The sequence below is a fragment of the Oncorhynchus mykiss genome, chromosome 16 (genome assembly GCF_057628025.1).
Source record: "Oncorhynchus mykiss isolate SJ-2025 chromosome 16, ASM5762802v1, whole genome shotgun sequence".
Taxonomy (NCBI): Eukaryota; Metazoa; Chordata; class Actinopteri; order Salmoniformes; family Salmonidae; genus Oncorhynchus; species Oncorhynchus mykiss.
In genome coordinates this window covers 31,566,536-31,638,624 of record NC_143037.1, presented here as the reverse complement: position 1 = coordinate 31,638,624, position 72,089 = coordinate 31,566,536, and the positions used below count along the sequence as shown (strand labels likewise).

At 41.4% G+C, this 72,089-nt stretch overlaps 1 long non-coding RNA gene and 1 pseudogene across 1 annotated transcript; both read left to right on the top strand.

Moving 5' to 3' along the window:
* The first annotated feature begins 37,027 nt into the window (after positions 1–37,027).
* Positions 37,028–71,528, top strand: LOC149976645 (uncharacterized). Its single transcript, XR_016487570.1, has 3 exons — positions 37,028–37,433; positions 37,802–37,863; positions 71,500–71,528. It is a non-coding gene; the product is annotated as an uncharacterized LOC149976645 (long non-coding RNA).
* LOC149976646 (uncharacterized) lies at positions 54,818–61,460 on the top strand (annotated as a pseudogene).
* Positions 71,529–72,089: the final 561 nt, after the last annotated feature.

The following is a 72,089-nucleotide window of genomic DNA, read 5'->3' as shown; positions in this document are numbered from 1 at the left end:
CTCAATGGGTGACATGTTTGGTGAATATGCCGGCAAATGCAATTGTGTTTGTTTTCCATAGCTCATGCCTGCCGATACTAAAACCTCATCGCCACCATGGGGCACTCTGTTCACAACGTTGACATAAGCAAATCGCTCACCCAGACAATGATATACACGCGGTATTGTTGAAACTGGGATTCATCCACAAAGAGCACACTTCTCCAGCTAGCCAGTGGCCATCGAAGGTGAGCATTTTCCCCCTGAAGTCGGTTACGATGCCGAACTGCAGTCAGGTCAAGAACCCTGGTATGGACAACAAGCACGCAGATGAGCTTCCCTGAGATGGTTTCTGACAGTTTGTGCCGAAATACGTTGCTTGTGCAAACCCACAGTTTCATCAGCAGTTCGGGTGGCTCCTCAGAGGTAGAGGTTGCTCAGAGGAAGAAGGGGTGATCATTCTCTTCAGTGAATTACATCAAAATAAAAATGGTAAAACATTGAAAAAGTAATCCGTTTTAGATAAAACTATACTAAATATATTCAAGTCACCAAATAATTGATTAAAACACATGGTCTACCGCAGCCTCAACAGCACTCTGTAGGGTAGCACCATGGTTTAGCCAGAGGACAGCTAGCTTCCATCCTCCTCTTGGTATATTTAATTCAACACAAAACCTAGGTGGCTCTTGGTTCTCACCCCCTTCCATAGACTTACACAGTAATTATGACAACTTCCAGAGGACGTCCTCCATACTATCAGAGCTCTTGCAGTATGAGCTGATATATTGTCCACTCAATCAAAGGAACAAATAATTAATCTACTACTGAAAGCATAAGCTACAGCTAGCTAGCACTGCAGTGCATAAAATATGGTGAGTAGCTGACTCAAAGAGAAAGAAAGACAATAGTTGAACAGTTTAATTTCTTTAAATTAAGGAGAATCAAGAGAGAGAGATTCTCATTTTTTTTCACTTTCAGTTTCACTGAACTAGCAAATGCAGCTGGCTAGTTTAGTTGCTCAAACAGAGGGATGCTATGTTAGCTAGCTGGCTATGACTATCCAACACAACACTGGAGCTCTTCCAATTCAACGTAAGCTTTTGGTTTTATTAATATATTGCCACTGGGGCACGCAAGTGTAACTGCTTACTGACTATAAACATTACTGCATGACTGTAGCAGGTTTACTAATGCATTAGTTCTATTAGCTATGTTGACTAGGATGTTTTCAAGTAGATTTATGTCAAACTGTAACTCGGCCGCTCAGGAACATTAACAGTCTCTCTGGTAAACAACTCCAGTGGAGATTTGGCCTTATGTTTTAGGTTATTGTCCTGCTGAAAGGTGAATTAATCTCCCAGTGTCTGGTGGAAAGCAAACAGAACCAGGTTTCCCCTAGAATTTTGCCTGCAGCCACCACTATGCTTGAAAATATGGAGAATGGTACTCAGTCTAGAGTTGTATTGGATTTGACCCCAACATAATACTTTGTATTCAGGATAAAAAGTAAATTGTTTTGACAAATTCTTTTCAGTATTACTTCAGTGCCATTGTAAACAGGATGCATGTTTTGGAATATTTTTATTCTGTACAGGCTTCCATCTTTTCACTCTGTCAGTTAGGTTAGTATTGTGGAGTAACTACAATGTTGTTGATCCATACTGAGTCCACTGGCCTCGTGGTGAAATCCCTGAGTGGTTTTCTTCCTCTCTGGCAACTGAATTAGAAAGGACACCTGCATTTTTGTAGTGACTGGGCATATTGACACACTATCAAAAGTGTAATAAATAACTTCACCATGCTTTAAAGGATATTCAGTGTCTTCTTTTTTTACCAATTGGTGCCCTTCTTTGCGAGGCATTGGAAAACCTTATTGGTTGTTGTGGTTGAATCTGTGTTTGAAATTCATTGCTTGACTGAGGGACCTTATATATAATTGTATGTGTTGGGTACAGAGATGAGGTAATCATTAAAAAGAATGGTAAACTTATCATAACTCAGGATATGACCCAGAGGCAGACACGGGAGGCTGATAATACAGTTCTCAGATTATTTATTAGAAACACGGGGCAGGCCAGGGGCAGGTCGAGGGCAAGCAGAGGTTTGTAATCAGGTCAGAGTCAGACAGGTACAGGACGGCAGGCAGGCTCATGGTCAGGGCAGGCAGAATGGTCAGAACCGGGAAAAACTAGGAAACACAACTAGAGAAACAGGAAGGCGGTAAGACGCTGGTAAGACCTGACATGACAAGACAAACTGGCAACAGACAAACAGAGAACACAGGTATGAATTAACAGGGGATAATGGGGAAGATGGGTGACACCTGGAGGGGTGGAGACAAGCACAAAGACAGGTGAAACAAGCACAAAGACAGGTGAAACAGATCAGGGTGTGACAAAACTATTATTCCATGCAATTTATGTGACTTGTTAAGAAATTATTTACTCCTGAACTTATTTAGGCTTGTCATAACAAAGGGGTTGAATACTTATTGACTCAAAACATTTCCTATTTTCATTTTTAATTGATAAAAAATCTCTTAAAATTAAGGCAAGGCGATCCCCGAGGGGAACTCCACCCCCCCCATTCAGCTGAAAAGGTGGCACAGGGAATTCAAAAATATTCTTTAGAAATATTTAACTTTCACACATTAACAAGTCCAATACCCCAAATGAAAGATAAACATCTTGTTCATCTACCCATCATGTCCGATTTTTAAAATGTTTTACAGCGAAAACACAACATATATTTATGTTAGACCACCACCAAATCAAAGGGAAAAAAAGCAGGATTAGAGATGAAATGAATCACTAACGTTTTGAAAATCTTCATCAGACGACACTCATATGACATGTTACACAATACATTTATGTTTTGTTCGATGATATGCATATTTATATCCACAAATCTCGGTTTACATTGACGCCATGTTCAGAAATGCCTCCAGAATATCCGGAGGAATTATAGAAAGCTACGCCAGAAATAATAATATATTAATAATAATAATAACAGAAATACTCATCATAAACTTTGACTAAAGATACATGTTCTACATATAATTAAAGAAACACTGGTTCTTAAATGCAACCGCTGTGTCAGATTTTTATTAAACGTTACGGAAAAAGCCTACCATGCAATAATCTGAGACATCGCTCAGACGTAAAAGTATTTCTCTGCCATGTTGGAGTCAACAGAAATACGAAATTACATCATAAATATTCCCTTACCTTTGATGATCTTTCATCAGAATGCAGTGCAAGGAGTCCTAGTTCCACAATAAATCATTGTTTTGTTCCATAATGTCCATTACTAGTGTCCAATTAGCTGCATTTGCTACCACTTTCAGCTCACGTGCTGGTCCAAGACAACTCGCACGAAAACTTCAAAAAGATATATTCCAGGTAAAATAAACTGGTAGAGAATCAATCTTCCGGATGTTATTTTCATAAATATCCAATAACGTTCCAACCGGTTCATACGTTTTCAGCTGCAGCCAAATGGAACGACGGTGGCACCCACAGAGAAATGTGCCACAGGAAAATGGCATTCTGTTGTGACAGTGACTATTTCCCCTCCCATTCGGTCAAAGTTCACACCAAAAGCTCCATTCCACTTTCTACTGAATGAGGACATCTAGTGGAAGGCTAGGAAGTGCTACCAGATCCATATCTTGTTGGGAAAGGAGGGGACGATGACGTCAAAGTTGACCCACATTCAGAATTTCACTTCTTGTTTGGAAGATTGCCTGCCCTATGAGTTCTGTTAAACTCACAGACATAATTCAAACAGTTTTAGAAACTTCAGAGTGTTTTCTATCCAATAGTAATAATAATATGCATATATTAGCAATCTAGGACAGAGTAGGATGCAGTTCACTATGGGCACGCAATTCATCCAAAGTGAAAATACTGCCCACTATCCTCAACAAGTTTAAAACGTAATTCCACGTAGACATTATGGGGTGTTGTGTGTAGGCCAGTGACAGAAAATCTAAATTTAATAAAATGTTAAATTCAGGCTCTGACACAACAAAATATGGAAAATGTGATGTGTGAACACTCTCTGAAGACACTGTATATGACGTTTCTAGACAGTATATGAATAGAAAAGCTGTGTTATATAGGATGAGCCATGACTAGAATTCAGTATATATATATATATATATATATAAAGTGGGTAAAAGTTTGCTAACATTATTAAAGTGACCAGTGTTCAAAAACTATGTATATAGGGCATTAGTCTTTAAGGTGCAGGGTAGAGTACTAGGTGGTAGCCGGCTAGTAACATAGTGTTGCACTGTTGGCGGTAGGTGCACTTGATTCAGGAGCCCTGCGCACATGTAAGCAAAGTGTTCCCATTTTGAACCATTTAATTAGTCTGAAATGACAAACACCGCCTACCTGGTGGACCGGGAGATCTGTGGCAAACAGGCTGACTACACCGCTCGCGTCACGTGCAAAATAAATGTTGAAATCTATATTATTCAAATATTGCACCCACACTGCTCGCACGTGCCAACAAGCGTCTCCGTTGCCAAGGGCTAAAATAGACGTCAGTTCTATTTCTGACGCAGATCGCACTGCAAGTCCAGCCTCTCCCATCTCCTCATTGGTTTATAGAAGCAGGTATCCACGTGCCATCTCCTCATTGGTTATACCCACGTGGGTGACTGAAAGACGAACGAGGCCAGTGGCAGTAATGCACCTGATTTATGAAAGTTGCCAATCGCAATATAAAGTCAAGAGAAGTAAAAGCCTGGATGGGGGAGAGATGACTAGAAACTATTCGGTTGACCATTTTATGTGTGGATTAATTAGTGGAGTAGAGGACCTTGTGCATTTCAGGTAAAATAACAACTCAATGTTTATATCCCAGGACAAATTAGCTAGCAACAGCAAGCTAGATAAATAGGACAAATTAGCTAGCAAGTGCAAGCTAGTTAGCTAAATTGCCATAAATGTTTAATGCTTTTCGACCTGTCCCCAAATTAATATAATTAGTTCAGAGTTGGTTGTGATATTTTAATCTGTGTGTCGTGATCGCCTTTGGTGTAGGGGGACAAAATACATTTATGCATGATGGCGCACGCACGCAGCCAGATTGGGTTCCGTGTAAGCCTACTGCGCTGACCAATCTGAGTTCAAATCACGACCCTGGCCACAGCAAAGTTTGATACTAGCCTACATGAGATTTAATAACTTTTAAAACCATGATAAAAGAATAGAGCAAAGCACTGCTGTTTTTATGAGTGAATTCATGTCTACATTTTTATTCAGCGCTGTCAATGTTTTTATTTAACACTATTACAAAACACGCTTCTCCCTACTTCATCTCAAACTGAAGCTGCAATAAATGAGTAGCCAAGTGTATCGATAGCCCTCCATTGTTCTTATTATTAGTAGTAGCTTGTCGTTTCTATTCTAGAAACAAGGAATATTTCACTTTCTCTGGTCGAGTTTCGCCATCAGGTGGAAGACGGTGTCCCCTCTCTCTGGTCAGTCTCACCAGAGGAAAAGAAGGAAAGAGCAGGGACTTTGAGAGGCCCTCTGCTGCTTTCTCCCTCCCTCTGCTGAGACTAATGCCGTGTTCAAAACAACTCGTAACTCTTCGACTTCCGACTTCAAGACAACTAGAAACTCTGAAAAGAACAAGATCCAACTGGGAAAAATCGCTTTGAACGGTCATCCATCTCGGGATTCCAAGTTGGAAAGCTCCAACTTTCAAACCTGAAGATCACTGATTTGACATCGCTCCCCCCCCCCCCCCCCCCCCCCAATTCGCAGTTTTCTTGAAAGCACTATGCTCATCAGATGCAGGTACTATAAAATGATGCAGGTCCAGGTCCAGTAAAATAAAAATGTATTTTATGTAATTATTTGCAAATTATGTCAATTTATGCTCAGCTGTGTCTTGCAAGTGCTACACCAACTGATCTATTTTGTTATCAAAGCTTGAGTTTTGAATTATAATATGGTCTGATAATAACAATATTGGCAGGCCAGGCATATAGCCAATATACTGTAATAATGTATTAGGCCTACTACACAAACCTCATTCCTACATAACTGTTTTTTTTAGGTTAATGTTACATTTTTTAAGTCATGTTTAAGAAAAGTCTGAGCAGTAGAGCTCTGCTTGCTTTTTGACTGCGAAAGTGTCGCACACTGATCTGTTTCGTCTTTGTGCTTGTTTCCACCCCCTCCAGGTGTTGCCCATCTGCCCCATCATCCCCTGTGTATTTGTACCTGTGTACTGTACTCTGTTGCCAGTTCGTCTTGTTAGGGCTTACCAGTGTGCTTTCCCGTCTTCCTGTTTCTCAAGTTCTGTTTCCTAGTTTTTCCCGGTTCTAACCCCGAGGCTGCCTGCAGTCCTGTACCTCCCTGACTCTGACCAGATTATGGAGCTCTGCCTAGTGTGTACAACACGTAATACACAAATAATTTCACACAAAGACATGAGGGGGAACAGAGGAATAAATACATCTAGTGTGATTGGGGGATGCAAACCAGGTGTGAATGGAACAAGACAAAACAAATGGATAATAGAAAAATGGAGCGGCGATGGCTAGAAAGCCGGTGACGTCGACCGCCGAACGCCGCCCGAACAAGGAGAGGGGCCGACTTCGGTGGAAGTCGTGACACTTACCATGAAAAGCTTACTTACAAGCCCTTAACCAACAATGCAGATATAAGAGAACAAGCGGTAAGAAAATATTTACCAAATAAAAATAAAAAAGTAACACAATAAAATAACAATAACGAGGTTATATACAGGGGGTACCGGTACCAAGTCAATATGTAGGGGTACAGGTTAGACTTAAGCCATTCCTCACATTTCAAACCATATGAAAGTCAATGATTTCAATGAAGCAGTTAGTTGAGTACCTCCCTTTTTATTCACGCTGGTCTGAAGCATGTCTGGGTGTGCTCGCATTCTATCCCCAACTACCCTTCAGCAGTTAAATGTGGTAACCAAAACACATTCAGCTGTGGCTGTACCTGCTTCTTGGGATATAAAGAAGGACTTTATCGAACAAAACAACAATCCATTGTGCAACTGGGACCCTTGGGATTGCAAAAAGATGAAGATCTTCAAAGGTAAGCGATTTATTTTATCGCTATTTATCTGCTTGGTTGACAATGTTTGTGACGCACTCCGGTGAGGGCGCGCAGTTGGTTTATCTCCGGAATTGAATATACTATTTTCCGTCTTAAATTTGATAGTTTATTTACATATTAGGGTACTTGAGGATTGATTAGGAACGCTGTTTGACATGTTTGAACCAAGTTTATTGGTAACGTTTGGGATTCATTTTGTATGCATTCTGAACGAGTGGAAACAAGTGGATTATTGAATGAAGCGTGCCCAAAAAACTTTTGGGGGGATATAAAGAAGGACTTTATTGAACAAAAGGACCATTTGTCATGTAACTGGGACCCTTGTGATTGCAACCAGATGAAGATCTTCAAATGTAAGGGATTTATTTAATCGCTATTTCTGACGTTCGCAATGCATCTGCTTGGTTGGAAAATGTTTTTAATGCTTTTGTATGCAGGGCTCTGTCCTCAGATATTCACATGGTGTGTTTTCGCCATAAAGCCTTTTTGAAATCTGACGACACGGCTGGATTAACAAATCCAATACAGCAAATGAAAGATAAACATCTTGTTAATCTACCCATCGTGTCCGATTAAAAAAATGCTTTACAGCTAAAGCACAACATATGATTATCAGAGTCAAGTCGCAAAAACACACAAAGCCATTTTCCAGTCAAAGATAGGAGTCACAAAAAGCAGAAATATAGATACAATTAATCACTAACCTTTGATGATCTTCCTCAGATGACACTCATAGGATATCATGTTACACAATACATGTATGTTTTGTTCGATAATGTACATATTTATATCCAAAAATCTCAGTTTATATTGGCGCATTACGTGCAGTAATGTTTTGATTCCAAAACATCTGGTGATTTTGCAGAAATACTCAAAATAAACATTGATAAAAGACGCAAGTGTTATTCACAGAATTAAAGATAGACTTAACCTCTATTCAACCGCTGTGTCAGATTTAAAAAAAACTTTACGGAAAAAGCATAATTTGAGAACGGCACTCAGAGCCGAAAACAGCCAGAGGAATATCCGCCATTTTGTCGTCAACAGAAGCTAGATAAAACACTATAAATATTAACTTACCTTTGATGATCTTCATCAGAAGGCACTCCCAGGAATCCCAGTTCGACAATAGATGACTGATTTGTTCCATAAAGTTCCATACAGCCATCATTTAGCCACTTGTTGTTAGTGTGTTCAGCCCAGTAATCCATCTTCATGAGGAATGAGCACTTCCTCCAGATGAAAACTCTGGAGTTCCGTTGCAGTCCGTAGAAACAAGTCAAATGATGTATGCAATCAATCTTTAGGATGTTTTTAACATAAATCATCAACATGGTTCCAACCGGAGAATTTCATTGTCTGAAAAAAAGCATTGGAACGAGAGCAAACTCTGTCGGGAGCGTGCGTCATGAGACCGAGGCTCTCTGCCAGACCACTCACTCAAAGAGCTGTTCTTTATAGTAGAATCCTCATCAGTTTCTAAAGACGGTGACATCTAGTGGAAGCCCTAGGAAGTGCATGCTCATTCATATCTCACTGGGATTTCAATAGGCACTGTTTTGAAAATTGATTTCTCACTTCCTGTTTGGATTCTATCTAAGGTTTTTGCCTGCCATATGAGTTATGTTATACTCACAGATATCATTCAAACTGTTTTAGAAACTTCAGAGTGTTTTCTATCCAATACTAATAATACTATGCATATATTAGCATCTGGGACAGAGTAGGAGGCAGTTCAGTCTGGGCACGCTATTCATCCTAAAGTGAAAATGCTGCCCCCTATCCCCAAAAGGTTTTAACCTCTCTAGGGTATATGTGCCCATCTGGCCAACATCCAGTGAGGTTGCAGAGCGCCAAATTCAATTACAGAAATGCTCATTATAAAAATTCTGAAAACAAAACATATTTTACAAAGGTTTAAAGGTTAACTTCTTGTTAAACCAACCACAGTGTCATATTTATAAAATGCTTTTCGGCGAAAGCATACCTGGCTTAGAACATACCTAGCCCAGAACATAGCTCAGTTGACAAATTATTACGAACAGTAACCAGCAAAGCAGAAGCGTTACAAAACTCAGAAATAGAGATACAATTAATCCCTTAACTTTGATGATCTTCATATGGTGTTAATCAGAAGACATTCATTTACTCAATAAATGTTCCTTTTGTTCGATGAAGTCTCTTTATATCCAAACACCTCCATTTTGTTAGTGCGTTTTCTTCAGTAATCCACAGGCTCAAACTCAGTCAAAACAATCAGGCAAAAAAAAATACAAATTGTAGCCATAAAGTTCATAGAAACATGTCAAACGGTGTTTATATTCAACCTTCAGGTTGTTTTTTAGCCTAAATGATCTTTCATATTTCAACCGGACAATAACGTCGTCAATATAAAGACTGTTGACATCTAGTGGAAGGCATACAAACTGCAAATGGAGTCCTAAGTCAATGAATACTGTAATGGCATTGAATAGAAAACTACAAAACCAAAAAAAAAAATACTTCCTGAATTTTCCTGCCAAATCAGATCTGTTATACTCACAGACACTATTTTAACAGTTTTGGAAGCTTTAGAGTGTTTTCTATCCAAATCCACCAGTTATATGCATATCATTTCTTCTGGGCCCGAGTAGCAGGCCGTTAAATTTGGGCATGCTTTTCATCCAAAATTCCGAATGCTGCCCCCTACCCTAGAGAGGGTGTGTGAAAGTTACATATTTCTAAAAAATATTTTTGAATTTCGCACGCTGCCTTTTCAGTGGAATGTTGTCGAGCTGCCCTAGAAAGGTTAACAAGAAGTTAAGGTTTTAAATGATGTATGACCCTTGTATTTTCATGAATGCTTAATATTATGAATTAAGTATTTTTGAATTTCGCGCTCTGCAATTTCACAGGAAGTTGTCGAGGTGGGTTGCTAGCGGCACATCTAGCCCAAAGAGGTTTTAAAGGTGAGGAGACAAAAGGAGAAAGAGAGCTGGGAGGTAGAGAGCGTGGGGTTAGAGAGAAATTTATCAGAAAGAAACGCCTAGTAAATATCTGTATGCCCTCCCTCCGCCCTCGTAGATCTTGGCACCAGGCTGTGGGGAGAGTGAGAGGAGATACAGTATGTAAATAACTCATAGCTCGATTGCACTGGGCCTCAGCTCTACACACACACACGCACACACAGTCACTGCTTGAGGCTGCCAGAGCAAACAGGGCCCACAGTTATAGTAGAGGACAATGACATACTGTTAAAAATAATACACCTGGTCTGCGGAGGGCCTGTTTCCAAACCCCATGGTGAATAGGAGAACAAACATTAGTGGGATCACACACACAATACACACCTAATCAAAACATCCGTGACCTCCCAGGCATCCATTTCCACCCCATCCTTGCTGCCTGTCTGCTGACCTCACTGTCCCAACAACCCAATGTCCAAATGGAACAATTATTCCCAATTTATCACTCCGACCATATGACATCTAGCATTAAGAAAAGCAACAAGACGGAGGAGATAAGAGTGGTGAATAGTCTGCACCTTAGCGGAAAACGATCAATTATGCAGTATTCTTTTTGTATTATCAACAGTAACATACTGTGAAACGTTTTACTGCGGCATACTGTAAATTATGATGCATTGTGGGAAAAAGTGGGTGGGGACAGAATTGCTGTATTTTGAATGGTACTGTAATTCCACCCCACAGAATGCAGTACTGTACCGCCAAAAACCTTTTTCCCAATAGTTGGTGCATGGTATTGTTGATTCTGGCTCATTAACGTATTTTGAGGCGTGCCTTGTAAGAGGCCATATTTGTTGAGAGAGTGATGAACAAATGTAACTCTTATGTGGTTATAGTGACTACTCAGTTACATATGTGTGAAGTGGCAGCAATTCCTAAACCTTTTAAGGTTGAGCATTTTGCCATGTACTTTTGGCCTGTTTTTTGCCGTGTAGTTTCAGCCAATGTTGAAGCCTTTATTAAGTTCTCTAGAGACGCAAGTGATATGAAATGCCTAATATGAATTAATATGTTGCAGCACTTTACCTAACAGCTAACCTGCCTGCACCAAACCCTTGTAATCATAGTAAAATACTGTGAAATACAAACCCCTCCCCTCAATGAATTGAATTCATTCATTACGATAGCATTACCAATCTTTTTTACAGTACGATAGTACATTTACGGTATTGTACTGTGTGTCATTACACAGTACTTGCTTTAATACCATATTTACGGTACCAGTCAAAAGTTCGGACATGTACTCAATCCAGGGTTTTCATTTATTTTTAATATTTTCAATATTTTAGAATAATAGTGAAGACATAAACTATGAAATAACACTCATGTAGTAACCAAAAAAGTGTTATATTTGACATTCTTCAAAGTAACCACCCTTTGCCTTGATGGCAGCTTTGCGCACTTGGCATTCTCCCAAACAGCTTCTTGAGGTAGTCACCTGGAATGCATTTAAATTAACAGGTGTGCCTTGTTAAAAGTACATTTGTGGAATTTCTTTCCTTAATGTATTTGAGACCATCCGTTGTGTTGTGAAAAGGTAGGGGTGGTACACAGAAGATAGCCCTATTTGGTAAAAGACCAAGTCCATATTAATGGCAAGAACCGCTCAAATAAGCAAAGAGAAACGACAGTGAACTATTTTAAGACATGAAGGTCAGTCGATCCTGAAAATTGCAGTTGCAAAAACCAACAGGCACTATGATGAAACTCGCAATCATGAGGACCGCCAGAGGAAAGGAAGACCCAGAGTTACCTCTGCTGCAGAGGATAAGTTAATTAGAGTTAACTGCCCCTCGGATTGCAACCCAAATTCACAGAGTTCAAATAACAGACACGTAACATCAACTGTTCAGAGGAGACTGCGTGACTCAGGCCTTCATGGTCAAATTGCTGCAAATAAACAACTACTAAAGGACACCAATAAGAAGAAGAGACTTGATTGGGACAAGAAACACAAGCAATGGACATTAGACTGGTGGAAATCTCTCCTTTGGTCTGATGAGTACGAATTTGAGATTTTTGGTTCCAACCGTCGTGACTTTGTGAGACGCAGAGTAGGTGAACAGATGATCTCTGCATGTGTGGTTCCCACCATGAAGCATAGAGGTGTGATGGTGTGGGGGGGTGCTTTGCTGGTGACACTGTCTGTAATTTATTTATAATTCAAGGAACACTTAACCAGCATGGCTACCACAATATTCTGCAGTGATACGCCATCCCATCTGGTTTGCGCTCATTTGTTTTTCAACGGGACAGTGACCCAAAACACACCTCCAGGCTGTGTAAGTGCTATTTGACTGAGAATGGAGTGCTGCATCAGATGACCTGGCCTGCACAATCACCCGATCTCAACCCAATTGAGATGGTTTGGGATGAGTTGGACATCAGAGTGAAGGAAAAGCAGCCAACAAGTGCTCAGCATATGTGGGATCTCATTCAAGACTGTTTGGAAGAGCATTAGAGCATTCCTCATGAAGTTGGTTGAGAGAATGCCAAGAGTGTGCAATGCTGTCATCTAGGTAAAGGGTGGCTACTTTGAAGAATCTCAAATAAACGCAGTTGACAGAGGACGTTTATTTGTTTTAATATATATAGAAAAAAGTAAAAATAAAGAAAAACCCTTGAATGAGTAGGTGTGTCCAAACATTTGACTGATACTATATATTACAGTAGGTAACTCTAATGTATAATACAGAATTTTACTTGCCACATTAACACCTTTACTTACCACACTAACACATTTACAGTGTGTCAGTAGAGCAGCCCTGGGTTCAAATACTCAAAATGTTTCAAATACTTAGTTTGCTGCAACCTGCCTGGAGTGACAGATGGGCGGGGGTTGTAGTTTTGGGACTATCCTATTGGTCCATTAAGCCAGACAAGCTCAATAAAGCACAGATTAAGTGTTTGAAATGATTTGCAATAATATTTGAACGCAGGTCTGTATTGGAGCGCACAGTGCATGCCTGGAGTGGGAGTCAGTTAGTCAATCTCTTGGTCCCAGACATATCCACCATACCAATGCATTGATGTGGCATTGTTATGATCGCTTGGGAAAACTTTTTGTTGCAAATTACTGTCACTATCTCCTTCTTTATTAGAATCCATTCACAGGGATCAGGTGGCTAGGATTTTTCAAATTTCTCCTCTTGTAAGAGCCCACAGTCCTCGGTAGCGGGCCGCGTCGGTGGCACTGTATTATCCTCAAAGCGGGGAAAGAAGGTGTTGAGTTTGTCTGGAAGCAAGACATCGGTGTCCGTGACATGGCTGATTTTATTTTTGTAGTTCGGAATTGCCTGTCGACCCTGGCACATACAGTACCTCTCATGTCTGAGACGTTGAATTGCGACTCCACTTTGTCCCTATACCGACATTTCGATTGTTTGAATAACTACACTGTTTATATTCGGGCATATTCCCACTCATCTTTCCATGGTTAAATGAGGTGGTTTGCGCTTTCAGTTTTGCGCGTATACCGCCATCTATCCACGGTTTCTGGTTAGGGTAGGTTTGAATAGTCACAGTGAGTACAACATCTACAATGCACTTCCTTATAAACTCACTCCCCCGAATCAGCGAATAAATCAATGTTATTCTCTGAGGCTGTCCGGAACATTTCCCAGTAGGATAAATGGTTTCCAGTAATCAAAACAATCTTGAAGAGTGGATTCCGATTGGTCAGAACAGCGTAGATTAGTTCTTGTCACGGGAATATCCTGTTTGAGTTTCTGCCTGTAGGACGGTAGGAGCAAAATGGAGTCGTGGTCAGATTTGCTGAAGGGATGGCCTTGTATGCATCGCGGAAGTTAGAGTAGCAGTGATCCAGTGCATTGCCCGCACGAGTGCTACAATCAATATTCTGAGAGAAAAAAGGTAGCTGTGTCCTCAAATTTGCTTTGATAAAATCCCCAGCTAAAATAAATTTGATTAGATTTTAAATAAATACAGCCATAGGATAAATGGTTTCCAGTTTGCATTGAGTCCAGTGAAGTTCCTTGAGGACCGTCGTGGTATCGGCTTGTGGGGGGATATACAGTTGAAGTCGGAAGTTTACATTCACATACAGTGGGGCAAAAAAGTATTTAGTCAGCCACCAATTGTGCAAGTTCTCCCACTTAAAGATGAGAGAGGCCTGTAATTTTCATCATAGGTACACTTCAATTATGACAGACAAAATGAGAAAAAAAATCCAGAAAATCACATTGTAGGAGTTTTAATGAATTTATTTGCAAATTATGGTGGAAAATAAGTATTTGGTCACCTACAAACAAGCTAGATTTCTGGCATTTCCTGTAACTTTTTCTTTAAGAGGCTCCTCTGTCCTCCACTTGTTACCTGTATTAATGGCACCTGTTTGAACTTGATATAAGTATTAAAGACACCTGTCCGCAACCTCAAACAGTCACACTCCAAACTCCACTATGTCCAAGACCAAAGAGCTGTCAAAGGACACCAGAAACAAAATTGTAGACCTGCACCAGGCTGGGAAGACTGAAACTGCAATAGGTAAGCAGCTTGGTTTGAAGAAATCAACTGTGGGAGCAATTATTCGGAAATGGAAGACATACAAGACCACTGATAATCTCCCTCGATCTGGGGCTCCACGCAAGATCTCACTCCGTGGGGTCAAAATGATCACAAGAACGGTGAGCAAAAATCCCAGAACCACACGGGGGGTGAATGACCTGCAGAGAGCTGGGACCAAAGTAACAAAGCCTACCATCAGTAACACACTATGCCGCCAGGGACTCAAATCCTGCAGTACCAGACGTGTCCCCCTGCTTAAGCCAGTACATGTCCTGGCCCGTCTGAAGTTTGCTAGAGAGCATTTGGATGATCCAGAAGAAGATTTGGAGAATGTCATATGGTTAGATGAAACCAAAATATAACTTTTTGGTAAAAACTCAACTCGTTGTGTTTGGAGGACAAAGAATGCTGAGTTGCATCCAAAGGTCAGCATACCTACTGTGAAGCATGGGGGTGGAAACTTCATGCTTTTGGGCTGTTTTCTGCAAAGGGACCAGGACGACTGATCCGTGTAAAGGAACGAATGAATGGGGCCATGTATCGTGAGATTTTGAGTGAAAACCTCCTTCCATCAGCAAGGGCATTAAAGATGAAACTCGGCTGGGTCTTCCAGCATGACAATGATCCCAAACACACCGCCCGGGCAAAGAAGGGGTGGCTTAGTAAGAAGCATTTCAAGGTCCTGGAGTGGCCTAGCCAGTCTCCAGATTTCAACCCCATAGAAAATCTTTGAAGGGAGTTGAAAGTCCATGTTGCCCAGCAACAGCCCCAAAACATCACTGCTCTAGAGGAGATCTGCATGGAGGAATGGGCCAAAATACCAGCAACAGTGTGTGAAAACCTTGTGAAGACTTACAGAAAACGTTTGACCTCTGTCATTGCCAACAAAGGGTATATAACAAAGTATTGAGATAAACTTTTGTTATTGACCAAATACTTATTTTCCACCAAAATTTGCAAATAAATTCATTAAAAGTCCTACAATGTGATTTTCTGGAATTTTTCTCATTTTGTCTGTCATAGTTGAAGTGTACCTATGATGAAAATTACAGGCCTCTCTCATCTTTTTTAAGTGGTAGAACTTGCACAATTGGTGGCTGACTAAATACTTTTTTGCCCCACTGTAGGTTGTAGTCATTAAAACTCGTTTTTCAACCACTCCACAAATGTCTCGTTTACAAACTAAACTTCTTTGTCCATAACACAAGTTATTCCAAAGATTGTTTACAGACAGATTATTTCACTGTTTCACAATTCCAGTGGGTTAGAACTTTACATACACTAAATTGACTGTGCTTTTAAACAGCTTGGACATTTTCAGAAAATGATGTCATAGCTTTAGAAGCTTCTGGTAGGTTAATTGACATAATTTGAGTAAATTGGAGGTGTACCTGGGAATGTATTGCAAGGTCTACCTTCAAATTCAGTGCACTTTTGCTTGACATCATGGGAAAATCAAATGAAATCAGACAAGACCTCATAAAAAATTCTAGACCTCCACATATCTAGTTAATCCTTGCGAGCCATTTCCAAATGCCTGAAGGTACCACGTACAAACAATTGTACGTAAGTAGAAACACCATGGGACCATGCAGCTGTCAAACCGCTCAGGATGGAGACTCGTTCTGTCTTCTAGAGAGGAACATACTTTTTTGCAAAAAGTGCAAATCAAAGTTTTAAGGAAAAAGGGGGAGGCTTGCAAGCCGAAGAACACCATCCTAACTGTGAAGTACGGGGGTGGCAGCATCATGTTGTGGGGGTGCTTTGCTCCGGGAGGGACTGATGCACTTCACAAAATAGATGGCATCATGAGGGAGAAAAATTATGTGGATATATTGAAGCAATATCTCAAGACATCAGTCAGGAAGTTTAAGCTTTGTCGCAGATGGGTCTTCCAAATGGACAATGATCCCAAAGCATACTTCCAAAGTTGTGGCAAAATGGCTTAAGGACAACACAGACAAGGTATTGGATTGGCCATCACTAAGCCCTGACCTCAGTCCCATAGAAAATTTGTGTGCAGAACTGGAAAAGTGTTTGTGAGCAAGGAGGCCTACAAATCAGTTACACCAGCTCTGTCCAGAGTAATGGACCAAAATTCACCCAATTTATTGTGGGAAGCTTGTGGAAGGCTACCCGAAATGTTTGACCCAAGCTAAACAAATTAAAGACAATGCTACCAAATATTAATTGAGTGTATGTAAACTTCTGACCCACTGGGACTGTGATGTAAGAAAAAACAGCTGGAATAAATAATTCTGACATTTCACATTCTTAAAATAAAGTGGTAATCCTAACTGACATGGATTTTTTTACGAGGAATTACATGTCAGGAAATGTGAAACTGAGTTTAAATGTTTGTAAACTTCCGACTTCAACTGTACACGGCTGTGACGGTGACTGACAATAATTATCTTGGGAGCTAATATGTTTGGCATTTGATTGTAAGGAATGCTAGGTCAACAAAAGGACTTGAGTTCCTGTATGTTGTTTTCGATTACACCACGAGGCGTTAATCATGACGCATTTACCCCCGCCCTTCTTCTGCCCTTAAAGATGAGATGCTTATTTCTGTCGCATGAAGAATCCCAGGTGGCTGTACCGACTCCGACAACATATCCCGAGGGAGCCATGTTACCATGAAACAGAGAATGTTACAATCTCTGACGCCTCTCTGGAAAGCAACACTTGTCCTAATTGTGTCTACCTTGTTGTCTAGAGACTGGACATTGGCGGGTAATATACTCTGAAGCGGTGGGTGGTGTGCACACATTCGAAGTCTGACCAGGAGGCTGCTCCGTCTCTTCTGCAGCGACATTGGATCTAATTCCAGAAGCCGACACAAAAACAATGTCCTGGAGGTGGTGCGAACAAAGGATCCACTTCGGGAAAGTCGTATTCCTGGTCGCTCTGATATTCAATAGTACTTCCCGGCTGAATGTAATAACATCTTGAGATTGTCTGGGCTAACAATGTAAGAAATAACACATACAAAAATCTAAATACTGCTTAGTTTCCTAGGGACTAGAAGAGAGGCGACCATCTCTATTGGCGCCATCTTGAGTTTTCCTTTGTAATCGTCTGCAAGCCCTGCCACATACGACGAGCTTTGGTGCTGGTGTAATAGGATTCAAACTTCCTCTTACATTGTCCTTCTGCATGTTTGATGTCTCGTCGGAGGTTGTAGCAGGCAGTGATTTGGATGGTACAATGATTCTCTACACTATACGGCTTGTTTTTCATATTAACAGAAATTAGGATTACTGTTAGAATTTTAGCAACCAGGAAATGACGGCTCAATTTCTGCATAGTGCAGCTTTAATCGTGTGGATTTACATTTGTCATTCTCTCTCTCTTTCACACACTCTTTGTAGACATACACAAGTATACGCATTAATTTCTTCATTCCAACAGACACTCACTGATGCACACAAAAAACACACTGTGACGCATGCACAGGCGCAAGCAAGCACACATGCACACACATACACAATATCTGTGCACGTGTCACTGTCCACACACTCTGAAGGTCACGTTTCTCTCAAAGACAGAATTAAAAAGTTTAATAAATGAATGGCATGTCCAGTTCTCATAGTTTATCTGTCATCACTGTTCATTAAGTTTCCTGGGTCTGCCAAGGGGAAGCAGCCCTCTCTGCTCTCGTTCTGTCTGGTCTGGAGACCCTTACAGAAAAACCATGTAATTTTCGACAAGTGACATCATGTGGTATTTCTGGAAGGGGAGACTGTGCATGGCCTCCACGCTATGTACACACTATTCATGTGTACACACACACACACACACACACACACACACACACACACACAGACACACACACACGCACACACACACACACACACACACAGCCCCTGTAACTTCACAGGTGTCCCACAAGACCAGGTAAGGGAAGAATCTTTACTCAGGTCACAGGTGTCATCTCAAAACCTTTAATTAAACGGTGTTGAGATAAGGGCCCATTGACTGGGTTGATTCTGGGTCATGGGACATCTTACTTTCTGTGTGTGTGTGTGTTTGTTTGCATGCATCTGTGCATGCTTGTTAGTGTGCACGTGTATGCCCACATGCACAGTAACTGAGGTCGTCCACCCTGTGTAAACACAACATCCCTCCCTGACTGAGCAAAAGCCAGGACCAGAGAACCCAAGGCTATGTCTCACATGGCACCCTACTCCATATATAGTGCACTACTTCTGACCAGGGCCTATTGGACACAGCCAAAGACAAGAGCCAGACCCTCTAATGTCACCTCGGAGACAGGCGCCATGATACAGTGACAGACGGATTCCGCTCAGGAAAACCCCAGGAACACGGATGCTGGAAGTGTTTAGTTTAGACTTCTTCATTTCCCATCTATAACTCACCAAGATTCTTCCGTCCATCCCCTTCCTCTAATAATTCTTCACCTCCACCACCCCATGAGTGTGTGTGCCAGAGGAGGCTACTCAGGAGGAAGGGGAGGACCATCCTACTCAGTGAATTTCATAAAAATAGTGAATGTTATCCTTTTTTACATTAAAGTATACAAAATATATTCACATAACCAAATAACTAATTTAAAACACACTGTCTATAGTAACCTCAACAACACTCTGTATGGTTTCACTGTGTACATTGACTTCAATACAAAACCTAAGAGGCTTAGGGTTCTCACCCCCTTCCATCAACTTACACAGTATTATGATGACTTCCAGAGGACGTCCTCCAACCTATCACAGCTCTTGCAGAATGAACTGACATGTTGTCCATCCAATCAAAGGATCAGAGAATGAATCTAGCACTGAAAGCACAACCTACAGCTAGCTAGCAATGCAGTGCATAACATGTAGCGAGTAATTGACTCAAAGAGAGAGAAAGACAATAGTTGAACAGTTATGAACAAATGTATTTCTTAAATTAAGAAGAAGCAGAGAGAGAGAGTTTTTTTCATCCAGTTTCACTTTCACTAGCTATTTCAGCAATGTTAGACTACTCAACAACCTGATTTCAACAGAGGAATTACAGTTGGAATTGGAAGTTTATATACATCTAGTTTGGAGTCATTAAAACTCATTTTCAACCATTCCACACATTTTTGTTAACAAACTACAGTTTTGGCAAGTCGGTTAGGACATCTACTTTGTGCATGACACAAGTCATTTTTTCCAACAATTGTTTACTGACAGATTATTTCACTTATTCACTGTATCACATTTCCAGTGGATCAGAAGTTTACATACACTAAGTTGACTGTGCCTTTAACTTCTTATGGCTGGGGGGCAGTATTGAGTAGCTTGGATGAATAAGTTGCCCAAAGTAAACGGCCTGCTCCTCAGTCTTAGTTGCTAATATATGCATATTATTATTAGTATTGGATAGAAAACACTCTAAAATTTCGAAAACTGTTTGAACGATGTCTGTGAGTATAACAGAACTCATATGGCAGGCAAAATTCTGAGGAGAAATCAAAACAGGAAGTGAGAAATCCGAGCTTCGTATGTGTTCACCACAGTTCCCAATGAAATCCCCTTGAGATATTAATGATGTTGCACTTCCAGGGGTTCCACTAGATGTCAACCATCTATAGAAATGTGAATGAGACTTCTACTGTGTTGTGGGACTGAATGAGAGCAGAATCTATCAGGTGACTGGCAGTCAGCAATTTTCTGATCACGCTCATTCCGCAAGGTATCCACTTGCGTTCCATTGCTCATCAAGACACAAAGGAATACTCCGGTTGGAACTTTATTGAAGCTATATGTTAAAAACATCCTAATGATTGATTCTGTACTTAGTTTGAAATGTTTCTTTGACCTGTAATATAACATTTTGAAGATTTTGTCCGACGTAACGCTGACCAGAATGAGCGTTTGGACATGTATACCAAATGCGCTAACAAACGGAGGTATTTGGACATAAATAACGGACAATATTGAACAAAACAAACATTTATTGTGGACCTGGGATTCCTGGAGTCCTTTCTGATAAATGTCATAAAAGGTAAGGGAATATTTATCATGTCATTTGTTGTTTATGTTGACGCCAACACGGCGGCTATTGTGACTATTTCTTCTGAGCGCCGTCTCTTATTGCATGGTTTGCTTATTCCGTAAGTTGTTTTGAAATCAGACACAGCGGTTGCATTAAGGAGAGGTATATCTATAATTCCATGTGTATAACTTGTATTATCATCTACATTTGTGATGAGTATTTCTGTTGAATAATGTGGCTATGCAAAATCACTGGATGTTTTTGGAACTAGTGAATGTAATGCTCCAATGTAAACTCATATTTTGATAAATATGAACTTTATCAAACAAAACATACTTGTATTGTGTAACATGAAGTCCTATGAGTGTCATCTGATGAAGATCATCAGAGGTTAGGGATTCATTTTATCTTTATTTGTGCTTTTTGTGACTCCTCTTTGGCTGGGAAAATGGCTGTTTTTATTGTGGTTTGGTGGTCACCTAACATAAACGTTTGTGGTGCTTTCACTGTAAAGCCAATTTGAAATCAGACACTGTGGTGGGATTAACAACAAGACTACCTTTAAAACGGTATAAGTTACATGTATGTTTGAGGAGGTTTAAGTTTGAGATTTTTGATGTTTTTGAATTTGGCGCCCTGCACTTTCACTGGCAGTTGTCATATGATCCCGTTAACGGGATTTCAGCCATGAGAATTAAACAGCTTGAAAAATTCCAGAAAATTATATAATGGCTTTTCTGATAGGCTAACTGACTTCATTTGAGTCAATTGGAGGTGTACCTCTGGATGTAGTTCAAGGCCTACCTTCAAACTCAGTGCCTCTTTGCTTGACATCAAGGGAAAATCAAATGAAATCAGCCAAGACCTCAGAAAGAAATTGTAGACCTGCACAAGTCTGTTTTATCCTTGGGAGCAATCCCAAAAGCCTCTAGGTGCCACACTCATCTGTACAAACCATGGGACCACGCAGCCGCCATACCGCTCAGGAGGGAGACGTGTTCTGTCTCCTAGAGATGAACGTACTTTGGTGTGAAAAGTGCAAATCAATCCCAGAACAACAGCAAAGGACCTTGTGAAGATGCTCGAGGAAACAGGTACAAAAGTATCTATATCCACAGTAAAACAAGTCCTATATTGACATAACCTGAAAGACCTCTCAACAAGGAAGAAGCCACTCTTCCAAAACCTCCATAAAAAAGCCAGACTAAGGTTTGCAACTGCATATGGGGACTAAGATCATACTTTTTGGAGGAATGTCCTCTGGTCTGATGAAACAAAAATAGAACTGTTTGGCCATAATGACCATCGTTATGTTTGGAGGAATAAGGGGGAGGCTTGCAAGCCGAAGAACACCATCCCAACCGTGAAGCACGGGGGTGGCAGCATCATGTTGTGGTGGTGCTTTGCTGCAGAAGGGGCTGCGGGACTTCACAAAATAGATGGCTTCATGAGCGAGGAAAATTATGTGGATATGTTTAAGCAACGTCTCAAGACATCAGTCAGGAAATTAAGGCTTGGTTACAAATGCGTCTTCCAAATGGAAATGGACCCCAAGCATACTTCCAACTTTATGGCAAAATGGCTGAAGGACAACAAAGTCAAGGTATTGGAGTGGCCATCACAAATCCCTGAACTCAATACCATAGAAAATTTGTGGGCAGAACTGAAAAAGTGTGTGAGTGCAAGGAGGCCTACAAACCTGACTCAGTTACACCAGCTCTGTCAGGAGGAATGGGCCAAAATCCTCCCAACTTATTGTCGGAAGCTTTTGGAAGGCTACCCGAAAGTTTGACCCAAGTTAAACAATTTAAAGGCAATGCTACCAAATACTAATTGAGTGTATGTAAACTTCTGGCCCACTGGGAATGTGATGAAAAATAAAAGCTGAAATAAATCATTCTCTCTACATTATTCTGACATTTCACATTCTGAAAAAAAAGTGGTGATCCTAACTGACCTAAATCAGGGAATTTGTGATCAGGGTTTTATTCATTCTGCCAATTCTGTTGCGAAACATTTAACGGGATGATATGACAACAGCCAGTGAAAGTAAAGGGCACCAAATTCAAAACAACAGAAACCTCAATTCAAATTCCTCAAACATACATGTATTTTATACTGTTTTAAAGGTAATCTTGTTGTTAATCCCACCACAGTGTCCGATTTCAAATAGGCTTTAAAGCGAAAGAACCACAAACAATTATGTTAGGTGACCACCAACTCACAGATAAACCCAGCCATTTTTTCAGCCAAAGTGAGTCACAAAATGCACAAATAGAGATAAAATTAATCACTAACCTTTGATGATCTTCATCTGATGATATTCATAGGACTTCATGTTACACAATACATATATGTTTTGTTTGTTTATTTAACAAAATCTCAGTATACATTGGCACTAGTTCACTAGTTCCAAAAACATCCGGTGATATTGTAGAGAGCCACATCATTTTACAGAAGTACTCATTATAAATGTCGATAAATACAATTGTTAGACATGGAAATATACAGTGCCTTGCGAAAGTATTCGGCCCCCTTGAACTTTGCGACCTTTTGCCACATTTCAGGCTTCAAACATAAAAATATAAAACTGTATTTGTTTGTGAAGAATCAACAACAAGTGGGACACAATCATGAAGTGGAACGATATTTTTGGATATTTCAAACTTTTTTAACAAATCAAAAACTGAAAAATTGGGCGTGCAAAAGTATTCAGCCCCCTTAAGTTAATACTTTGTAGCGCCACCTTTTGCTGCGATTACAGCTGTAAGTCGCTTGGGGTATGCCTCTATCAGTTTTGCACATCGAGAGACTGAAATGTTTTCCCATTCCTCCTTGCAAACAGCTCGAGCTCAGTGAGGTTGGATGGAGAGCATTTGTGAACAGCAGTTTTCAGTTCTTTCCACAGATTCTCGATTGGATTCAGGTCTGGACTTTGACTTGGCCATTCTAACACCTGGATATGTTTATTTTTGAACCATTCCATTGTAGATTTTACGTTATGTTTTGGATCATTGTCTTGTTGGAAGACAAATCTCCGTCCCAGTCTCAGGTCTTTTGCAGACTCCATCAGGTTTTCTTCCAGAATGGTCCTGTATTTGGCTCCATCCATCTTCCCATCAATTTTAACCATCTTCCCTGTCCCTGCTGAAGAAAAGCAGGCCCAAACCATGATGCTGCCACCACCATGTTTGACAGTGGGGATGGTGTGTTCAGGGTGATGAGCTGTGTTGCTTTTACGCCAAACATAACGTTTTGCATTGTTGCCAAAAAGTTCAATTTTGGTTTCATCTGACCAGAGCACCTTCTTCCACATGTTTGGTGTGTCTCCCAGGTGGCCTGTGGCAAACTTTTTATGGATATCTTTAAGAAATGGCTTTCTTCTTGCCACTCTTCCATAAAGGCCAGATTAGTGCAATATACGACTGATTGTTGTCCTATGGACAGAGTCTCCCACCTCAGCTGTAGATCTCTGCAGTTCATCCAGAGTGATCATGGGCCTCTTGGCTGCATCTCTGATCAGTCTTCTCCTTGTATGAGCTGAAAGTTTAGAGGGACGGCCAGGTCTTGGTAGATTTGCAGTGGTCTGATACTCCTTCCATTTCAATATTATCGCTTGCACAGTGCTCCTTGGGATGTTTAAAGCTTGGGAAATCTTTTTGTATCCAAATCCGGCTTTAAACTTCTTCACAACAGTATCTCGGACCTGCCTGGTGTGTTCCTTGTTCTTCATGATGCTCTCTGCGCTTTTAACGGACCTCTGAGACTATCACAGTGCAGGTGCATTTATACTGAGACTTGATTACACACAGGTGGATTGTATTTATCATCATTAGTCATTTAGGTCAACATTGGATCATTCAGAGATCCTCACTGAACTTCTGGAGAGAGTTTGCTGCACTGAAAGTAAAGGGGCTGAATAATTTTGCACGCCCAATTTTTCAGTTTTTGATTTGTTAAAAAAGTTTGAAATATCCAATAAATGTCGTTCCACTTCATGATTGTGTCCCACTTGTTGTTGATTCTTCACAAAAAAATACAGTTTTATTTCTTTATGTTTGAAGCCTGAAATGTGGCAAAAGGTTGCAAAGTTCAAGGGGGCCGAATACTTTCGTAAGGCACTGTAGATATACCTCTCCTTAATGCAACCTCTGTGTCAGATTTCAAAAAAACTTTACGGAAAAAGCAAACCATGCAATAATCTGAGACGGTGCTCAGAAAATAAATAAAATTATCCGCCATGTTGGAGTCAACATAAACAAGAAATTGCATTATAAATATTCCCTTACCTTTGATGATCTTCATCAGAATGCACTCACAGGAATCCTAGTTCCACAATAAATGCATGATTTGTTCGATAATGTCCATTATTTATGTCCAAGTAGCTACTTTTGTAAGCGTGTTTAGTACACAAATCCAAACGGTCGTGCAGGTCCACCCAAATGTCGGACGAAAACTTAAAAAATTATATTACAGGTCAAAGAAACTTGTCAAACTAAGTATAGAATCAATCTTTAGGATGCTGTTATCGTAAATCTTCAATAAAGTTCCAACGGGAGAATTCCTATGTCTGCAGAGAAGCCATGGAACGCAGGTTACTATCATGTGTAATGCGCATGACCAGGACCTGGCTCTCTGCCAGACCACTGACTCAAAGAGCTCCCATCCGGCTCCACAAAACAGTAGAAGCCTCATTCAAGTTTCTAAAGACAGTTAGAAGCCCTAGGAAGTGCAACTTTATCCATATCCCACTGTGGATTCTATAGGGGCTGGGTTGAAAATCGACCAACCTCAGATTTTCCACTTCCTGTTTGGATTTCTTCTCAGGTTTTTGCCTGCCACATGAGTTCTGTTATACTCACAGACATCATTCAAACAGTTTTAGAAACTTCAGAGTGTTTTCTATCCAATTAATAATAATATGCATATATTAGCAACTGGGACTGAGGAGCATATGTGTAGGTATGTTCAGCAGGACCAAATCAGAAAGATAAGTAGGAGCAAGCCCATGTAATGCTTTGTAGGTTAGCAGTAAAACCTTGAAATCAGCCCTTGGCTTTAACAGGAAGCCAGTGTAATATGATCAAATGTTTTGGTTCTAGTCAGGATTTTAGCAGCCGTATTTAGCACTAACTGAAGTTTATTTAGTGCTTTATCCGGGTAGCCCGAAAGTAGAGCTTTGCAGTAGTCAAACCTAGAAGTTACAAAAGCATGGATTAATTTTTCTGCATCATTTATGAACACAACGTTTCTGATTTTTGCAATGTTACGTAGATAGAAAAAAGCTGCCCTTGAAACAGTCTTGATATGTTTGTCAAAAGAGAGATCAGGGTCCAGAGTAACGCTGAGGTCCTTCACAGTTTTATTTGAGAAGACTGTACATCCATAAAGATTAATTGTCGGATTCAACAGAAGATCTCTTTGTTTCTTGGGACCTAGAACAAGCATCTCTGTTTTGTCCGAGTTTAAAAGTAGAACGTTTGCAGCCATCCACTTCCTTATGTCTGAAACACAGGCTTCTAGCGAGGGCAATTCTGTGACTTCACCATGTTTCATTGAAATGTACAGCTTTGTGTCATCCGCATAGCAGTGAAAGTTAACATTATATTTTCGAATGACATCCCCAAGAGGTAAAATATATAGTGAAAACAATAGTGGTCCTAAAACAGAACCTCGAGGAACACCCAAATTTAGAGCTGATTTGTCAGAGGACAAACCATTCACAGAGACAAACTGATATATATTTGTTATATTCAAACACAAGCTTAGCCTTTTGTTAACAACACTGTCATCTCAGATTTTCAAAATATGCGCTACAGCCAACGCTAGACAAGTATTTGTGTAAGTTTATCATGGCATAATGCTATGCTAGGCTCTGCTGGCAGCAGGCAACATTTTCACGAAAATAAGAAAAGCAACCAAATTAAATCATTTACCTTTGAAGAACTTCAGATGCTTTCACTCAGGAGACTCCCAGTTAGATAGCAAATGTTCCTTTTTTCCCAAAATATTATTTTTGTAGGTGAAATAGCTCCCGTTTCTTCATCATGCTTGGCTGAGAAATCGACCGGAAAATGCTGCAACTATAACGCCAAACTTTTTTCAAAATTTGCTCCATAATATCGACAAAAACACGGCAAACGTTGTTTAGGATCCATCCTCAAGGTGTTTTTAACATATATATTCGATAATATATCGTTGAGGCAATTGGTTTCTCATAAGAAGCGATTGGAAAAATGGCTACCTCAGTATTTTACGCAAGATTTTCTGCGGTAGACACCATGTGACCACATGCTATATATGGTCCCTTATAGCCATTCTTCAACGGAAATGCCTAAAAAGACGTCACAATGCTGTGGACACCTTTGGGAATATGTGGAAAACGTAAGCTCATTCGTAGCTCATTCACAGCCATATAAGGAGACATTGGCATGAGGCGGTTTAAAAAATGCGGCACTTCCTGGTTGGATTTTTATCTGGGTTTCGCCTGTAACATCAGTTCTGTGGCACTCACAGACAATATCTTTGCAGTTTTGGAAACGTCAGAGAGTTTTCTTTCCAAAGCTTTCAATTATATGCATAGTCGAGCATCTTTTCGTGACAAAATATCTTGTTTAAAACGGGAACGTTTTTAATCCAAAATGTTTAATAGCGCCCCCTAATGCATAATTGGTTAAAGCTCAGGGAGTCTACTTATATTTAAGTACATTTTGATGTATTAAATATACACTGAACAAAAATATAAACTTAACATGCAACATTTACAGTTCATATAAGGAAATCAGTCAATTTAAATACATTCATTAGGTACTAATCTATGGATTTCACATTACTGGGAATACAGATATACATCTGTTGGTCACAGATACCCTAAACAAAAAGTAGGGGGGTGGATCAGAAAACCAGGCAGTTTCTGGTGTGACCACCATTTGCCTCATGCAGCACGACACATCTCCTTTGCAAAGAGTTGATCATGCTGTTGATTGTGGCCTGTGGAATGTTGTCCGACTTCTCTTCAATGGCTGTGCGAAGTTGCTGGATATTGGCGGGGACGGGAACATGTGTTATACAAGTCAATCCAATGCATCCCACACATGCTCTACAGATGACATGTTTGTTCACTGAGTATGCAGGCGATGGAAGAACTCCGACATTTTCAGCTTCCAGGAATTGAGTACAGAACCTTGTGACATCGAGCCGTGCATTATCATGCTGAAACATGAGGTGATGGAGGCGGATGAATGGCATGACAATGTGCCTCAGGATTTCGTCATGATATCTCTGTGCATTTAACTTTCCGTCAATAAAATGCAATTGTGTTTATTAGCTTATGCCTGCCCATACCATAACCCCACCACCACTATCAGCTTTTTGATATGCCACACCTGTCAGGTGGATGGATTATCTTGGCAAAGGAGAAATGCTCACTAACAAATTGAAAGAAGTTAGATTGTTGTGCATATGAAACATTTCTGGGATATTTTCTTTCAGCTCATGAAACATGGGACCAACACTTCACATGTTGCATTCATATTTTTGTTCGGCCTACATAACGAAAATATGAAACGGGTATAAGGGCATTTCTATCAGTTCTGAACAGAGATATTAATACTGCAGTGGGCTAAATCAGGTCACACAGAGTGATTCTAGGTGGTGTTAAACAAATCTACTTTGAAACAAAATAATACACCTCGCACACATGGTCATGGGCTTAAAAAAGAAAACACCTGTACCATGTCTAATATAGAGCTGAAATGTACAGTATTCAATTTTGAATTTTGCATCCCAATATTACACTTAATAGACATCACAGACAACTGAAATAACTGTTTGGCATAGAAACACTGTATTTCTGTCCCCAAAGTTTTTTTATTAATTGTGAAATTATGATAAATATTGGTAACATTCCACCCATGAGGTCAAAGAGGACACTTATGGTCATTGACTAAAGGAAAGGGCTACTTAAACATTAATGCCTTGTGCAAACATTCAAAATAAATTACCTTGTTTATAGCAAACCAAAAAATATATTCCCTGATATCATCTGTCTTAAGTGAGTATAACCTTAAGTGTTTCATATGAGCAACACCCATCAAAATAGCTCAGCGTTAACCTGAGGAGGAAAAAAATAACAAAAGACGAGAAATAACAAAGCTTGAGCTAATATGCTCCCAATTCCAAGAACATGCCTTTCATTGCACGGTAAGCAAGCCATATGAGCTACATTTCCTATGAGTGCTGTGACCATGCTGAATGAGAGCAGCAATAACAGTGGTTGCTCTCCAGTAGGGCCCCGGGATGTCTTTTTTCAGTGACGTTATGTTTGTGCTCTCAGGTCCTCGCAGCCACCTTGAACGCTCCCCTTATCTGAGGCCCAGGCCTGGGTTGGTCTGGGCCAACATAGCACAGACCTAATTCTGAACTCCAGCTATGCAGATACAGGCAAATAACGGAAACACATGAGTAAATGAGGGAATCAACGTTTATTGAAAGCAGGTGCTTCTACACAGGTGTGGTTCCTCAGTTAACTAAGCAATTTATATCCCATCATTCTTAGGGTCATGTATAAAAATGCTGGGCCAGTCATCAGTTTGGCTAACATTGCCATGTCCACATAGGATGACAACGCCCCTATCTACAGGGCACGAGTGGTCACTGAAGCTTTTGATGAGCATGACAACGATCTCACCAAATCTCAACCCAACTGAACACTTATGGGAGATTCTGGAGTGGAACCTGAGACAGAGTTTTACATCACCATCAACAAAACACCAAATTATGGAATTTCTCGTGGAAGAATGGTGTCACATCCATCCAATAGAGTTCCAGACACTTGTAGAATCTATGCCAAGGTGCACTGAAGCTGTTCTGACTGATGGTGGCCCAATGTTCTATTATGACACTTTATATTGGTGTTTTCTTTATTTTGGCAGTTACCTTACCTTAATGGGGGAGGATGGGCTCATAGTAATGGCTGAAACGGAATAAATGGAATGGTGTCAAACACATCCAACCATGGTTTCTATGTGTTTGAGAAAATTAAATTCACTCAATTCCAGACATTATTATGAGCCATTCTCCCCTCAGCAGGCTCCTGTGGTGTACACTACCACTGCAAATAAGCCTCACACAAAGGAACAAGACAGAGAGAGACAGTGGAGGTGAAAAAGAGGGAAGAAAACAGATAAGAGGCTAAAAAGGGCTGGGGTCTTGCTTTCCATTTGGGACCTCCATCTCTCTGTGAGAGGGAGTGGTGTGGAGAGGAAGGTGGGTGTGCATTCCTGTCTGTGTGCTCGGGAGGGGAGAGGACTATGGCTGCAGCCTGGGAATGGAGGCAGACCTAAGTCTCTAGGATGTTTAGCAGGTTCTGGGGCCACCTTATCTGCAGGCTGCAGAGCCTCCAGACTGACTCCTGCTGAGGTGGCTGGCTAGAGTCCATCTTCGCTGACTCCTGATCAATCTAAGTATACCAGAGCAGCAAGACAAAACCATAACACCAATCGGAAGCATGAGACAATTGCCATAATCTGACCATTTAAGGAGTAAAACGTGTAAGAGGGAGATCCGACTGGATACAGAGAAAAAAGTGTAAGAGGGAGATGGTGTCTCACCCTGATCTGGTTCACCTGTCTTGTGCATGTCTCCACCCCCACCAGGTGTCTCCCATTTGCCTGCCTTGCCCTAGCGATTGCCTGCCTTACTGCGAATTGCGACCCTTTGCCTGCCTTGCCCTGCCATCCTGTACCTGCCTGACTCTGATTTTGATTAGGACTCTTTGCCTGCCCTGACTTAGCTTTGGCCTGCCACTTGTACTGTAATCAACTCTCATACTATTCGCCTCCTGTGTCTGCATCAGGGTCTTAGCCTGAGCAGTGATAGTAAAAACTGACCATGACTGACCCAGCAGACTCGGACGGACTCCGCAACGCTGTCTCCTCCCAAGTAGCCACCATTGGAAGACACGAGGAGTTACTGAAAATCCGTATGGAGGGACTCCATACCCTGGCAGAACACCATGACCATGCAATCAATACATTACTGGAGGAATTCCGCAGATTCCCTACTTGGCAGCAAGCCACAACAGTAATCTCCCAGACTCTCAGCAATCCCGCCACCAGCGGCGCTTTTCCCCAACCTAACCCAGTGTCCCGAGAACCTTGCTTACTTCCTCCGGAGCGCTACGCTGGAGATTCTGGAACCTGCAGGGCTTTTCTCTCCTAGTGCTCCCTCATCTACGAGCTGCAGCCTTCTTCGTTCCCCTCGGACTGCTCGTAGATAGCGTACCTCATAAAGTTGATGTCCGAGATGGCGCCTGCCTGGGCTACAGCGGTGTGGGAGCAACAGTCCACCATTTGCCTCAGTGTGGAGGAGTTTGTGGCGGAGGTAAGAAAAGTGTATGATTTGCCGTTGTCCGGGAGAGAGTCAGCTCGTAAACTGCTCCAACTATGTCAACACTCCCGAAGTGTGGCAGACTTACCGGTGGATTTCCGCACATGCCTGGAACCCAGAAGCCCTGTTCGACATGTTCCTTCATGGATTATTGGAGGTGATTAAAGACGAGCTCGCAGCCTGGGAGCTGCCCATGAACCTCGACTCCCTCATAGCCCTGACCATTCGGATTGATGTGCGGCTACGGGAACATAGGAGGGAGTCTGTTTCCTGTTGCCTTTGCTCGTCCTCGATTTCCACCTTACCTCCGAGGAATTCCGGAAATCCCCGAAGTCTACATTTCCGAGTGAATCCGATGTCACCCAAGGTCTCTCGTAATTCACCGAGGGTTGTCGACTCGCCACCTCCGGAGCCCATGCAACTGGGCAGGGCTAGGTTGTCTCCAGCTGGGTGCTTACATTGGGTGCTTACTCAGATTAAACAACAAGAGCTGTCTGTATTGTGGAGCTACGGGACATTTCTTATCTACCTACACATTAAAAGACCAGGCTCATCAGTAGGTATGAGTACACTGGTGAGCCGTATGGGGAGTTTCCAATCTCTCACTTCTTGTAACACCCTCTATGCTAACTTGTTGTGGTGAGGCTAGTCCAAATCCATCCGGGTGCTCATTGACTCTGGGGCCGTCGAGAGTTGTATGGATGGAACTGGGTATCTCCACTCAACCCCTTTCCATCCCAATGAATGTCAGAGCGCCCATCCAGCGCTCTATCGGCAGAGTCACCCACAATACGGTTCCTATCAACCTGTTTGTGCCATGCAACCAGAGTGAGTCTATGCTCCTGGAGTTTAGGTACCCATGGTTTTGGGGTTTTCATGGCTCCAGAGGCACAATCTGGGCTACGGATTCCATCATGGGTTGGAGTCAATTTTGCCATCCACATTGTCTGAAGTCGGCACAGCCTGCCCCTGGATTTCTCCCTACTGGCTTGGGTTAAGCCTTGGATCTCTCCTCTGTTCCCACAGAGACCAGGATTTACGGGAGGTTTTCAACTCTGCCTGTGCCACATCGCTTCCTCTTCATCAGCCCTACGACTGTGCTATCGACCTTCTCCCGGGCACCGCACCGCCTTGGAGGCTACTTTATACCCTGTCGGGTCCCGAGAACACAGCGATGAAAGGGTATATTGAGAACTCTCTTGCTGCAGGGATTATGCATCCATGTATCGACTACTGGGGTCTTAATGACATTACGGTTAAAAAACATTTCCCGCTACCAATCATCTAAGCTTTCAAGCCTCTCCAGCGGGCGGTCATCTTCTCCAATTTGGACCTTCAAAACGTCTCTTGGAGAGCCAGCTTATCTTGAAGGTGGAGAAATATGTGTTCCATCGCTCCACTATCTCTTTCCTAGGATACGTCATCGCTGCAGCTAATTTTCAGATTGACCCTGACAAGGTGAGAGTGGTGGTGGATTGGCCTCAACCCACATCCAGAGTGCAGCTGCAACGTTTCCTTCTACCGTCATTTAGTCCGGCGTTACAGAACCCTTTGTGCTCACCTCTCCCAAAGTTCCGTTCATATGGTCTCCAGCAGCTGACCGGGCATTCTCAAACCTCAAACAGTGATTCACTAAAGCTCCCAGCTCCCATCCCACTACAGCTCCATCCGAAACTGTCCAGTCAGTTCGTGGTGGAGGTCGACGCCTCTGACGTCCAAGTGGGGGCTGTCCTGTCCCCTTGTTCTGCCAAGCACCTTCCTTTCCCATCGTGGAACTATCCATCCCAGATCCAGGAGAATTGTCATTAACTACACTAATTAGCATAGCGCAACGGTCAAAAAATGTTACTAGAAAATATTCATATTCATTAAATCACAAGTGAAATATAGTGGAAACACAGTTTAGCCTTTTGTTAATCACCCTGTCATCTCATATTTTGAAATTATGCTTTACAGCCAAAGCAAGACAAGCATTTGTGTAAGTTTATCGCTAGCCTAGCATAGCATTATGTCCAGTTAGCAGCAGGAAGCTTGGTCACAAATCAGAAAAGCAATCAAATTAACCGTTTACCTTTGATCTTCGGATGTTTTCACTGACGAGACTCCCAGTTAGACAGAAAATGTTCCTTTTGTTCCATAAAGATTATTTTTATACCCAAAATACCTCCTTTTGACGGTCACCTTATGTTGAGAAATACACCGGAAATAGCGGTCATGACAAATTGTGTCAATAATATCGACAGAAACATGGCAAACGTTTTTTTAAATCAAGGTGTTTTTCAAATATCTATTCAATAATATCAACCGGGACAATTGGCTTTTCAATAGGAGCGAGAGGAAAAATTACTACCTCTGTCTTTTACGCAAGAATCACTCTGAGAGCCCTCAGCTGGCCACTGACGCAATGTAGTCTTTTACACTCATTCTTCAAAGTAAAGGACTGAAACTAAGTCTAAAGGCTGTAGACACCTCAGGGAAGCCACAGAAAAAGGGATCTGGTTGATATCCCTTTCAATTGGTAATAGGGATGCATAGAAAGACGTTTCAAAATTAGAGTCACTTCCTGATTGGATTTTTCTCAGGATTTTGGCTACAATACCAGTTCTGTTATACTCACAGACAATATTTTTATTATATGCATGTTCTAGCATCTGGTCCTGAGAAATAGGCAGTTTACTTTGGGAACGTTATTTTTCCAACAATAAAAATAGTGCCTCCTAGCTTCGAGAGGTTAATTCCACCTCCAACACATTCAGTGACATCACCTGGTTTAAATTATATTCCTAGAGACAATTTATCTTTCATCGTCACTCTATGCACAGGTTTACCCCCACTGTATTCTGTACATTATGCATTGAATCTTTTCTACCCCGCCCAGAAATCTGTTTCTTTTACTCTCTGTTCTGAACGTACTAGGCGTACAGTTCTTTTAGCTTAGGAAAACCATTATCTTACTCCTCCTCTGTTCCTCTGGTGATGTGGAGGTTAATCCAGGACCTGTAGTGCCTAGCTCCACTCCTACTCCCAACGTGATCTCATTTGTTGACTTCTGTAACCATAAAAGCCTTGGTTTCATGCATGTTAGCATGAGACGCCCCCTCCCAAGTTTGTTTTATTCACTGACCTAGCACACTCTGCCAACCCGGATGTCCTAGCCGTATCTGAATCCTAGCTCAGGAAGACAACCAAAAACCCTGAAATTTCCATCCCTAACTATAAAATTTTCAGACAAAATAGAACTGCCAAAGGGGGAGGAGTTGCAATCTACTGTAGAGATAGCATGCAGAGATCTGTCTTACTATCCAGGTCTGTACCCAAACAATTCGAGCTTCTACTTTTAAAAATCCACCTTTCCAGAGACAAGTCTCTCACCGTTGTCGCTTGCTATAGGCCACCCTCTGCCCCCAGCTGTGCCCTGGACACCATATGTGACCTGATTTCCCCCCATTTATCTTCAGAGCTCGTGCTGCTAGGTGACCTAAACTGGGACATGCATAACCTCTCTGAATACGGAACCCACTAGCGGGATGAAATTCCACAACATACGGTGATCGCTACATAAATAGTCATATTAAGCATTCATGAAAATACAAGTGTCTCACATGTATCGAAAGCCTAAAATCTTGCTAATCCAACTGCGTTGTCAGATATAAAAAAGGATTTACTGCGAAATAATACGATACGATTATCTGAGCATAGAGCCCCATAAAAATCAACTATTTCAACCAGCACAGACGTAACATAATCACAAACTGCATTAAAATAAATCGTTTACCTATGACAATCTTCGTCTGTTTGCAATTCCAATGCTCATTGTTACACAATGAATGAACTTTTGTTTGATAAAATCCGTTTTTATAGCCTAACACGAAACATTTTGGGAACAGCTTGTGTCGTGAATTCCGTCTCATTCCATTTTCGACGACACATTCCAGGTATATAACCCACACAGAACGTGACTTTTCCAGTCATGTTTGGTTTCACTGCAATCAACTGGATTGTTTATAACACAATCAAACCTGATGGGTCAGCTGGGTAGATAGCCAATGAGCTGAGGTAAACAGCAATAGGTCATGTTTATGTGTTGCAAGACCAGCCCATGTAGTAAGCTCCAGCATAAAGAGAGTAATTCGCTATTGAAGTTTCATACCGGAAGGAGAAACACATATTACGCACTGCATTGTTTGGTAAACGAGCAGATTCAGCTGTTTATACAAGTATATCAATCATTATGGCGACGACGTCAGGGAAAGCTAAATCTAAGTCTAGATATACAGATGTACACACAATTTTAGAATAAATTGATTGGGAAGGTGAGACAGATTGTTGTAGGACGATTCATTTAGCGATTGAGGAGGAATATTTTTTGAACGGGAGAGGACATTGTTTTGGACTGGTAAGTTCTTATCATGCTAATGCCCTTGTTTGAAATTAATCATATAAAATATTATTTGTGATTTTATTTTAATTTTAGAAGCAATATATAAACATGTAATGTCATGAAATGTGAGATGCGTGTGTCTGCCGCCCCACCCCACCCCCAAATGAAATAGCCTATTTGAGACTGTTGAGGGGAGGGCAGGCCCACAACAATGGCCAAAGTGAAATGCAGACAGTAGATACAGCTGGTCTGTTGTAATATAATAAAGACAGTAGATCTAACTGGTCTGTCATAATATAAAAGAGACAGTAGATCTAGCAGGTCATAATAATACATTCAACCTTATGCTCCCTGTACTCTATATACAGTACATATCTGTTTATTATACCTGTTGATACAGGGCTCATATGTGAAACTATTCTAACTGAACATTTTCTTTCACAGTGACACTGACTCCGAATGGCAGCCCCCAGGGCCAAGGTTTCCATCCCCCACTGAAGCTGGTTCATCCAGCTCCTGCCACAAGTGGTGTTCATCTGCCCAAATGTATTTATGCAGAAATAGATGTGCCTCAGGGCCAAAAGGGCACAGCATGGAGGCGTCGCTGTGTTCTTTGCTAAATTAAGTCCCCAATCACCTGCGCCACTGTTCATATTTACTCTTGAGGTGCTGTCCTGTTGCATCCTCTACAACTGCTGTGATTATTATTATTTTACCCTGCTGGTCATCTATGAACGTTTGACAATCTCGGCCATGTTCTGTTATAATCTCCACCTGACACAGCCAGAAGAGGACTGGCCACCCCTCATAGCCTGGTTCCTCTCTAGGTTTCTTAGTAGGTTTTGGCCTTTCTAGGGAGTTTTTCCTAGCCACCGTGCTTCTACACACCTGCATTGCTTGCTGTTTGGGGTTTTAGGCTGGGTTTCTGTACAGCACTTTGAGATATTAGCTGATGTACGAAGGGTTATATAAATACATTTTATTTGATAGAGGACTTGAGGATCTTCCAAATATTGAAAATGTGTAAATGTATACATTTTTTTTCATCATATGGAAAAAAATATTTTTTTTTCTCCATTTTTTGGGGGGGGGGGGGGTGTTAGAATACCATTTTGGTATTTTGTATATAGTTATTTGTTTCAAAATGTATACCCTCACCAATTTGGCCACTTGGGTACATTTGGGCTACTTGTGTGGGTCACTTGGGTGACTTCATGATAAATATCATGTAGCACACACATTTTGGAAGTTATCATTCTGAAACTTTGCACAAGTACTGTTGCCCTCTTATGTTTTTCACTGAAATTGTCCCCATCATCCTATCTGAATGTTTGTTTTATCTTGTTCATTTTAACCTCTTAGAGCTCTAGGGGCGCTATTTCATTTTTGGATAAAAAACGTTCCCGTTTTAAGCGCGATATTTTGTCACGAAAAGATGCTCGACTATGCATATTCTTTGTCTGTAAGTGCCCCAGAACTCATTCTACAGGCGAAACCAAGATGATGCATCACCCAGGAATTAGCAGAATTTCTGAAGCTCTGTTTTCCATTCTCTCCTTATATGGCTGTGATTGCGCAAGGAATGAGCCTACACTTTCTGTCGTTCGCCCAAGGTCTTAGCAGCATTGTGACGTATTTGTAGGCATATCATTGGAAGATTGGCCATAAGAGACTACATTTTCCAGAGGTCCGCCCGGTGTCCTTTGTCTAAATTTGTGCGTAATCTTCAGGTGCGGTCATTTTCTCCTGGGATTCAGGAGAGAAAGCATGTGTCCAAGAACGATGTATCAATGAAGAGATATGTGAAAAACACCTTGAGGCTTGATTCTAAACAACGTTTGCCATGTTTTCAGTCGATATTATGGAGTTAATTTGGAAAAAAGTTTGCGTTTTGAGGACTGAATTTATGGATTTTTTTTGGTAGCCAAATGTGATGTATAAAACGGAGCTATTTCTAATACACAAGGAATCTTTTTGGAAAAACTGAGCATCTGCTATCTAACTGAGAGTATCCTCATTGAAAACATCAGAAGTTCTTCAAAGGTAAATGATTTTATTTGAAGGCTTTTATGTTTTTGTTAATGTTGCGTGCTGGATGCTAACGCTAATGCTAACGCTAAATGCTAACGCGAAATGCTAACTCTAGCTAGCTACTTTTACACAAATGATTGTTTTCCTATGGTTGAGAAGCATATTTTGAAAATCTGAGATGACAGTGTTGTTTACAAAAGGCTAAGCTTGAGAGATGGCATATTTATTTCATTTCATTTGCGATTTTCATAAATAGTTAACGTTGTGTTATGCTAATGAGCTTGCTGAAAGATTTACACAATCCTGGATACAGGGGTTTTTTCATAGCTAAACGTGACGCAGAAAACGGAGCGATTTGTCCTAAACAAATAATCTTTCAGGAAAAACTGAACATTTGCTATCTGAGAGTCTCCTCATTGAAAACATCTGAAGTTCTTCAAAGGTAAATGATTTTTTTGAATGCTTTTCTGTTTTTTTGTGTAACTGTTGCCAGCTGAATGCTAATGCTAAATGCTACGTTAGCCATCAATACTGTTACACAAATGCTTGTTTTGCAATGGTTGAGAAGCATATTTTGAAAATCTGAGATGACAGTGTTGTTAACAAAAGGCTAAGCTTGAGAGATGGCATATTTATTTCATTTCATTTGCGATTTTCATGAATAGTTAACGTTGCGTTATGGTAATGAGCTTGAGTCTGTATTCACGAACCCGGATCCGGGATGGGGAGATCAGAAAGGTTAAAGATGATGATACAAAAATAAAAAACGTTTTTTTATTTTTTATTATCTAAACCAGATCTGTTGTGATATATTCTCCTACATTCAATTCACATTTACACAAACTTCAGAATGTTTTTGTTCAAATAAGAATATGCATATCCTTGGTTCTGTGCCTGAGCTACAGGCTGTTAGATTTGGGTATGTCTTCAGGCGGAAATTTTAAAAAGTAGGGGGTAGCTGTAAGAGGTTATTAATAAACATCACGGCCATCCCATAATCTAAGCTTGATGCCCTCAGTCTCACACAAATTATCAATGAACCTATCAGGCACAACCCCAAATCTATAAACACGGGCACCCTCATAGATATCATCCTAACCAACTTGCCCTCCAAATACACCTCTGCTGTTTTCAACCAAGATCTCAGCAATCACTGCCTCATTGCCTGCATCCGTAATCGGTCCACGGTCAAACGACCACCCCTCATCACTGTGAAATGCTCCTTTAAACACTTCAGTGAGCAGGCCTTTCTAAATCGACATGTCCTGGGTATCCTGGAAGAATATTGACCTCATCCCGTCAGTAGAGGATGCCTGGTCATTCTTTAAAAGTGCCTTCCTCACCATCTTAAATAAGCTTGCTCCTTTCAGAAAATGTTGAACCAGGAACAGATATAGCCCTCTCTCCAGACCTGACTGCCCTTGACCAGCACAAAAACATCCTGTGGCGTTCCGCATTAGCATCGAATAGCCCCCGTGATGTGCAACTTTTCAGTGAAGTTAGAAACCAATATACATAGGCAGTTAGGAAAGCTAAGGTTAGCTTTATCAAGCAGAAATTTGTATCCTGTAGCACGAACTCAAAAAAGTTCTATGACACTGTAAAGTCCATGGAGAATAAGAGCACCTCGTCCTAGCTGCCCACTGCACTGAGGCTAGGAAACACTGTCACCACCGATAAATCCACTATAATTGAGAATTTCAGTAAGCATTTTTCTATGGCTGGCCATGCTTTCCACCTGGCAACCTCTACCCCGGTCAACTGCCCTGCACTCCCCACAGCAACTCGCCCAAGCCTCCCCGATTTCTCCTTCACCCAAATCCAGATAGCTGATGTTTTGAAAGAGCTGTAAAATCTGTACCCCTACAAATCAGCCAAGCTAGACAATCTGGACCCTCTCTTTCAAAATTTTCTGCCGAAATTGTTGCAATCCCTATCACTAGCCTGTTCAACATCTCTTTCTCATCGTCTGAGATTCACAAAGATTGGAAAGCTGCCGTGGTCATCCCCCTCTTCAAAGGGGGATACACTCTAGACCCAGACTGCTACAGACCTATATCTAGCCTACCCTGCCTTTCTAAAGTCTTCCAAAGCCAAGTTCGAATCCCACCTTACCTTCTCCGCTATGCAATCTGGTTTTAATCTGGTCATGGGTGCACCTCAGCCAAGCTCAAGGTCCTAAATGATATCATAACCGCCATCGATAAGAGACATTACTGTGCAGCCTTCTTCATCGACCTGGCCAAGGCTTTCGACTCTGTCAGTCACCACATACTTATTGGCAGACTCAACAGCTTCTAAAGTTATTGCCTCGCCTGGTTCACCAACTACTTCTCTGATATAGTTTAGTGTGTCAAATCGGAGGGCCTGTTGTCCGGACCTCTAGCAGTCTCTATGGGGATGCCACAGGGTTCAAATCTCGGGCCGACTCTCTTCTCTGTATACATCAATGATGTCTCTGATCGACCTCTACGCAGACGACACTATTCTGTATTCTTCTGGCCCTTCGTTGGACACTGTGTTAACTAACCTCCAGACGAGCTTCAATGCCATACAACTCTTCTTCCGTGGCCTCCAACTGCTCTTAAATGCAAGTAAAACTAAATGCATGCTCTTCAACCAATCACTGGCGCACCTGCCCGCCCGTCCAGCATCACTACTCTGGACGGCTCTGACTTAGAATATGTGGATAACTACAAATACCTAGGTGTCTGGTTAGACTGTAAACTCTAAATAAAATAGGCTATGCTACACATCGAAACACAATGTATAGTCTTTTTGTAAATTGTTTTAGGCTGTTTTTAATTTTTATAGGCTGTTTATTGATGGCTGGCTGTGCCAGGTCGGATCTGAATGCATACGGATGTTTGGTAAATTTCTGGTAAATTAAAATCTTCCTTGTCATGTGGTCCTGTGCCAAACTTTCCTAAAGGAAACTCTGAATTGGTAAATTGTTTTCATGACAATTTTAGAATATTCTCATGAAAATCTGTTGCCAATTGGATGGAAACTTAGCTAGTGCAGTAGTCCAGTGCCACAAAGATTATGCCTGCACATCATGGTTCAACAGCATCCCCAAACATCTAAAGAATAAGCTACCAGCCAAAAAAGCCATGATCAGCCTGTTGCATGATGACAAGGAACATCATGGCCCGGTCCTAAAAGACTGTAGAGTGGTGTGAGGAATCACTCTTGGTCCTCAATACCAACAATATCAAAGAGATGTGCATAGACTTCAGGAAGTGTACAACACCTACCTCTGCAACATCTATCAGAGGTCAGAATATGGAGATTGTAGAGGAATACAAATACCTGGGTGTCCTCTTGGACAATAAGCTTCAGTGGAGTAAATGTTCAGACCTGATATACAAAACTGTATCTTTTAATGTAGACTGTACTATACTGACTCTGTTTTACAAATCTTTCATTGAGAGTATTTTAACCTTTTGTATTGTTTGTTGGTTTGGCAATGCTACTGTCAGCCAGAGAAATATGCTGAGAAGGATTATCACCACAGCAAGCAAGGTACTTGGAGTCAAACAGACAGGCCTGAATGAGATCTTTAAGGTCAAGGCCCTCCGTAAGGCTCACAAAATAATTTTAGACCCAAGCCACCCCCTGTACCCAGACTTTGAACTACTACCCTCTGGGCATAGGTATAGGGAACCCCCCAGCAGGAAAAACAGAACTAGACAATAATTTGTGCCAGGTGTGATATCCCTCCTAAATAGCTCAGGCTAATGTTCCTATCGACTCAGGAAGGCCAGCAGGCTAGTCTTTAAAAAAAAATGTTTTATTGGTATGTAACTGTTATGAAAGTTGTATTGTCAATTTTGTTTCGTATTTAAACGCCACTTTAAACGTGTACATGACACTGCAACAACATTTCCCCATGGGGACAATGAGTAAGTAAGCTTGTATGAATTGTACTTTTTTCATCTCTATCTCTGTAATGCATCTGTATCTATGTAATTGTAAGTGTATTTATGTAAGAAAATAGGAACCACAATGGAAATAAGTCCCTGAATTTATTGTGTAATCCCGGTCACTTCAAAAAATATTTGTGTATATGTTAGCTTTTTTACTGACAAATTAATTTCAATCAATCCAAACTGTGCACGGCCAATTGATGAATGGAAAGAGACATGTTTCAAAACACCAACAAGTTTAATGAAATTCAGAGATTGTCAAGCCAAGCCTTCTATACTGGGCAAGTGTAGAAGGTAGGGAGGGATGTATTTTCTGCTTGTTGAGATTGACAGTCTATTTATAGTGGTGTTTGAAAAGCTTTAAAAAACGTAACAATCACTCACTCCTACTGTGCATTGTGGACATAAATACAAGGTGCAGGCATGCATGGAGACACACAGGGGTATACAGGGTGTAAGGGTATTGTACATGCTCGTGCATAAATGCACCCCCCCCACCCCACACACACACACATTCTGTTTGACAGTCTATGTCCTCTTCAGTTTTACAGTTGTACTCAATGTATGCTTTTCTCACACTTTTATCAGCGAGAGTCACTCTGTCTCTGTAGAAACACAATCTCAAAATCAATCATTCATTCAGCATTTACATGGATGGGTACATGAGCTGTAGATTCATGGCAAAGACATTATGTGGTGGAACAAAAAGTTAAAATAAATTATACAAAGAGAGAATATAATTCATGTACCAATACTTTCATACTGTTTTTTTTATCATTGTGCTTTTTAATTTCCTTTTCCCTACCTTTGTGTACAATGCTAGATGTGAATTTGTGAACATAATTTTATTGGTTCTCTGCCTTCTGGAAAGTATTAATGTAAGCCGCTTCTTGCCAAGAGGGTTGTAGGCATAAACATGTATGGCTCTTTATCAAAACAAATTAGGCCATTCGGAGCGAAACATTAACGGTATGTTGTTTGTGAAATAAAAATAATTGTCTCAGATACGGGGCAGGTTGCAGAGGGTGTGCAATTAGTGTCCAGCACAGTCTCAGGGGGTAGGCAAGGCAAAGTATTGCGATTTACCCAATTAGTAGAGTACAGTACAGTATTACCGATTATCTTGCCAACAACAAACTACCTCCATCCACCACAAGCCTCATATCACTAAAATCCATGCCTTGCTTGCTTTACTATGTACACTACTGTTCAAAAGTTTGGGGTCACTTAGACATTTTCTTGTTTTTGGTCCATTAAAATAACATCAAATTGATCAGAAATACAGTGTAGACATAGTAAATGTTGAAAATTACTATTGTAGCTGGAAACAACAGATTTTTTTATGGAATATCTACATAAGCATTCAGAGGCCCATTATCAGCAACCATCACTCCTGTGTTCCAATGGCACATTGTGTAGGCTAATCCAAGTTTATAATTTTAAAAGGCTAATTGATCATTAGAAAACCCTTTTGCAAGTATGTTAACACAGCTGAAAGCTGTTGTCCTGATTATAGAAACAAAAAAAATGGCCTTTAGACTAGTTGAGTATCTGGAACATCAACATTTGTGGGTTCGATTACAGGCTCACAATGGCCAGAAACAAAGCACTTTCTTCTGAAACTTGTCAGTCTATTCTTGTTCTGAGAAAAGAAGGCTAGAAATTGCCAAGAAACTGACGATCTCGTACAAAGCTGTGTACTACTCCCTTCACAGAACAGCGCAAACTGGCGCTAACCAGAATAGAAAGAAGAGTGGGAGGCCCCGGTGCACAACTGAGCAAGAGGACAAGTACATCAGAGTGTCTAGTTTGAGAAACAGATGCCTCACGTCCTCAAATGGCAGCTTCATTAAATAGTTCCCACAAAACACCAGTCTCAACGTCAACAGTGAAGAGGCGACTCCTGGATGCTGGTCTTCTAGGCAGAGTTCCTCTGTCCTGTCTGTGTTCTTTTGCTAATCTTAATCTTTTATTTTTATTGGCCAGCCTGAGATATGGCTTTTTCTTTGCAACTCTGCCTAGAAGGCCAATATCCCAGAGTCGCCTCTTCACTGTTGACGTTGAGACTGGTGTTTTGCGGGAACTATTTAATGAAGCTGCCAGTTGAGGACGTGAGGCATCTGTTTCTCAAACTAGACACTCTCGCCGTAAAGCATTTTTGAAATCTGTCACTGTGGTTGGATTCACAAGAAGTTTATCTTTAAACCTATGTAAAATAGTTGTATCTTTTATGAATTTCTATAATTAGTATTTCTGTATTTGAATTTGGCGCTCTGCAATCTCGCTGGATGTTGGCCAGGCATACACTAGAGAGGTTAATCAACACAACAGTTTTCAGCTGTGCTAACATAATTGCAAATGGGTTTTCCCAATGATCAATTAGCCTTTTAAAATGATAAACTTGGATTTGCTAACACAACGTGCCATTGGAACACAGGAGTGATGGCCTCTGTACGCCTATGTAGATATTCCATAAAAAAATCAGCCGTTTCCAGCTACAATAGTAATTTACAACATTAAGGTCTACACTGTATTTCTGATCAATTTGATGTTATTTTAACGGACCAAAAAATGTGCTTTTCTTTCAAACCCAAGGACATTTCAAACTGACCCCAATGTTTTGAACGGTATTGTACGTTAAAACTTCTTATGGCTAGGGGTAGTATTGAGTAGCTTGGATGAATAAGGTGCCCAGAGTAAACTGCCTGCTACTCAGTCCCAGAAGCTAAGATATGCATAGTATTAGTAGATTTGGATAGAAAACACTCTGACGTTTCTAAAACTGTTTGAATGATGTATGTGAGTATAACAGAACTAATATGGCAGGCAAAAATCTGAGAAAAAATCCAACCAGGAAGTGGGAAATCTGAGGTTTGTCGGTTTGTCGGTTGCATCTAAAGTTCCATGTATAATACTTGTATTATCATCAACAATTATGATGAGTATTTCTGTAAATTGATGTGGCTCTCCGCAAAATCACCGGATGTTTTTGGAACTACTGAACATAACGCACCAATGTATACTGAGATTTTTGATATAAATATGAACTTTATCGAACAAAACTTACATGTATTGTGTAACATGAAGTCCTATGAGTGTCATCTGATGAAGATCATCGAAGGTTAGTGATTAATTCTATCTTTATTTCAGATTTTTGTGACTCTTCTCTTTGCCTGGAAAAATGGCTGTGTTTTTCTGTGACTTGGCTCTGACCTAATATAATCGTTTGTTGTGCTTTCGCCGTAAAGCCTATATAAAATCGGATACTGTGGTGGGATTAACAAGAAGTGTATCTTTAAAATTGTGTGAAATACTTGTATGTTTGAGGAATTTTAATTATGAGATTTCTGTTGTTTGAATTTAGCGCCCTGCACTTTCACTAGCTGTTGTCATATCGATCCCGTTAGCGGGATCTCAGCCCAAAGAGGTTTTAAGTGATCTGACGTGCCACATTTTTTTATTTTTTATTATTTATTTCACCTTTATGGATGGTAGGCTAGTTGAGAACAACCTGGCCAAGATAAAGCAAAGCAATTCGACACATACAACAACACAGAGTTTCATATGGAATAAACAAACACACAATCAAAAATACAGTCGAAAAATCTATAAACGTCATGTGCAAATGTGGTAGGATAAGAGAGGTAAGGCAATAAATAGGCCATGGGGGCGAAGTAATTACAATATAGCAATTAAACACTGGAATGTGTGCAGAAGATGAATGTGCAAGTAGAGATCCTGGGGTGAAATTGAGCAAGATAAATAAATAAATACAGTATGGGGATGAGGTAGATTGGATGGGCTATTTACAGTTGAGCTATGTACAGGTGCAGTGATCTGTGAGCTGCTCTGACATCTGGTGCTTAAAGCTAGTGAGGGGGGTAAGAGTCCAGCTTCAGAGATTTTTGCAGTTCGTTCCAGTCATTGGCAGCAGAGAACTGGAAGGAGAGGCGGCCAAAGAAGGAATTGGCTTTGGGGGTGACCAGTGAGATATACCTGCTGGAGCACGTGCTACGGGTGGGTGCTGCTATGGTGACCAGTGAGCTGAGATAAGGCGGGCTTTACCTAGCAGAGACTTGTAGATGACCTGGATCCAGTGGGTTTGGCGATGAATTTGAAGCGAGGGCCAGCCAACGAGAGCATACAGGTCGCAGTGGTGGGTAGTATATGGGGCTTTGGTGACAAAACCCATGGCACTGTGATAGACTGCATCCAATTTGTTGAGTAGAGTGTTGGAGGCTATTTTGTAAATGACATCGCTGAAGTTGAGGATCGGTAGGATAGTCAGTTTTACGAGGGTATGTTTGGCAGCATGATTGAAGGATGCTTTGTTGCGAAATAGGAAACCGATTCTAGATTTAATTTTGGATTGGAGATGTTTAATATGAGACTTGACCGAGAGTTTTCAGTCTAACCAGACACCTAGGTATTTGTAATTGTCCACATATTCTAAGTCAAAACCTTCCAGAGTAGTGATGCTGGACGGGCGGGCATGTGCGGGCAGCAAACGGTTGAAGAGCATGCATTTAGTTTTACTTGTATTTAAGAGCAGTTGGAGGCCACGGAAGGAGAGTTGTAATGGCATTGAAGCTCATCTGGTGGTTAGTTTACACAGTGTCCAATGAACGGACAGATGTTTTCAGAATGGTGTCGTCTACATAGAGGTGGATCAAAGAATCATCAGCAGCGAGAGCGACATAATTTATGTATACATCATACATTTACAATTTGTTTTAAATGTATACATTTAAAACATTCATTAAAGCAAACTGACTGCCCCGCAACTTATTTTGTATAAAATTTTGGGATGGGTTAGATTCCCATATCCCAGACTGTAGCTTTAATGTATTCCCCTATAGATACACTCCAACCAACCACAGAAAGACAAATTGTTTCCTCAGGTATATAAAAGCATAAGGAAGCACAAAGAGTACAGCCATCCAGGTCTGTGTTTGCTCAGATTGAGGCAAGGCCAGCCCTGAAGTGGAGAGGACTGTAGGTACATGTCATGAGAAGTACATACACCTGGGTAGAGGAGAATGATTCAGAGTCCTTGCACACCTGCTCTCTGTTTGGTCAATAGTGCCATGTTTCTCCTGGAAACCACAGGCACAATGCTATCGCTACCCTGGCAAAAAGTCCCAATCCTTATCTCTTATTGGCTCTGATTGCACCCATTCGGGTCAATTAGGAGTTATTTCCATCTTGGAGTGTGCGGTTCCTGCTCGGCAGAAGCAGACCACTGAATGGCTGCTCCGGTTCCTGTGATGTTCAGGCAGGGTTAAGAGTTCAGCAAATATCACGAGGCATGTTGTGCTGTGGGCTCACTCCCACACATGGCTGGTTGGATGGTGTGTGTGTGTGTGTTGGGAGGGGGGGGGGGGTATTGTTGGACATGGCATAATGTGACCTAAAAACTGAAATGTGGATAGATACTGTATTACAATACTTAACTGTGATATGATGATAGTGAATATGTACATTCTCACTATGTCACGCCTGCTCCTGCTCTCTGTCGCTCGAGTTTGCCAGCCTGCCCTTCATTATCCACACCTGTTACCATCATTAAGCACAGCAGCACTTATTGGATGCACCTGGACTCCTTCCCGTTGTTGATTGCCCAGTCTAATTGTCTGCTCCCCTGGTTGTTCCCGCTGTCTGCATTGGTGCCGTTATTTTTCCCATCCAGACGTTATTCCTGTCCTGTTCATGAAATGTTCTCCCTGTACCTGCTTCCTGTCTCCAGCATCAATCCTCACACTATGACTGCAGTGCCACTTACAAAACAGTTATTTTCATACAGTATATTGTTATAGTTTTGTATGAGACCTGTGCACTGCCTACATCACCAATACCCATCCTGTGTAAGCACATTTTTCAGAGGAGAGGCAGCCTGGCCCTGTTTGCCACAGTGGACCCTGCCATGTATCAGCTCTAGCCCCACTGAGGCTTACTATTGTGGGTGAGAGAAGGCCCTGTATGTGCGCACACCTGCACGCACACACACGTACACACACCTCCAATGTGTTTTCCTTGGACGGGTTCACTGCGCACCAGGGCTTCACCATCGTGGCCGCTGGAAACACTGACAAACCAGGACACGGCCCTGTCCTCGGTTACCTGAACACATATCATACACACACACATACATTCCATATGAAACCTCTTATTTTCAATTTCTCAAAAAGTTGTATTGATCTATTCATTGCTAGAATTTCGCTCAATGCCAGTTTGAGAGCATTCTACCCTACTCAACTTTGTATGACCTTTTCTTTATCCCATACCCACCTGAGAGGGAGTGAGAAAAATAAATAAAATTGAGACATTTTTACTTTTAAAAAGTCACATGAATGATGCAGACTTTTGCTGGAAAAAGTACTTTTCACTATTTAAACAGGTGTGCCGTGCACTGTCTCAAGTTGACCTAACGAAGATCGTATGCAGTGGGATCAAAATATTGTCTGTTTTGTGCATATTGAATTAATCACTAGGGAGCTTTACGGACTTCATTCATCCAAGACAATATTCGATCTCATAAGGGATTTTAACAAAGGAGTTGAGAAATAACAGTCTTCCCTTGATGTAACATGTAAGCAAGAGAGGAGAGGGTGTGTCCGAGGTCTGGAGATTACTGTAGGTGCCATATAAATCAGAGAGGTGTTAATGAATAGGAAGCGAATTCATGTGCGTGTGTGTGTGTGTGTGTGTATGTGTATGTCATACTCCGCCTCATCTCCCCCAGCACTGTGGAGTGTCATTCCCTGACATGCCCGGGAACAAGGAGCGTTCCAGAAGAATCCTGGAAAACCAGGACACTAACCAGTGGCACTAGCCAGAGGGATGACTGGCCACAGAGGCCTCGGTAATAACATCTATTTTGTGAAAGACCTGGTCAAGATTGAAGTTCTTCTCTTTCCTGCAGCAGTAGTTGTGTGGTATGATGTGGATGTGTGTTAGCGTCTTGAGTTGTGTCTACACTTGACACTTTTGCTATCAGAATACGAAGATCGCATTGAAAAGATGAGTCTAGATGCAGAAAAGTCGCTTTGTGGTCTGATTGTGTTCAGATCTGGCTGACCACTACAGGAGGTTGTCAGGGACTGTCTGGACTCAATCAGGCGACCGAAAGTACATACAGTGGGCGACATCATCAGCACTCTCCAGAAAACGTATGTTTTTTTCATTATAGCGTGTGAGGAACATGTTTGCTGGCCTCATAAATGCTAGGCAGTTAGCTAATATTTAGAATATTTTTTTGTTGGGCGTGCATATTTTTTGTTTGGATAGAGTTATGCAAACACGTAGCAGGGTAGTATCGTCTTGAGTTGTGTTACGTGTTTGATCTTACTATTCGTATCTCAGACCCATTTGCTTGGCTAACTAACATTGAACCAAGTTAGTTTGGTTACTTGACTGAGTTGGGATTATGGTTAATTGTTTAGCTAGCTACCTAGCTACATATTTTAACAAAATACTCCACGATGCAAGTATCCATTTCAATAGAATATCACTGCGACAACTGTTGATAGACATTGGTTAGCTACCTGCAGAGTCATGTAGGGCAGTAATGTCATGAGTTGTGATTATGGTTTGTTGTTTAGCTAGCTATCTAGGTACATGTCTTAAAAAAAGACTCCACTATGCAAGTAACCATTCCGGGTGCGTCCATAAATTCAGTCTGGCAATCTACTCCGATTTCAGAGCACTCTGGTCTGAGTGTGCCCGAGCACAGAATATTTGACTAATTTACAATCACTCAGCACCAGTTGAATATGGATGGTCTCAGTAAATAAACGTCTGCAAAAAAACTGTCAATAAATTGTTGCCAGCAGCACAGTTTCACCAGCTCTGCTAGGGCGAGTAAAATGGTCAGAGTGGGGTGTTCTCTCATTATCCTGTTTTGGAGACTAGTTTTTGTTCGGAATTTCAGATGACTGACGTGCCCAAAGTAAACAGGCCCAGAAGCTAGGATATGCATATACTTGGTAGCCTTGGATAGAAAACACGCTGAAGTTTCTAAAACTGTTAAAATAATGTCTGTGTATAACAGAACTGATATGGCAGGTGACATTTTTTTGAGGTCACATGCCATTTCTGTGCTAGCCTATGGGATATACAAATAGATAGGACCCAGATTGCAATTCCTATGGCTTCCACTAGATGTCAAGTCTTTAGAAAGGGTTTCAGACTTGTTTTTTGAAAAATGAGCAAGTAGTTGGAAGAACTACAAGGTGTCTCTCATTAGAAAAGTAGTCTTGTTGGCGCGTGAATGAGGTGCGCACTCTTCGTTATTTATCTTCCCTATTGAACGTAATATTCTCCGTCACAAATTTAATCATTTATTTAGATATTAGAGTACCTAAAGACTAATTAGAAACATTGTTTGACTTGTTTGGATTAACTTCACCAGTAACTCTTTAGATTTGTTTCTATGCATGTTAAACGCATGGATTACGGAGATCATTGGCGCCAACTAAACTTACTTTTTTGGATATAAAGAAGGAATTATCGAACAAAACGACCATTCATTGTATAGCTGGGACCCTTGGGATTGCAAACAGAGGAAGATCTTCAAAGGTAAGTGATTTATTTAATCGCTGTTTGTGATTTTGTGACGCCTGTGCTGGTTGAAAAAGTATTTTGGTGTGGGGCGCTGTCCTCAGATAATCGCATGGTATGATTTCGCCATAAAGCCTTTTTGAAATCTGACAACGTGGTTGGATTAACAAGAAATTTATCTTTAAATTATATATGACACGTGTATTGTCATGAATGTTTAATTTTATGATTTTTGTATTTTGAATTTCACGCTCTGCAATTTCACAGGATGTTCTCGTAGGTGTCTCGCTAGCGGTTCACGCGTCAAAAGAGGTTGTGTCTGGAAGTAGCTAGCCAGTTAGCTTGGGTGCTTGTCTGCCGTTTTGAGGTCAGAATGTTCGGATCGATCCTACTCATCGGAAAGAGCATCCAGTGTGCACTCTGAATACATGGAGAGGGAAACGTCAGTCAAGCACCCAAGCTAACTGGCTAGCTTGCTAGCTACTTCCAGACTCAAAATGAGAGAACAATCTGACAGCACAGTTGGAGTCACTAATGCTCTGGATCAGTGGCAGATTTAGGTATAGGTGACATGGGCAGCTGCCCAGGACGGCATCTTAGTGGGGCGGCCCTGGGCACCCGCAGAATTTTTTGGGGGAATGGTAACATTTGCGCAATCAGTTTTCTATCGCTCATTTTGCACGTCACGTTAAAGATATCATGTCACTGTGTGGGACGGTGGGTCGATTAACCTTGTCAGAGTGGGCGCCCTGATTCTAGTTTGTGACCTAGGCAGACTACTGCCTGGGAAGGTCTCCCACTCAGAAGTACGAGATAGGGATGGGGGCGAGGGTTGTTTGACCTCAGGTTTCCCCACTGGAAGCCTGAGGTAGGGGGAGCAGGGGAATCTATCAAATAGCTTACCTCTAATTTCACTAATGCAATTTGTAAAATCAATCACACTACGAAATGCTACCAAATAAACCACAATTCATTCATAATACTGTGAATATATAGCTTCACAGACATTGTTGCATTTTTTTCTGGTTTGTGCCAAATTGTTTGGTTTTATATTATTCTTCACTCTTGGTTGACAGTGTTGGGGGATGCATTGATGCTTGAGTGCGAACACATACTTATTTTTGAAATGTATGAGTCTTATTTTTTATATATATATATATATTTATATAGTTTTAAATGTTATGATTATTTATTTGTGTTGTTCTAAATGTCTGAATAAAAAATTACAGTTAGTGCAGAATGGTGCTTTTTTATTAGGGGGGGTAAGCGGGGGGCTGAAAGGGGGGTTCGCCCAGGGAGCCATTCAAGCTAGAACTGCCACTGCTCTGGACAACATAACAGCCTAACCAGCTCTGCTATGGCGAGTAATGTTCAGTGAGCTGTTCTCTCATTTGTGTCTGGAAGCTGCTAGCAAGTTAGCTTGGATACTTGACCGCTATATATTTTATATTTGTATTATTGTTATTATTATTATGAACAAAACAAATGCAAAAAACTGAAATATACAAACAAGAGTACAGTGGTTGCTCAACTAAAAGTTTTACGATTATGCTGCGGGATTTGGAGGTACAGTGCCTTGCGAAAGTATTCGGCCCCCTTGAACTTTGCGACCTTTTGCCACATTTCAGGCTTCAAACATAAAGATATAAAACTGTATTTTTTTGTGAAGAATCAACAACAAGTGGGACACAATCATGAAGTGGAACGACATTTTAACAAATCAAAAACTGTAAAATTGGGCGTGCAAAATTATTCAGCCCCTTTACTTTCAGTGCAGCTAACTCTCTCCATAGCTAGCTACGGTAAAATGCAAATAATAACTCCAGTTTGTTATGGAAATAGTGGGGTTAGACTATTTTAATGCTCAGAGTCATCGGACATTACTTTGATAACCTGTGTCAGTGTCAAAACACCAGTTTACTAACACGTTAGATAGCGTTCCTACACTGTAGATATTACAGTAGCCTAATACACTGATCTTACCTGCTAGATATTCTGATTGATGATGATTAATGAAAACAGCAGACAACAATAAATTGTAGCTAACGTTACTTCAGAAAAGAAAAATAACTCGCCAAAATTACCTGAGAGGAAATTTATTTTTCCATGGTCCTCTTCTAGTGTTTAAAGGTCCCGCCATAGCTATATCCTCATTGGTTAATTCTTGGTAACTTCTTGGTTGCACTGGCATCTCGGTTTGATTGGTGAGAACCATACTTGGTTACTTCTTGGTTGCAGAATTAAACATGCCTATTTATATAATGAATACGAGTTTTGGGGGCTAAAATTATTAAAGCTTTAAACCTCTCACAAAGCTTCACTCATACATATATTATAATTAAACACAAAATGGTTCTCCAGTAGATTATTTAGAAAAGCTCATCCTTTGTTGAAAAATTGCTTTTTTTGCCTTCATATACTGTACCTCTACTCGTATACCATCAAGCCTTGGTGTATTTCCAGACTGAAAATATTTTATTATCTCAAAGTTCCTCTTCTGTAAGTTGGCCTTCACACTGGTCTTTCTGTAAATGTGTTCATTTTACATTATTATTATTGTGAGGAAAGAAATCCTGACAGTTAACATTCAGTCGAAATGTAGGAGACTGAAAAGAAAACATGCTTAAAATATTTTGCTTCCTCTTTCAAAATATAATTTGGTTGTATCATGGATAACTACATAATTTGTAACAAGTTTCTGTACATGATTTTTGGTAGAATTTCTGTTCTGAAGATTAAAAAAAAATGTAGAGCATTTTTCCCCATTTTCCATCCAATTCATTTTATTTTTGATCGTTCTTGAATAAGTACCTCCAGTTCTTTTTGTTTTTCCTCCAACCTATTTTGTGCCTCTATAGTACAGTTTCCATTACCATCTACCTGCGCTGTTACTTTCTCTATTTCCTTTATTAGTCTAATCTCTTTTGACCTAATGTAACGCTTGTCGTCTGTGGAAGGAGAGGAGGACCAATGCTCAGCGTGGTAAATGTTCATATTTTAAATATTTGAATGAACACTGAAAACAAAACAATAAACAACCACCGAACAGTCCTGTAAGGTGCAAACCAACACTAAACAGAAAATAACCACCCACAAAACACAATGGAAAACAGGCTACCTAAATATGGTTCTCAATCAGGGACAACGATTGACAGCTGCCTCTGATTGAGAACCATAGCAGGTCAAACACAGAAATAGAAAATCATAGACAAACTAACATAGACAACCCACCCAACTCACACTCTGACCGTACTAAAACAAAAGACAAAATAAAGGAACTAAGGTCAGAACGTGACACCTAAACTGCTTTTGTTTTAATAATGAGTATTGGATTGAATGGCCTCTAAAAGTACATTTGAAAGTATCCCATACAATAAGGGGATCTGTACAAAAAAAGTAAATTATGATTTATTAAGTTAAGACCATATTGTCATCCAATAGGCTTTGATTAAATGTTCAATATCCCCGTGGCAATTCTGTATGATGCCTTGCAAAAGTATTCATCCCCCTTGGCGTTTTTCTTATTTTGTTGCTCCATTTCATGTAATGGAGACAAAATAGTCCAAATTGGTGAAGTGAAATAAAAAAATAACGGAAAAGTGGTGCGTGCATATGTATTCAACCCTTTTGCTATGAAGCCCCTAAATAAGATCTGGTGCAACCAATTATCTTCAAAAGTCACATAATTAGTTAGATTGCACACAGGTGGACTTTATTTAAGTGTCACATGATCTGTCACATGAGCTCAGTATATATACACCTGTTCTGAAAGGCCCCAGACTCTGCAACACCACAAAGCAAGGGGCACCACAAGGAAGTGGCACCATGAAGACCAAGGAGCTCACCAAACAGGTCAGGGACAAAGTTGCGGAGAAGTACAGATCAGGGTTGGGGTATAAAAAATATCCGAAACTTTAAACATCACACGGAGAACTGTTAACTCCGTCATTAAAAACGGAAAGAATATGGCACCTGCCAAACCAGTGTAAATTAAATGATACAAACCCCCCAAAAATCTATTTTAAATCCAGGTTGTAAGGCAACAATATAGGCAACAAAAAATGCCAAGGGGGTAAATAGTTTCGCAAGCCACTGTTTATGGAGGCCAATTAGATGGTGGTCCGATCGCATTTGGTCTCCTATTAATATTTTTTTTTTATTATTTTTTTTATTTTTGATGCCAGCAAAAACGAGACTAGGAATTCATCAAGACGGCTAGCTTGATTAAGCCTCTGTATATCTCACTAGGTCAGGGTTTTTCAACCTTCATATGTCCACTAGTTGTAATGTATCCATGATCTTTGTAATCTCCTTAAGTGTTTGAGGGTGATAGTTTGTAGAATGATTTTGTTTCCGATCCATTGAGGTACATAAAACCGTACTATAATCTCCCATCATAATAATAGATTATTTTGTTGCTAGGGAGCTCAATAGATTCATATATACATGTATACTACCATTCAAAAAGGGATGCTGCCGTCAGAGACGGGGTCAATCAACCCTTCATAAGTTTCGCTGTGCATACTTTGCAAACAGGCTTCCACATGATTTTAGGCTATAGTTCTGTTGAAAGAAAGGAGAAATCCACACACTGCTCTTGCTGGTATTGCTGCTTTTTAAAAATTTAAGCTCTCGTGTCTGCCTCTGGGACAGGCTCTGATGAAGGCCAATAAGCTTTAATAAAAAAAGTGATACTAGCAAGAGCAGTGTGCAGGTTTTTCTTTTATTTCTAGATCTCATTGTTACCTGGAACAAGATTGATCAGATGTGTGAGCCTTTTTGAATTTTGAGGCTACATGGCGACACTGAGCTTAACAATAATTGATCATTTGAAAAAACAATGTGTTCCTGAGTGCAGGTACATCAGCGTTTCTGCAGATATGTGACCAACACATTTGTACACTCATCATGGGTGGGTCTCCATGTTCCGCCACGCACTGTACTTCTATTTTATCCAGGTAATTCAGATGTCATCATACTCTTCAAAGGACAAAAGACCACCTGATTCCCTGCACATTGCAGCTCTTGCTAGACAGTGATCTCTATCTGATTGCTGGCTGGATGGGCACTCACTCCTTCATGGTGGTCCTGCTCTGGCAGGAATCGGTCCCGCATTCATATATTTGCTGTTGGGGGGCACCATTAAGACTACAACCATTGCGTTGGAGGATTGTCCTGATGTTGAGCAACGGAAAACAATTGAGCTTCTATGTATTACAATAAAAGATGTAGTTATGTCATCATTCTGGAATTATTATCTCTAAAAATTAAAGTTAATGTAAGTAATTCTTGGCATATGTTTATTTGCTGAAGCTGGAGGGTGATACAGCTGTCTGAAGACCAAAAGGCTGCAATCAGGTGTTTGGCTGACATTTGGGACCTCCCTGGTCTCACAGCTAAGAACAGAAAATGGCTGTAAAACCGTCTATTACAGCATGCGATAATCAACCTTTTCCAGAGATCATTATCTGAACGACTGTTTCCCTAGCTTATTTTTTTTATCTAGTTATGTACACTGTACCTTATTCCTGCTTTTGTTTAAGTTTTGTGAAGATAGATTGTGTTTGAAATGTCTAATTGTGTCACAGCCTACTAGGAGTGGTGGGTTGGAATTAGGCGCAGAGAGCAGGGTTCAGTAAATCGTGATTTATTCTCCGGCCAAAAAACGGTCACGCCAACATACAGCATAAAACAGACCAGCCCAAACACTGGACCAAACAGTCCGGAGAATACAAACATGAAAACCACAACCAACAGAGTAACAAAAAACAATCCCGCACAAAACAAGGGCGGGTCAAACTACTACATATAGGGAAGCTAATTCAACCAAAATACACACAGGTGTATCTAATAAGACAAAACCAACAGACAAACGAAAAAGGGATCGGTAGCGGCTAGTAGGACGGTGACGACGACCGCCGAGCACCGCCCAAACAGGCAGGGGAGCCAACTTGTGACAGTACCGCCACCGGCCTCGAGGACGACCCAGAGGACGAGGCGCCGGGCGATCCGGGTGGAGGCGGTGGAAATCTCTCAGGAGAAAAGGGTCCAAAATGTCCCCCAACGGAACCCAGCATCTCTCCTCCGGACCGTACCCCTCCTAGTCCACGAGGTACTGTAGGCCCCCCACCCGGCATCTCGAATCCAGAATGCCACGAACCGTGTACACCGGGGACCCCTCGATGTCCAGAGGGGGCGGAGGGACCTCAGGCACCTTACCTTCTTGCAGGGGACCAGCCACCATCGGCCTGAGGAGAGACACATGAAACGAGGGGTTAATACGGTAATACCTAGGAAGTTGTAACCTGTAACACACCTCGTTTATTCTCCTCAGGACCTTGAACGGCCCCACACACTGCGGCCCCAGCTTCCGAAAGGGCAGGCGGAGGGGCAGGTTTCGGGTCGAGAGCCAGACCCTGTCCCCCGGTGCAAACACTGGGGCCTCACTGCGGTGCTGGTCAGCGCTCCTCTTCTGCCGTTCTCCCGCTAACCTTAGCGAGTCCTGGACGGCTTTCCAGGTGTCCTTGGAGTGCTGTACCCATTCCTCAACCGCAGGAGCCTCGGTCTGGCTCTGATGCCATGGGGCATGGACCGGCTGGTAACCTAACACACACTCAAAAGGGGACAAGTTAGTTGAGGAGTGGCGTAGGGAGTTCTGAGCGAGTTCAGCCCAAGGAACATACCGTGCTCACTCACCAGGCCGGTCCCGGCATTAGGACCACAGAAACCTGCACACATCCTGGTTTATGCGCTCCACCTGCCCATTACTCTCGGGGTGAAAACCTGAGGTTAAGCTGACCGAGACCCCCAGTCTCTCCATAAATGCCCTCCACACTCTGGACGTGAATTGGGGACCCCGATCAGAAACTATGTCCTCAGGCACCCCATAGTGCCGGAAGACATGGGTAAACAAGGCCTCCGCAGTCTGCAGGGCCGTAGGGAGACCGGGCAACGGGATTAGACGACAGGACTTAGAAAACCGATCCACAACGACCAGGATCGTAGTACTTCCCTGGGACGGGGGAAGGTCGGTAAGAAAGTCCATCGATAAGTGTGTCCACGGCCATTGTGGAACGGGGAGGGGTTGTAACTTCCCTCTAGGCAGGTGCCGAGGAGCCTTGCTCTGAGCGCACACTGAGCAGGAGGAGACATAAAATCCCACGTCCTTAGCCTGCGTGGGCCACCAGTATCTCCCTCTAAGACTCCGCACTGTCCTCTCGATGCCAGGATGACCCGAGGAGGGGAGAGTATGAGCCCACCGGATCAGCTTATCCCGGACCCCCCTCGGCACGTACTGAGTCCCGGGTGGACAGTTAGGGGGGGCCGGCTCTAACCGTGAGGCCCTCTCTATCTCCGCGTCCACCTCCCATACCACCAGTGCCACGAGACATGAAGGTGGAATGATGGGAGTTGGCTCAACGGACCGCTCCTTGGTATCATAGAGGCGGGACAGCGCGTCGGCTTTGGTGTTTTGGGAGCCTGGCCGGTATGAGATGGAAAACCGAAACCTGGTGAAAAACATGGCCCATCTAGCCTGACGTGGATTTAGTCTCCTCGCTGCCCGGATATACTCGAGATTACGATGGTCAGTCCAGATGAGAAAACGGTGTTTCGCCCCCTCAAGCCAATGTCTCCACACCTCAGAGCCTTGACTACAGCTAACAACTCCCGGTCCCCCACGTCATAGTTTCGCTCCGCTGGACCGAGCTTTCTCGAAAAGAAGGCACAACTGCGGCGCTTGGGTGGTACGCCCGAGCGCTGGGACAGCACGGCCCCGACCCCCGCCTCGGATGCGTCCACCTCCACTATGAACGCTAAAGAGAGATCCGGATGTGCCAACACGGGCGCATTGGTGAACAGCTCCTTCAAACGAATGAAAGCTCTGCCCACCTCTGCTGACCAACGCAAGCGCACCGGTCCTCCCTTCAGCAGTGAAGAAGCGCGCCCCGTGAAATGATTCCACCGCCGTAGCGATGAGAGGTAGTGGGTAACTAAACCCCACTGTGATGGAATTTAGACCTCTATAATCAATGCACGGACGCAGACCTCCATCCTTCTTCTTCACAAAAAGAAGCTCGAGGAGACGGGTGATGCGGAGGGCCGAATGTACCCCTGTCCCAGCGATTTAGTAACATATGTTTCCATCGCCACTGTCTCCTTCTGGGATAATGGATACACGTGACTTCTAGGAAGTGCAGCGTTCTCCAGAAGGTTTATCGCGCAGTCCTCTCGACGATGGGGTGGTAATTGGGTCGCTTTTTACTGAAGGCGATAGCCAAATCGGCATATTCAGAGGGAATGCGCACGGTGGAAACCTGGTCTGGACTCTCCACCGTAGTCGCACCAACGGCAACTCATATACACTTACCTGAACACTCCTCTGACCACCCCTTAAGAGCCCTTTGTCGCCAGGAAATCACCGGGTTGTGTTGAGCTAGCCAGGGAATTCCCAACACCACCGGAAACGCAGGTGAATCTATGAGGAACAGACTAATCTGCTCCTTATGACCCCCCTGCGTTACCATGTCCAGCGGCACCGTAGCCTCCCTAACTACTCCTGACCCTAATGGTCGGCTATCTAAGGAGTGCACAGGGAAAGGTAGGTCTAACGACACCAGGGGAATCCCTAGCCTTAACGCGAGCCCACGATCCATGAAATTCCCAGCTGCGCCTGAATCGACTAGCGCCTTATGCTGTAGAGAGGGAAGAAACCCAGGGAAAGAAGTTAACACATACATATGACCGACAGGAAGCTCTGGGTGAGTCTGGTGCTTACTCACCTGGGGTGATCGAGTAGTGCTCCGCCTGCCCTCCCGACTCCCAGAGACTCCCAGAGTTCCTCCAGCATCGGTCGGCCGTGTGCCCTCGCCGACCACAACTGGTGCAGGAGGACACTCCTCCTCCGGTCCCCCTCGAAGCCGCCCCTCCTAACTCCATAGGGAAAGGGGCAGGAGGGCTGGGAAGTGGAAACGACAGGACCTGATCCGAACGCCCGCGGGCAGCCAGCAGGTTGTCGAGACGGATAGCCAAGTCAATGAGTTCATCCAGTGTGAAGGTGGTGTCCCGACATGCTAGCTCCCTGCGGACGTCCTCCCTGAGACTGCATCGGAAATTATCTATCAGGGCCCTGTTGTTCCACCCTGCTCCCGCGGCCAAGGTCCTGAACTCCAGGGCAAAGTCCTGCACGCTCCTCGACTCCTGACACAGGTGGAACAGCCGTTCACCCGCCGCACGACCCTCTGGTGGATGATCAAACACAGCTCGGAATCGGCAGGTGAACTCGGTAATGATCGCTCGCCGAGTCCAGACCATTCCACACTGCGTTGGCCCACTTGAGGGCTCGCCCAGTCAAAAAGGAGACGAGGGCGCTCACGCTCTCCTCTCCGGAGGGAGCAGGACGCACGGTAGCCAGGTACAGTTCCAGTTGTAGAAGGAAACCCTGGCACCCGGCCACCGTTCCATCATACTCCCGTGGGAGCGTCAGTCGAAGAGCCCTGGAGCCAGATGTGGTAGCAGGAACGGGAGGTGCTGGAGGAGGGGGTGCTGGAGATGAGGTGGGAAGGCCACTCCTCTCCCATCGATCCATCCTCTCCATCATTTGGTCCATGGCCAAATCAATCCTATGAAGAACGCTGGTATGATGGAGGACCCTTTCCTCCATCGATGGGAGAGGAGATGCGGCTGCTCCTGCTGATTCCATGTTTTTGGTGCGGGATTCTGTCACAGCCTACTAGGAGTTTTGGGTTGGAATCAGGCGCAGAGAGCAGGGTTCAGTAAATCGTGATTTATTCTCCGGCCAAAAAACGGTCTCGCCAACATACGCATAAAACAGACCAGCCCAAACACAGGACCAAACAGTCCGGAGAATACAAACATGAAAACCACAACCAACAGAGTAACAAAAAACAATCCCGCAAAAAACAAGGGTGGGTCAAAATACTACATATAGGGAAGCTAATTAAACCAAAATACACACAGGTGAAACTAATAAGACAAAACCAACAGACAAACGAAAAAGGGATCGGTAGCGGCTAGTAGGACGGTGACGACGACCGCCGAGCACCGCCCGAACAGGCAGGGGAGCCAACTTCGGCGGAAGTCATGACAAATAGTGTGTGTTTGTTTTGCAGGTCTTGGGAAGAACCATTCAACAAATAAAACAGTTGCGATGGGGCATCAAAGTGTGGCTCCTGCTGACCGAAAGAAAATATGTTGTTCCACTAATGTTCCCCTGTGAGGCAAACATTGTGTGCAGCCCTGCGCTAAACAACCTAATGCCACATGTTATCAAAAGGTCAATGTTCCTTTTGATATTTCAAAACGGTTATTCATGAAGCGTACTTGTTTAGTATAAAGCATTAACTGCCTCTACGTGCTTCTGCATTTCATACATTCAGTACATCTCAAATATTGAACACAGCTCTTCATTCTCCAATGAATTAAACTGGAACTGTGGAGTATGTTTGAAAAAACGTATTTTAATTCAACCAGGCTAATGACTGTTTGTATTAATCATTTCTGTATTAAATGTTTGTCTCTGGACTATGTTTATCTATTCATTTGTTTAAACTAGATCATCTTTGATGACAGTATCTGGCCTGGGTTGACAGAAAATAAGGATGAAGAGAATGATGAAGCGTACCCTGTCCAAATGAGGTGTCGCATTGTGGGATACCTCTGGCTATTTGTTGAGACAGGTATTGTCACATCTGCCTATTATTGTCCTTTTTCTATCCCAAGGATTGTGCACCTGGGCTCCAAAAGGCTAGTTCGATAGTTATTGTGCTTGCGGAAAGCAAAATAACTGTTGTCATTCAATTTCTTATTTTACTTTGATTTCCACAATGTGGAATAGTGGAAAAGTAACAAGCTGTTTGAACTTTCAAAAATGTCTACACGTGACTATCTCACAACATACATCCTACTCCCTGTGGATCTCCAGCTTGTTAGCTTTCAGTTGATCTCGGATTTCTCTCACTCACAATAGAGAGAGACATGGTCCTCTTGCATAAGTATAATTTAGTTCTAAGGATGAACAAGGGTTTAGTTATTTATTAGAGGGAATATGTCTAAAACATGTTATGGGGACTAGGGTATAATTATTTCAATGAACAATTTAGAGCCTGTTAGTGTTCAATGAAAAACTTTGTGTCAAACAAGACTGCTTTGAGCAAGCCTACTATTTTTGTTTCATGTCCTCAGTAGGGGCCTTTCAGTAATTTACCTTTACTGCTCAGCATTATTGCAATACCCATACAGTACAGAAGTCATTTTTATATTTTCTTCTCTTTTAGCATCAACGATACTCGTGCAACTCTTTAAGTTCTGGAAGGGATGGGAGATCCTCACAGGAGATTTGGAGATGGTGTGTGAAGATCTCCGGAGGTCGTCTACTTGTTTCCAGTCAATTCGTCAGCCAGGGCACTACACTGAATTTGGGGAGTCCTGCGTCGCACTTGAGGCATGCATAGCCACTAGTGACACAGGCTTTGGGCTAGTCTACTGTTGCCACATTCAAGCACTTCTACGTGCCTCTATCCTGACTGTGTAGTTTGGTTTTGTGTTCATAGATACTGAGAGAGAGATCATTGGGAGACATTTCCAACAATCTATATTCAAGTTCAACTTTGATATAATCACGAACATCATGGTTTATATTTTTTTCGTGGGCAAACTAATAATCCTGGAATGTGTCTTAGAGGGGCAGTCAACAGTTTAAACAGTGCTCTCCCTGTTTTGGTAAAAAGATGAGGGAGGGCTCAGGAGTAATATAACCGCTTGCCAGTACGTAGACCGAGCTATGTATGCAAGGACTGGCCATCAATGATATCCAAATTACAGTTTTAACAACGTTTTGAAGCTATATAGTGTCTTTACATTTACTTCGTTTATAAGGATTTGGGTAACACAACCTTTTTGGATTCAGATGGGGGTAAGATAGTAGTTGAATTAATGAAGCATTTATTGTTAGTCTTTAAGAATCCATTGGTACATAATGTATAAGCCCAAAAATGTATGTAGCAACTGCAGACTGGCCATTTAAGTCAGTAAAATTGCATTATGTACCCTCAGCTTTATGCTCCTGTTAATTATATTATTTTTGTTTTGTTTAAATGGGTAAATAATTTAACTGTGCACCAGGGGTACTTGTGACTGATTGCTGAAATAAAGAGCCTGTTGGAGTATTTCAATAATTAATATGATTGCAGCGGGTGTTGGACATATAGATCACGTCCGTGTGACTCTGAAGGGGATAGGGGGTCAACCACTGACAGAAGCGCTGTCATTTCTAGCTCAGAGAGTGGGCATTCATCTTGGGGACTATAAGTCCTCTTTCTGAGGCCTCATAGGTCATCACTTCACTCTCTCAGTCAATGTTTGGGTCTAGAAGGTCCTAGAAAGGAAAACATCTTAGATATACTGTAGATGTCTTTGGCAGCAATAGTATATTTTTGTAGGCACTAACTCCGCCACGGTTGTTGGACAAAGCCTGTAGGAAAATTAGGCTTTTTGGATAATGACCTAAAATAAGGTCTATGGTAAACAGGCTTAGGAGATCTTATATGTTTTGTTCTATGATAATCTTTATCAGCTAACATCAATTTTGAAGCATTTATGTAATAAGAACAATAATTTTAAAAAGCACAAAAAACAAGGCTTCATAATGGTCATGTTAGCTGACTGATATCTCATAGAACAAAACGTATTAAGAGCGTGTTAACTTCAGACCTTATTTTTGGTGTTTATCCCAAAACTCTATTCTTTCCACATTCATTATGTACAATGACTGAACGAACCAGGTAACTCATTTCCACTTTTTAGGTCAAAAGTAGTGCGTCGACAGACATGGAAGCTCTGTTCCTAGCTCCTAAGCAACTATGCAGTAGTTTGTTTTATTTCCTGTACTGTTAATGTGCTCTCTCCCCCTTTTATTCTCTCCCTCCCTCCATTTGTCCTCTGGGTTGTATAAATCCTCTTAGCTAACGGATCCCGTTAACGGGATCAAAACATGCGATTATCTGAGGAGAGCGCCCCGCATACAAAAGCATTAAAATAATTTTCCAAACCAGCAGAGGCGTCACAAAAGTCAGAAATAGCGATAAAAGTATTACTTACCTTTGAAGATCTTCCTCTGTTTGCAATCCGAAGTGTCCCAGCTACACAACAAATGGTCGTTTTGTTTGATGAAGTCCTTCTTTATATCCCAAAAAAGTCAGTTTAGTTGGCGCTTTTGATTAAGTTATCCAATAGTTCAACATGCATCCGAAGGAATCCCTAAAGTTACCAATAAACTTTGTCCAAACAAGTCAATGTTTCTAATCAATCCTCAGGTACCTTTTAATATGTTAATAAACTATAACATTTAAGATTTAAGAATGTAGTATGTTCAATACCAGAGATAAATAACGAGGTGCGGGCCCTCATTCACATGCGCCACAGAATATGAAAGCCACCTTGAAAAACTACAACTACTAATTCATTTTTACAAAAACAAGCCTGAAACCCTATCTAAAGACTGTTGACATCTAGTGGAAGCCATAGGAACTGGAATCTGTGAGTTATTTATTTGTATTTCCCATGGACAAGCGTTGAGATGGACAGTGATCCCAAAAACAAAAAATATTCTGGATGGATTTTTTTCTGGTTTTAGCCTGTAATATAAGTTCTATTATACTCAGACATTATCTTAACCATTTTAGAAACGTCAGAGTGTTTTTTATCCAATGCTACCAATTATATGCATATCCTAGCTTCTGCCCCCTAGCCCTAAGAGGATCTTATAAGTTCTGTGGTTTTTGTAGAGACCCCAGTATTTTCTGTTGTGGTAAGCACTACTATTACATCCTCTCAATGCTGCATTTCACAGAACAATTATTACAATTATTATTTTTCACAAAATTGAGATGTACAGGAGGGTTTTAAATGGATGGTGTTTGATTTGGCTGATATGGTTTTACTTTGCTTTCTGTCTCTCCTTGTTTTTTGAACATGTGCGTTTAATAATAGGAAACACTGACAAGGTCCCCTAGAGTGGCTATGAATTTGTCAGTGGATGAGTGGATAACTACAGCAATAGGTTTATAATCAAGTGGCAATGGCCTCCAGTCTGTCGTTGGGCGAGGAACAGAGGGTCAGGGTTCTGGGCCATTATTCATAAAGCGTCTCAGAGTAGGAATGCTAATCTAAGATCAGGTTCACCCTGTTCATACATCATAGTCCAAAAGTCAAACCTAGATCAGCACTCCATCTCTGAGATCCTTTGCTAAAACGGGGCCTGGTGCCCCATGTATTCTTCCGTCTAGCCGTCTCCTGAAAGTTGAGCCTGTGTTGAAGTTTTGCTCCCGAGTGGCGCAGCGGTATAAGGCACTGCATTGCACTGCTAGAGGCGTCACCACAGACCCTAGTTCGATCCCGGGCTGTTTCAACAAAAGATTTGCTGTGATATTTATTCTCATTAGCTAGGTTTCCATCCAATTGGCGACAGATTTTTATGTGAATATTCTAAAATCTGCATCGAACAATATGTGCATTTTTGCACCAGAGATTTGTTTACATCAAATTGACTTGTGAATAAAAGGTTGTGTGTGATGATGTAGTGCACATAAATTACTTTTGCTGTTAAATTCCCATTGGGTTTCCATCACATTTTTAACTCTACTGATGTTTTTGTCACCCAAAATGTTTTATATAGCGAATGCATAGCACGTGCACTCTACCCAACAGATGCCATATACAGTGCAGGTATAGCCTTCATGATGAGATTATTATGGACAAAAGAGCAAGATAATTTTTATTTGTCAAATAGCAGCAAATCATTCATCATCATGTCACCAGAATAAGACACTCAATATTTATTGGAAAGGAGTATCAAGTTTTTTGCACTTTAACCACCCCGTGAAGTTCATCAGTGTCACACCCTGACCTCAGAGAGCCGTTTTATTTCTCTATTTGGTTAGGTCAGGGTGTGCTGTGAGGTAGGCATTCTATGCTTTGTTTTCTGTTTCTTTATTTCTATGTTTTGGCCAGGTATGGTTCTCAATCAGGGAGAGCTTTGTCTCTTTGTCTCTGATTGGGAATCATATATAGGTAGTCCTTTTTCCCTCCTTTCAGTTTGCATAGTTGACTTTTGTTAGTGGCACTATAGCCCTGTAGGCTTCACGGTTGTTTCTTTGTTTGTTATTATGTTGGGGACATTTTAAATAAAAGGAAAATGTACGCTCACCACACTGCACTTTTTGGACCACTTCTTTTGACGGCGTGACAATCAGATCATTTATTTCATCTGTAGCTTAATAAAGGCATGCTTTCCCTAGTTGTAGTTACATCAATATTTGTTCATAAAACCATTTCTTGCATCATTTATTTTTACAGACACAAAAATATCCAGCTTGTCTAGCATATTTTGTTTTGTAAATATGTGGAAAGTTTACTCACAAATTTGATATTTCCATCAGGCATGTCGTGACATTTTTTATCCGATGTACAGTCCCAGTCAAAGGTTGGGACACACCTTATCTTTCAAGGATTTTTCTTTATTTAGCTATATTCTACATTGTAGAATAATGACGAAGTATCAAAACCATGACATAAAATATATGGAAACATGTAACCAAAAAAGCATTAAACAAATCTACATATATTTTAGAGAATCTTCAAAGAAGCCACCTTATGCCATGATGACGGCTTGCACACTCTTGGCCTACTCTCAACCAGCTTCACCTGGAATGCTTTTCCAACAGTCTTGAAGGAGTTCCCACATACGCTGAGCACTTGTTAGCTGCTTTTCCTTCACTCCACGGTCCAACTCATACCAAACAATTGGGTTGAGGTTGGGTGATTGTGGAGGTCGGGTCATCTGATGCAGCACTCCATCAGTCTCCTTCTTGGTCAAATAGCCCTTACACAGCCTGGAAATGTGTTGGTTCATTGTCCTGTTGAAAGATAAATGATTGTCCCACAAACCAGATGGGATGGCTTATCGCAGCAGAATGCTGGTTAACCTGTTGAGTGTAGGGGGCAGTATTTTGATGTTTGGATGAACATCATTTGACATGTTTCTGAAGGACTGTAACGGAACTTTTCAAGAGCGCCGTTCTCAGATTATGCTTTTTCCGTAAAGTTTTTTTTAAAAATCTGACACAGCGGTTGCAGTAAGGAGAAGTCTATCTTTAATTCTGTGAATAACACTAGTATCTTTTATCAATGTTTATTATTAGTATTTCTGCAAAATCATTGTTGGTTGGTTGCAAGCATGGATCCCCCGAGCTGACAAGGTGAAAATCTGTCGTTCTGCCCCTGAACAAGGCAGTTAACCCACCGTTCCTAGGCCATCATTGAAAATAAGAACGTGTTCTTACCTGACTTGCCTAGTTAAATAAAGGTATATAAAAAAAATGTACAAATCGGAGCCCAGAAATACAGATTCCTGGTTGTCATGAAAACTTGAAATCGGCCCTAATTAATCGGCCGACCTCTAGAACCAACTACTGTATTTAAGGACATCATTTTAGCAAACTTCTACTCAACCTTTCTCCCTTGCTAGATATTCAGTTGAGAATACTGATTTAGCATGCTTATTGTCCAGAATAAACTACATCCATCTTTATCTTGGACTGCAGAGCAAAAATCAGGACCATACATTATACTCAATACTAGGTATGGCCGATAATACCTAACTACTGGGTAGGTTTGGTCAGAAATAATAGGTTTGGTCGCAAATGGGTCTTGCAAAGGGACAATGACCCCAAGCATACTTCCAAAGTTGTGGCAAAATGACTTAAGGACAACAAAGTCAAGGTATTGGAGTGGCCATCACAAAGCGCTGATCTCAATCCTATAGAACATTTGTGGGCAGAAGTGAAAAAGCTTGTGTGAGCAAGGGAGGCCTACAAATCTGACCCAGTTACACCAGCTCTGTCAGGAGGAATGGAGCAAAGTAGATTGGTCACGAAAGCAATAAAATGAATCGCTTGCCTTTGATGATCTTCGGATGTTTGCACTCACGAGACTCTCAGTTACACAATAAATGTTCCTTTTGTTAGATTATTTCTATATCCAAAAACCTCCATTTGGTTGGCGAGTTTTGTTCAGAAATCCACAGGCTCGTGCAGGTCATGACGGGCAGACGAAAATTCAAAATAGTATCTATAAAGTTCGTAGAGACATGTCAAACGTTTTTGACGTTGATATCCCTTTAAATGGAGGAATGCAATGGAACAGAGGTTTCAGGAAAAACAGCACTTCCTGGTTGGATTTTCCTAGGGTTTTTGCCTGCAAAATCAGTTCTGTTATACTCACAGACAATATTTTGACAGTTTTAGAAACTTTAGAGTGTTTTCTATCATAATCTGACAAGTATATTCATATTCTAGATTCTTGGTCTGAGAAATAGGCAGTTTGATTTGGGTATGTTTTCATCCAAGCATCAAAATACTGCCCCCTACACGCAACAGGTTTTGTGTGCCTTGAATTCTATTGAAATCATCGACAGTGTCACCAGCAAAGCACCCCCACACCTCCTCATCCATGCTTCACGGTGGGAACCAGAAATGCGGAGAACATCCTTTCACCTACTCTGCGGTAGCGGAGCGTCGCTAGCGTCCCACCTGGCCAAAAGCCAGGGAAAATGCAGAGCGACAAATTAAAATAAACTACTATAAAAGTCAAACTTTCATTAAATCACACATGTAAGATACCAAATTAAAGCTACACGTGTTGTGAATCCAGCCAAAATGTCAGATTTCAAAAAGGCTTTTCGGCGAAAGCAAACGATGCTATTATCTGAGGATATCACCTCCGTAAACTAAAGAGAGAAAGCATATTTCAACACAAAATGCGTGACACAAAACGCAGAAATAAAAACATAATTCACGTCTTACCTTTGACGAGCTTCTTTTGTTGTCACTCCAATATGTCCCATAAACATCACAAATGGTCATTTTGTTCGATTAATTCCATCAATATATATCCAAAATGTCTATTTATTTGGCGCATTTGATCGAGAAAAACACTGAGCAACGTGACTACAAAATATCTCAAAGGTTACCTGTAAACTTTGCCAAAACATTTCAAACTACGTTTGTAATACAACTTTAGGTAATTTTTTACGTAAATAATCAATAAAATTGAAGACAGGATGATCTGTGTTCAATACAGGGAGAAAACAAACTGAAGCTACCTTTCTGGTCACGCGCCTCTAACAAACAATACACTTCAAGATGGCCGTACTTCTTCATTACACAAAGGAATAACCTCAACCAATTTCTAGACTGTTGACATCCAGTAGAAGCGATAGGAACTACAAGAAGGTCCCTTAGCAATCTGGATTCCCAATGAAACCCCATTGAAAACAGAGTGACCCCAAAAAAACTACAATCTGAATGGTTTGTCCTTCGGGGTTTCGCCTGCTAAATAAGTTCTGTTTTACTCACAGACATGATTCAAACAGTTTTAGAAACGTCAGAGTGTTTTCTATCCAAATCTATTAATACTATGCATATCTTATCTTCTGGGGAGGAATAGCAGGCAGTTGAATGTGGGCATGCATTTCATCTGGATGTGAAAATACTGCCCCCTGTCACCAGGAAGTTAAAGTAATGATGGACTGAAATGAGTAGGTGTGTCCAAACTTTTGACTGGTGGTACTTAATGAATATGATGTCAATTCAGTTGTCATCTGGGACATTCTCATCAATGACAAACTCTACAGTGGAACGTCTACACATCAGAGTTATCGGATTCACATGGAATTGTTGTTCAATTGAAATGTTTGAATATGAAATTATTCATGATAGGATAAAATGTGAGATTTTGGTTTTCATAAGGTTAGGGCTCCGCTCAATCAGAGGCCCGCCCCAGTGGCCCGGCCCCTGGGACATGGGTTATAAAACTTTTCAAACCTCTCCCTTCCTATATAAAGCCTTGACGACAATATAACCTCCTGTTCCGAGGATGTGAGGATGACAGTCTGATGTCAGAATGGTTCCAATAATCACTACAGAACGAAGCCAACATCAGCATGAGCTTTGGTTGCGAATGGTATGAACTCTGAACTCTTATTCACTACAGAAGTGATACCTCCTAGCCGTTGAATTAGCAACAGCAGCTGAAAACGAGGGTTAGGAAGGAACAGACAGAGTATTCCGTCTATCACACAACGACGTTACTACAACATATCCAATTGACCACCAGAGACATTCTTCAAAGGATAAAGGACTCGGTTTGGCAATACGGACTTCCAACCTACCGAAGCGCAGCTCAGAATAAATATTTATTGCATTTTCCTTTTCCAAATGGGCGGTAATTTAGAATGCATAACATTTTGTGACTAGGGGGCAGTATTTTCATTTTTGGAAAAATAACTGGCTATGCCAGATTAAGTGATATGACATGCTATTCTATAAAATAATTTCTCCGTAATGAATATTACCTGATTGAGCTAATCATGTAAATGTAATTAACTAGAGAGTCAGGGCACCACAAAACAATATTTATAGAGCTGTTACCTTCTGATTAAACTCTTAAAGACATAGTAATATTTTACATCAATAGCAGTTAATCGTCACCTTAATTAAGTCTCATCTTCACGAACCCTGAGTAACAAGCTGAATCAGCAATACAAAATTGGGTTTAATTATTTATTTACTAAATACCTAACTAATCACACAGAACAACACATACACATAATTAATCATAACTTGATTACAAATTACGTCATAAAGGAAAATGTCCCTGGCGGGCAGAACAGATATGACAGCTTTTTACACAAAAGAAAAAGGGCTGGGTTTGAGTGAAAGACCGGGAAGACTGAGTAACAAATGAAGAAGCTGTGATATCGTAAATACAGTATTTCTTATCCTCTAGTGACTCTCCATCCCGGATCTGGGAGCGTAATCATCGACTGACACTGACATCGACTGACACATCGACTGACATTAGCATAACGCAACGGACATAAATATTCCTAGAAAATATTCCTATTCATGAAAATCATAAGTGAAATATATTGAGACACAGCTTAGCCTTTTGTTAATCACCCTGTCATCTCAGATTTTCAAAATATGCTTTACAGCCAAAGCTAGACAAGCATTTGTGTAAGTTTATCGATAGCCTAGCATAGCATTTTGTCCAGCTAGCAGCAGGTAACTTGGTCACGAAAATCAGAAAAGCAATCAAATTAAATCGTTTACCTTTGATAAGCTTTGGATGTTTTCACTCACGAGACTCCCAGTTAGATAGCAAATGTTCCTTTTTTCCAAAAATATTATTTTTGTAGGTGAAATAGCTCTGTTTGTTCTTCTCGTTTGGCTGAGAAATCGCCCGGAAATTGCGGTCACGAAAACGGCGAAAAATATTCCAAATGAACTCCATAATCTTGACAGAAACATGGCAAACGTTGTTTATAATCAAAGGTGTTTTTTAAATATCTATTCGATAATATATCAACTGGGACTGGTGGCTTCTTAGTAGGAGAGAGAGAAACAATGGCCGCATTTGTCCTTTACGCACCAAACACTATGAGAGACTTCAGCTGACCACTGACGCAACGTTGACGTTCAGGCTCATTTTTCAAAATAAAAGCCTGAAACTATGTATTGTGACACTAGACACACTAGGGAAGCCATAGAAAAAGTAATATGGTTGATAGCCCATTCACTGCTCAATAGGGACGCATAGGAACGCAGAGCCTTCAAAATAAGAGTCCCTTCCTGTTTGGATTTTTCTCAGGCTTTCACCTGCAACATCAGTTCTGTTAAACTCACAGATAATATTTTTACAGTTTTGGAAACTTTAGAGTGTTTTCTATCCTACGCTGTCAATTATATGCATATTCTAGCATCTTTTCCTGACAAAATATCCCGTTTACTACGGGAATGTTATTTTTCCAAAAATGAAAATACTGCCCCCTAGTCACAAAAGGTTAAAATTGAAAATCGGATAGCAAACTTATTCTTGGTATGACCTTCTTTAACTTCTTGGATATAGGGGGCACTATTTTAATTTTTGGATGAAAAACGTTCCCGTTTTAAACAAGATATTTTGTCATGAAAAGATGCTCGAATATGCATATAATTGACAGCTTTGGAAAGAAAACACTCTGACGTTTCCAAAACTGCAAAGATATTGTCTGTGAGTGCCACAGAACTGATGTTACTGAAAAAAAACAGATACAAATCCAATCAGGAAGTGCCGCATTTTTTAAACCGCCTCATGCCAATGACTCCTTATATGGCTGTGAATGGGCCACGAATGAGCTTAGGCTTTCTGTCGCTTCCCCAAGGTGTCGACAGCATTGTGACGTATTTGTAGGCATATCATTGGAAGATTGACCATAAGAGACTACATCTACCAGGTGGTCGCTTGGTGTCCTCCATCGCAATTAATGCGTAATCTCCAGCTGCAGTATTTTTCCCGTTTGCTTCTGATGAGAAACCAACTGCCACCACTGATAGATTATCGAATAGATATGTGAAAAACACCTTGAGGATTGATTCTAAACAACGTTTGCCATGTTTCTGTCGATATTACGGAGCTAATTTGGAAAAAAGTTTGGCGTTGTAAGTGACTGCAATTTCCGGTCTTTTTCTTAGCCAAACATGATGAACAAAACGGAGCTATTTCGTCTACACATAATATTTTGGGAAAATGAACATTTGCTATCTAACTAAGAGTCTTGTCATTGAAAACATCCGAAGTTCTTCAAAGGTAAATTATTTTATTTGAATGCTTTTCTTGTTTTTGTGAAAATGTTGCCTGCTGAATGCTAGGCTTAATGCTAGGCTATCAATATTCTTACACAAATGCTTGTGTAGCTTTGGTTGAAAAGCATATTTTGAAAATCTGAGATGACAGTGTTGTTAACAAAAGGCTGAGCTTGTGTTTGAATATTTATTTCATTTAATTTGCGATTTTCATGAATAGGAAACGTTGCGTTATGGTAATGAGCTTCAGGCTATGATTACGCTCCCGGATACGGGATTGCTCGTCGCTAGAGGTTAAACAATTCCATATAATTTAGCAGAACCCCACACCCATCTCCCTCAGTTTAGACAGGTCTTAGACTGTTAAGTGCCAAAAATAAAGGGGGTTTATTAAAATCCTTTAGTAACCATAGCAGCCGTTGACGGCCTTTCTTTAAATTCACTAATTTCTTTAGTGGCCACGAACTGCCTTGAAATTC